This window comes from Nannobrachium achirus (genome assembly GCF_963921795.1).
Source record: "Nannobrachium achirus genome assembly, chromosome: 21".
Classification (NCBI taxonomy): domain Eukaryota; kingdom Metazoa; phylum Chordata; class Actinopteri; order Myctophiformes; family Myctophidae; genus Nannobrachium; species Nannobrachium achirus.
This window is the reverse complement of record NC_137828.1, coordinates 35,679,020-35,751,108: the sequence shown is the minus strand read 5'-3', so window position 1 is coordinate 35,751,108 and position 72,089 is coordinate 35,679,020. Positions and strand designations below refer to the sequence as shown.

Here is a 72,089-nt window from a genome sequence, read left to right as displayed (position 1 = left end):
TTTTTCTGGACAAAAGATTAATTTTAGACATGAAGTGGGGGGGCTCCGAGTGTTGTAAGGAAAGTAGGTTTTCAACATCTTAAAACTGTCTTTGTTTTGGTGCGTAGATATGTATTTTTACTTTTTACTACAGACAAAACTGATCAGTCTGGGCTGCCGTGGCAGTGATCATCAGTCCCATAGCATGTGTGGTGGTGACAGAAAATAACCGATCTACAAGCTCACAACGCGTCCCGTCCACGACGCATTGTGAGCTTGTAAATCCACGGGGACAAGCAACGCTGTGCATACTGTACATGTATGCATGCTGCTCACTGGGGGAGGTTGTTGCTTGTTGTGATCTGATCATAGCGTAATAAAATGCTGGCTGCTTATATCATACGACTGGTTGGTGGTGCTGCGCTATTATCGGTACGGGTGAAACTCGTCCAGTGAAAAAGGCTCTGCAGTGAAGAATTAAATGATATATACAGTATATATATTTTTAATTACGTTTTGATAATCGACTTTGATCTCATAAACAACAATTCCTAACTTTTACTTGTAACAGAGTATTTCTGATATTGCAGTAGCTATTGGTGCTTTTACTTAAGTAAAGTCAGTACTTTTTCCACCACTGGTGAATGCTACCGGATCCGTAATCTTTTCCCACGTTGCTTCTGGTCTTATCAAAGGCAAAAGTCTCTGCGTGGTAAACATAACTGATCTACAAGCTCACAACGTGTCCTGGATGTGACGCGTTGTGAACTTGTGAGCTTGTAGAATGTAGATCAGCTATTTTCGGCATGAAACACGTCGGATGAACACAAGCTTCAAAGTGAATGCAAAGAAAGATCACGCGTGACCGAACAGCGGCCGGCCATTCATTATCACCTCAAGACAACAGCGGCTACTGAATAGTCACATATTCCTTCACACCTGACCGTATACCGAGCGCTTTTCATGGACGTCTCGAGAGGGAAGACGCTATTTCTCTTTTTTCTTTTCACAGCATACGGAGTAGCAGTATATAGAACACAGCACTGCTGTACCCGTCCTGTGTTTCCTATTGCAGTGCTGCTATGACAACTGGATTTCCCTCACAGGACCAATCCATCCATACATTTAAGGGACTTTCCCCTTAAATGTCATGAGCACGACTGCTACTCTGCAACACTCTGCTTCAGCTTCACAGTCATGATACAATCAAGCAATCTTCTACTGTTGACCAAAGAGCAGCTCTCCTGTAGTAGCACTCTGTCTCGCTCAGGAGCCTGGGAATGAAGAAGGGGAGGTCATCATTGTCTCACCAAGTGAGAATCTGTCCTTTTCCCAGACAGACGAAAGTCAGTCTCCCAAGAACTTTTAAAACATTGTATGAACTATGAACGGAGAGTTAGATGGATGGACAGACAGACTTTCTGACCAACAGTTTGTGGATAGTGGATACTAGTGATGCGCCCTTTGACCTGTTACCTGCGGACCCCGCGGTGCCGGCAGGTCGGCCAAGATTTCAGCGGCTGGGCGGGCGGGTCATCACCACTCTCATGTGCAAAACATTTAAATAAAATCACCTGCTCTTGTTTTGCCTTTTATTCTTAATAAGAGTAATAATAAGAATAAGAATACAACGGTTTGAATACACTTGAATTGAGCTTCAGCGAGCAAGTTTTAAAATGTGCCAGAGAGGAGCGAGCTTTTTCCTCCGCTCCTTGGAGTGAGGACCGTCCTCCACTCCAATTCTGCTCCTGTTGGGGCCGCGAACCACATGTCTGTATTGCCCCTCGCAGACACGGTGACACACACGCTGAGCGGAGCAGACGCACAGAGCACAAACGACTCGCAGCACGTGTCCCTGATCAGGATTTCACTTAAATGTCTCTGTCATCCACACAAGTCTGTTTATACTTTATAAGTACCTTGTGTCAGAGTTAAATATCACCAGCCAGTCAAAGGATACACAACCTTTGACTGGATACATAGCCATTTGAAATGCAAGTGAGACAGAATTTTACACTTGCCTTGAGTCGCCCCATCTCTCGAATCTGGTGATTACCAACAGGATTTAATATTGTCCATCTTTTGCTGTCTTTTGCTACTATTGTGGTGATGATTGTCATCTTTTTTTAAGTTCCACTCGGGGTCGCGGTGTGGGCAGATTAGTTGATTCGTATATTGTTCTGCGGGGCGGGGCGGACGGGTTGGGTTCCTTGCGGGCTCTGCTGGCAGTGCGGGTTATGAAAAAACCTGACCCGCACATCTCTAGTGGATACCCTTGTCTAATTAGTGCTCTTTTTTCCAGTGATGGAAATCGAGATACTAGTTGCAAGGACATAGTGGCATAACTCAGGGGTAGCGGCATAGCTCAGGGGTAGAGAAACCGTTATTAGAGCACGACGAGTTCCCAAAGGGTTCCCTGTTCGAATCCGGGCTCCCCCTGAGTTAATGTCGAAGAGTCCTAGCCTAGCTGGAGCTAGACTTCATCCCCACACATGTTAAAACCTATGGTTAAAACGTGGAGGGGTTACGCAGTTACTAGTTAGCTGCATTGTATATAGGCTGGCCCCAGGCTAGAAGAGTCCTTGAGCAAGACTCTGAGTCTGAACCCCTAATTGCTCCCGCTGAGCAGGTTGGTGCCTTGCATGGTTTCCTCAGTCACCTGTGTGTGTGTGTGTGTGTGTGTGTGTGTGTGTGTGTGTGTGTGTGTGTGTGTGTGTGTGTGTGTGTGTGTGTGTGTGTGTGTGTGTGTGTGTGTGTGTGTGTGTGTGTGTGTGTGTGTGTGTGTGTGTGTGTGTGTGTGTGTGTAATCTATGTAAAGCGCTTGGATAAAAAATGCACCATTTAGGCAATTTTTGTGGCAATAGTTTGCGGATGCTATTTCCTATTTCTGAATGACAAATCTCGCTCAGGAGCCTGGGAATGAAGAAGGGGAGGTCAGGTTGGTGCCTTGCATGGTTTCCTCAGTCACCGGTGTGTGTGTGAATGGGTGAATGTAATTTACTATTTCTGAATGACAAATCCCGCAACCCCCCCCCCCCCACACACATAGAGAATGGTTTGTTGAGATGAATGAGGAAGAACTTGACAGGCAAGCACAGAGCCATTAACCCAAGCACATTTGTAATCAATTAGAAATTAGAAGGCCAAATGCGATCCTGTCCTAATCTCCCATCATTAAACGTCTGACTCTGACCTCATTAATGGGCTTGTGGCTGACACTATATGTTAGGCAATTAGGCCTGGCTTGCGTTCCAGGTAAATAGCAATTATTTGCTGTAGCTGTTTACAGTGTTTAACGTGTAACATCTTAAAGCCCTGTGGGTTCGATAGGAATTTGAGAGACGTGATTAATTAATTTTATAGTGTATGAGCTAAACAGAGTGGACTTCATATTAATTCCTGGCAGCTCAAATGCACCTGGACATTTCTGCTGACTTGAGCCAACTACATTTTGTTTATACAGCTGCAAAGTGATAGCATGTTGGACTGATTTGTTATTGAACTTTTCAAAGTTTCACAATTTAGACTGTTGCTGGAAGACCATCACCAGGACTGGCAGGATTAGCCCACAATACTAGATGAGGCCATTTGACATATAGGACAGGAGGGGTAAGATGTCCTTAGGTCCCTTCTTAAAATACACCTTAAGCCTTTAGTACTAAAATGAAATGAATAAGCTAAATAAAAAATACAAACTAAACAAAAATAAAAAAATAAAATAAAACAACAATACACTAACGCAGCAGTCTGCAAAGACCTTTAGATTAGAATACATACATGATATGCCTATGTAAGCCTACCTGAGTCTTGTATTTGTCCAACATATTATTTTTAAAATTTCAAAGCTGTTCCACAAATTGACCCCTGACTTATGCCTATGTTAAATAAAGAAATCTCCAAATGTTTTAAACATACAAAGTCCCCAAATCATACCAGTTCTTATATATATATATATATATATATATGATTTTCTATGAATTATTTGTCCTGTATCATTCAAAACACAATAACACATTATACATTATTTCTATGTTTATTATTATTATTAATTATTCTGGGTTTATTGGTTCCTGGTAGCTCTCTTCTGCATTAAACCTAGATTTTGGTTGGTTATCTCCACACACAGGGTAGGTATAGGAGTCGGACTAGGTATCTCTTATGGACCAACAACAGAACATTACAATATTTCTACAGACTACAGTGAGTATAGTGAGTTTTTATCTACTATCATGATTCATGCCCCAACAGTTATTTCCACGCACTCTTTCTATTTACCTTGGTTAGTAGCCTATATACTTCATTGTGCAGATACACACTTTCAAACACTTTCAAAGTGAAAACTATAGTTTTACTATAGTTTTTAAACCCATTTTCAGGGGGTTTCATTCCATTTCCACTATTTCTATCAGTCGCCACGATATCCAACTTGAGAATTAGCCTAAACAATTTCGGGAAATAAAATAGATTCAGTTCTGAGTGATTTACTGCTTATTTGTTCAAGCAAAACAAACAAAAACATAGATAAACAATACACCGTCTGTCATTTGTTTTACTCGAAAGCAACAGTTAAATGGATAGCCTACTTACCAGATACGCGTAAAACACCAGCAGAAAAATCATTCGTGGAGCATCCATCATTTAAGTTGCAGGATCAGTTTGCAGCTAGGAAGCTGTGCTCTTGACAAACTCGTTTACAGAAAAGTCAGGACACTAAACTTATTGCGTGCGCAAATCACAGCACATGTGTATGGATCCGACGCTACGCAGACTTGCAGAGTGCAGTGAGTGCAGTGTGTGTGTGCATCGCGGCGCTGGCTCCACGATGGATCGCTTGGTGCACCGTGCATCTCTGTGCGTCTTTGGCTTTGTATCCGCCCATTCCCTCATTACGCATTCCGGAGAGCTTGTATGGTGGCGCGTGATGGTCCGCTCTCCGCAGGCTGCAGACAGTGCAACAGTTTATGAGCAGTTCCTGCAGTGGCTGCCTCAAAGGTTGCTGCGGGCTGAATCTGGATGGCAAGAACAGAAGTATTAAACAGCCTTGGATGAAGAATGAAAATGACTGTAGAACATGTGTCTTCAACGTTTTCAGTTTCAGGCCAAGGACCCCTGTTGAGAGAGAGATGAAGCAGCATGGACCCACAATCCTTTCAGAGATTATATAGTTTCATCGTTTGACAGCACAATCATCAGTGTTTGGATTCATGTAAATTTGTGTTTTCAGATAGTTAACCACTTGAACAATCAATACTTAATAAACTTGACATTTCAATCTGTACTTAGTCTGCTCTTTTTTCTCCCTCAAACCTCTTTGCCGAAAATAGCCAATCTACAAGCTCACAACAGTGCAAGGCGTTGTGAGCTTGTAAGATCTACTATTTTTGGCTAAGTTCTCAGAATATGGACACCTATTAGGTTCAAGTGGTTAATATAAAAAAGTAGGAAAAAAATCACACCTGTGTGAACTGAGCGGTGGTCGTGGAGGCTACGCAACAGCACTACCGTGTGTGTGTGTGTGTGTGTGTGTGTGTGTGTGTGTGTGTGTGTGTGTGTGTGTGTGTGTGTGTTGCTCACCCAGGGGTGTGCATGCGTGAGAGAGAGAGTGTGTGTGTGTAGGCCTATTGCAGTTGATGCTCAGGCTACTCTCAGCAGCACCCTCTCTGGCCACCAGTGGTATTCAGGCTAATACACACATACACCGATACACACACGGATACATACACGGATACATACGCGGATACACACACGGCCATGCTATGGAGCGGTCTACCACCGCTCACACAAAGATTTGGAGACCCCCTGTAGTAACTCTGAGGACCCCCTATTGAAGACCCTTGCTGTAGAAGAACTAATGGAACCAGTGGTGGAAAAAGTAGTAAAATGTTAAGTATCAGGGCCTACTGCAAAGTAGAATAACTCTGTAAGGGTGCCCTCACACCAAAATACCTATGAGAGTGGAATCCGCGTTCCGCCAATGCATTTCAATGAGAAGGGAGCGTTTTTTGCAGAAATCTTCTTTGGCATGAAACCGTTTCACTCTCATTGAAATGCATTGGCGGAACGCGGATTCCACTCTCATAGGTACTTTGGTGTGAGGGCACCCTTACAAGTAAAAGTAAGGAATTCAACATTTACTTGAATAAAAGTACAAAGGTATAGGCTATGCATATACGCCATTTTGTTCTACTTCCGGGTGTCTTTCAACTTCCTTCACAGGTGTTACTGATGATACTAATGAAGGGTCTGTTTGATTTATTGTACAGTGTTTCTTTAATTTCAAGAACCCCCATAACTCTGTACAAATGGAATCAACAAATGGAATCAAATGGACCCTTGCAGGTCCATTTGCCTCCATTTGTACGGTCAGAGTTACACACTAATCCAGTATCTGGCTTAAAGTCCTGTTCGCAATTTGGTGTTAGGGGAGTTTCTCACCTGAACTGAGTCAGTGGGTCCCTAGACATGAAAAATCACAGAGGTGCTCGTCCGCCATAGTGCCAGGAATGGCGCAATGGCCAAATCAAATATGGCTGCCATCGGCTATGATGAAAATCCAACTTTTCTGTTTATGCACATGTAAGACCTCTATTTGGACTAATTGTGGTGTGGGGAATTCATTTCTGATATTGTTTTGACCATTTTGGGTGATTTGGACCTCAAAAGGTCATGGTCAAGGTCATTTTGCTATTCCGAAGACCGTGGGCCATAACTTGGCCATTGTTAGGAGTAAAAACAGGTGCAGTAGGTCTAAATCAACTAATGCTGACATGTATAATTCATTTCTGACATTGTTTTGACCATTAAGGATCATCTTGTCTTTGAAATATCAATGTCAATGCCATTTTTCAAAAACGATTTTGTTCATTACTTGCACTTTTATAGAATTTTTTGTAAGTTTGTTACTATTTTATAGTAAGTTTGTTTTCTTTATAACAAAAGACATACTAGTGAGAAATACAACAAGTAAACATCCACATTTAACTTTAAAGGGGGGTTTAAAATGGGAGTTTAAATGAGCAAATAAGACTATTTACGAATAAAATTGAAAACAAAATCACACACAAAATTAAATAACAATTTCCCTCAAAGTGCACCATATTGTGATTGTGTGCATGCAAGTTAGTATGAGGTGTTTTTACAGGATGGATTTGTCATTGTTCCATGGCAAAATATGATGCACAGAACTCCATCAGTGTCGAGTGTCTTGCTTCAGACATGGCAGGAGTGTACTAAAGTCAAAGTGCTCCTTCCATCCATCAGAGCTTGACATTGACTTTTTGAGGCAGTTGTCCTTTGGACAAGTATATTTCCCATTCACTTGTCTGGGGACAAAAGTCACTTGTCCGGATATAAATGTCATACATTGAAATAATAACAAAAGGACGGCTAATGACCCCCCTTGCTCCCTCCACTCCATAGTATGGGCACTTGTCCCGGACAACAGGACAAGCCTTTATGTCATGCCCTGTTCCATTTTCCATTGGTTCTAGTCTTTCCTCAGGTTCCTTGGCTGTTGCAAGCAGGTGACAAGAAATGCGCTAGAAAGGTGCCTTGTTGGTCTCAGCAGTTATACTTCTCTGCTACCAATACTGTGTCTTGTTCTGTCAAGGTCTTTGCCTCTCCAAAGTTTGTTAGATATTGTACTCGGTCAGAAGCCATAACTACATGTTTAATCCTCACCTGGCCCATGCAGTCATCTCCTGTCTCCAGGACAGGAGATGGCACATATGCATATGTGCACATATGCATATGTGCCTTGATCACTGTCTTGGCTAGTGGTGCTCCAAGATGAGACTGCTTGATGCAGTGGAAGTGAGTCTCACCAGTGCCATACTGCTGCCAGATCTCCTTCATCCCCAGTGCTTGGAAATATGGGGTGTAGTATAGCAGTAATGTGAATGAGACAACAACTCTCTGGGGTCCGCTCATAGTTCCGACATCCCATTATTCTGACCATTAGGTTAGTGAAGGTTAGGGATAGGCTTAGTTATAATGGAGGCTGTACATGCACCAGGTGTCAGCCTCCTCAATCCTATTCAAGATGTCTGGGATCTCTTCTCCACTAGCCAAATCATCAACAGAGACAACAGAGCTGATAATGGTAAATGCACTGCATTTACAGTATATAGCGCTCTTCTCCAAAGCGCTGTACAATGTATTTCACATTCGCCCATTAACACACACATTCACACATAAATTCACACCATGAAACCATGCTTTGAAACCGTACTTCAGATTCCAAGGCAGCCGTTCTATCTACACCGCCACAAGCTTGAATGGACACCATATTCCGAACACACAGCTGGAGAGCTGTTTGTTCTCCTCAGACACCCAGAATTTGTAAAGTTGATGAAGGATGGGTGCGTCTGTCGACTCTGTTATCTCTGATGATGATGAGTGGCTCCCTGCAAAAGGGGCTGGAGGTGAAGAGATCCCAAAGATTGAACTAGATTGAGGAGGCTGTCACCAAGCTGCTGGTACATGTGGAGTCAACTGGCCCTATTATAACTAAACCTACCCATAACCCTAACCTAATGGAGGGAATAATGGGTCACCAGGATTATGAGTGGACCCCAGAGAGTTGTCGTAGTGATACTTCCAAGAACTGGGGATTAAGTAGATCTGGTAGCATTATGGCACTAGGTGTGCAGCGGCACATGCTTCTACAGCATCAAGCAGTCTCTCATCTTAGAGCACCACTAGCCAAGACAGTGATCAGGGGACATATGCCTTGGAAACTGGAGATGACTGCATGGACCAGGTGGGGACTAAGCATGCAGCTATGGCTTCTGACCGAATACAATATCTAACTTTGGAGAGGCAAAGACCTTGACAGAACAAGACACAGCATTGGTAGCAGAGAAGTACAACTGCTGAGACCAACAAGGCACCTTTCTAGTGAATGTCTTGCCACCTGCTTGCAACAGCCAAGGAACCTGAGGAAAGACTAGAACCAATGGAACATGGATGGATGCAAGGAACACTTCGACTCTCGATGATATGGCTGCCTTGCTGATGGATATCGGTGCATCATATTTTGCCATGGAACAATGGCAAATCCATCCTGTAAAAACACATCATACTAACTTGGATGCACACAATCACAATATGGTGCACTTTGAGGGAAATTGTTATTTAATTTTGTGTGTGCTTTTGTTGTGTGATTTTATTTGTCACTTTTATTCGTAAATAGTCTTATTTGCTCATTTAAACACCCATTTTAAACCCCCCTTTAAAGTTAAATGTGGCTGTTTACGTGTTGTATTTCTCACTAGTATGTCTTTTGTTATAAAGAAAACAAACTTACTATAAAATAGTAACAAACCTACAAAAAATACTATAAAATTGCAAGTAATGAACAAAATCGTTTTTGAAAAATGGCATTGACATTGATATTTCAAAGACAAGATGATCCTTAATGGTCAAAACAATGTCAGAAATGAATTATACATGTCAGAATTAGTTGATTTAGACCTAGTGCTCCTGTTTTTACTCCTAACAATGGCCAAGTTATGGCCCACGGTCTTCGGAATAGCAAAATGACCTTGACCATGACCTTTTGAGGTCCAAATCACCCAAAATGGTCAAAACAATATCAGCAATGAATTCCCCACACCACAATTAGTCCAAATAGAGGTATTACATGTGCATATACACCCAGAAACAGAAAAGTTGGATTTTCGTCATAGCCAATGGCAGCCATATTTGATTTGGCCATTGCGCCATTCCTGGCACTATGGCGGACGAGCACCTCTGTGATTTTTCATGTCTAGGGACCCACTGACTCAGTTCAGGTGAGAAACTCCCCTAACACCAAATTGCGAACAGGACTTTAAGCCAGATACTGTATTACACCTGCATGGGGACATTTGGAACCCACTCAATGACACTTTGAGACCCACTGGTGTAGCAGAGTGTTTCCATAGTGAGCCAACATGCACAATATCAGCACCCTGACTCTGTTTGACCAGAATGGAACAGACCCTTCATTAGTATCATTGGTAACACCTGTGAAGGAAGTCGAAAGACACCCGGAAGTAGAACAAAATGGCGTATATGCATAGAGCCTATTGATCATAAATGTAGGCTACTTAAAGTTCCAAAGGTAAAAGTATGTCCCATTTAAAGGTATAACAATCTTTTGAAAATAGCAAATCTACATCTCACATTGAGACACATTGTGAGCTTGTAGATCAGCTATTTTAGAGTTGAAGTGGTTACTGTATAATCTGTAATAATAATCAAAATCTACAAAGTAACTACAGTAGCAACTAAAGTTTTCAAATAAATCTAGAGTAAAAGTACAATATTTGGATCTGAGATGTAGTGGAGTAGAAGTAGAAGTAAAAGTATTGGAAATTGGAAATACTCAAGTAAAGTACAAATACCCCAAAAGCCAAAATTGTACTTAAAAGGACCACCTCACCTCTGGGACAACCAGATCTTATTTTATTGTTGTTTGGGACACGATCAACACATTTTGCATCATATGATGCATGAGATGATGCAATATCATGCTATGACCAGTTGTAGCATGCTGAAATACTAACATATCTAAAAACACAGATTGAACACAAAAAATAACTCAGGATTGTGTTGATCGTGTCCCAAACAACAATAAAATAAGATCTGGTTGTCCCAGAGGTGAGGTGGTCCTTTAAGTACGGTGCTTAATTACTTTACACCACTGACTGCAATGTTGCAGATGATCAAAGTACACACACACACACACATGCGCACAGCGCACACACACGCACGCACGCACGCACGCACGCACGCACGCACACACACACACACTGAGTGCCTTTGTGTCATTTACTTCCATTCATTGTAAATTTGAGTGCCTTCAAGCTACCCTATATATATAGATCATATTCACACAGCGGCCATGTTGGCATTTTACATAAAAAAACACGGTGGGTAATACCACAATGGCCATTGTGTGAATATTGTCTACATCAATTAGAGTTCACACTTCACAGGATTTGTCCAGACCATAAGAACAAAGTACCGTTATACAGTCAGTGGTGTTAAACATGGGAGAGCAGAGACAGGATTCAAATCTCATTACAGTTTTGACCCGAATCTCTCTTCTTATCTGTGAGATTCCCATTTCAGAGGCTCCCGCACGTAACTCTGGCCTTGCTTGAATGATGATCAAATAACTCTGAGCAAAGGGATGGATCAAAGTATCTTGACCCTTGTTTAATAGTCGAGCAGCTAAGAATCGAGAGATTGTCTTCTTGATTATGCATGGTAAGCTGACAAAAGGCAAACCAATTTAAAAATGCAAGTCTGTCAGGGAGATGTTAAAGACGTGCGTTGGTGGTAAGTAAGACGCCTCAGGGCGACAGTAAGACGCCTCAGGGCGACATGCGACCTCACCCTAAAGGGCGAGGTCACCAAACTTTATCAGAATCAAACTTTATTGTCACATCACATTACAAGTAATATGGGTGAAAGTGTGCAGGCCCTTCTGTGCAGCTTAAAAGATAGATTGAGAATAGAAGAAGTATAAAGTGCATTCAGAAAAAAGTGGCTAATGTGCTTTAATTAAGAGTCATAAATGTGACCCACAAAATGTAGATAGATAGATACCTTTATTATCCCAAGGGGGAAAATACAAAGTTACGGAGTAATTTGAAGTCAACTTGAAGTCATTGACCTGTTCCACTGCAACTCCATTGATGTCAATAGGTGCGTGCTCCCTCTCCGGCCTTCTAAAGTCCACAATGAACTCCTTGGTCTTGTCTAAGGCAATTGCGTCATCTGTGGATCTATTTTGATGGTATGCAAATTGGCATATGTCCAATGTGGCCGGCAGCCCGGAGCAGATATAGTGCACCTTCAAGGCACTGACAATCAGAGTAAGGGCCACCGTTCTCCAGTCATTCAAGCATGCCACCATGGAACGCTTGGTAACCGGCTGGCTTTGTATGTCAGCCTCTATGACAGGGGTCTTCAACGTTTTCAGGCCAAGGACCCCTTAGCTGAGAGAGAGATAAAGCAGGGACCCCCACTACGCATTGTATAAAATTGTGTTGCAGATCGATTTCTTAGACTTATTTGACCGCACTGTCATCAGTGGGTTGTTGGATTAATGTGTATTCTCAGACATTTAACCACTTGAACCGTCAATACTTAGTCTGCTCTTCTTTTCCCTCTACACCAAACCTCTTTGCCAAGAATAGCAGATCTACAAGCTCACAACGTCTCGCAGCGCAGGGCTGACTCTGCAGGTAGTGCAGGCAGTTGCAGGTTGTTACTTCACTCGTCACTCTCAAAACAAACATAAAAGGTGTCCAACAGCGAGGGAAGCAGAGGGACTCTCTGTCTGCAGACCTGTTTCTCCCTCTAAAGTCTGTGATGGTCCAGAGCCCTTGCCACGTTGTCCTCACATCTCACTCTCAAATTGGCTGTGTACTCCCTCTTGGCCCTCTTTTCTGGAGCACTGCCCTTCTTCTTCTTCTTTCGTGTATCATCGGCGTATCCCCCAGATTACCGGATCTGAAGGCGCCATGCAAGGGAGTCACAAGGGGGGGGGGAGGGGGGGGGGGACTGAGTTACTATAGGGCACAAGGTAGATGGGTCTGCATTATATATTGAAAAATAGCAGATATACAAGCTTGTAGATCTGCTATTTTTGAAAAGTCGTGAAAATGTGTGCAAATCTTTGAATATATGTTTTTTTTAAGCAAACATTTTGTAAGTAAAACTGACAAAATAGTTCTCTTTGATAGTAGTCTTTTATCAGAGTCTCATCCTCTTGGCAATTTAATCAGTGTCTCCTCCTTTTGGCAATTCCTGCTGGACCAATGCCAACCAGACACTCTGTGAAGGCTATCTATAGACAAATGAGTGGAAAACGTTTTTTTTTTTCTTTCTTTCTTTGGTGAATGGAGCTCAGCCATGTCTTTGAATGACTTACTGTTTTATGACACCAAGCAAGTTGACATACCTTGGCAGTCGTCCTTCGATGAATAATAGCATTAGCAACTGAATAATAGCATTAGCAACTGAGCACACAGCCACCCACACACATGAATTCTCCCCATCTCTCCCCTGCATCCAATTCAAACCTTGACCTTGCATGCAAATGAAGGTGGAACCATGTGATTCAAACCTGGTTTTGTACCAAGAACCGTGATAAAAATCCCTTTGCCAGTGGAGGAAAATGATAAATTGTAAATGGTACATCAGATCAAGAGATATTCAGTTATGTTAATAATAATAGACCCTTCTCAAAGCAAGGTGAAGAGTAATTGATCCAACACAGGCAAAGTCTGTTCAAGTGCACAAAGTGACAATTTAATGAGGGGGCTCATTACAACAGCAGGGTGGGGGGAATAAATCAAGCTCCAACAAAACTTCTTCCCAGTCTGGAGAATGGCCCTTTAAATGGAGCCCTAAAGTTTATGTCCCATGTTGCCTACACACAGAGAGAAAAAACACAACATTCTGTGAGTGGTGAAAGGGGTGAACAAATTGCAACAGAAATTCTTTCAACTTGTTTGTCTCATAATAAATATGTCCCAGTGGTGCAAAGTATTTAAAAATCGAACCTCTGTTCGAAGTGGAGCTGTGTGTGTGTGTGTGTGTGTGTGTGTGTGTGTGTGTGTGTGTGTGTGTGTGTGTGTGTGTGTGTGTGTGTGTGTGTAGCACCTCTCTGGTCACCCAGGATCATGTGTACCGATTCTTGTGACATTTGAAGAAAATATGTAGGAAAAGGTGCAAAAAGTGTGTTTTGGAGAAAATTCAAGATGGCGGAACATCTATCCTGGCGCAAATGGGCGTGGCCTATATGGGGAGATGCGTCTTGACCCAAGGAATCCAGGGAAAAAAGAATTTAAATTTTCCGATCTACGGTTCAAGAGTTACGGGGCAAAACGCAAAGTGGGCCGTTATAGCGCCACCATGAGGCCGAGTGATGTAATTATTTTTGGATTCATTTTTAAAATCATTATGAATCTCCTCTCCGAGGTTTGAAACTGTAGCTCCTATGGTTTACGAGAGAAAAATACTTGAATGTGAGTTTTTTCAATTCCAATTATAAGTCAATGGGGAAAATTAATTCACTAATAAATTAATATCAATTAAACTATAGAACCTTTCTCTTAGCAAGTTACTAGCACACGATTCCCGAGTAAGCCAGTCGATTTGACATATGGCACGAGTGTGTGGTGCAAAAACTGTGGGAGGAGTAGCGTGCCAAACTTTGAGGCTACATACAGACGGACACGGACGGACGGACGGCCACACACACGGCCACGTATAGGGAGCTTGTGTTCCACACAGCGGTGGCGCAGTGGTTAGCGCTTCGCCTCACAGCTAGAAGGTCCTGGGCTTGATTCCCGCCGGGGGACGCTCTGGGTGCTGGGGGCGTGTTTCTCCCTCCGCATCATCAGCGCCCACGCCCTAGGTGTGGTCGGCGATAGGGCCTTTCTGTGTGAAGTTTGCATGTTCTCCCCGTGTCTCCTAGGGTTGATACCCTCACAAAAAACATGCAGTAATCCTGGTCTCAATAATGCCTCCCCCTGGCCGGGGTGCTTGATGGAGGGGAAAGGAACTGGTTGGAATAATGTGTTCCTTCCACGCGCTACGTCCATCCCGGGGAAATCCCCCCTGTCAGGTGAAAAGAAACAACTTGGACTACTCATGCATTGAAGCAAGCATGAGGTCAGTCCGTTGTCTCCCCAGGTGCGATAGAGGGAGAGTAGAGCCCAGGATTACATAGGCAATTGGCACAGGGTGAAAATGGGTTGCAAAATCGTGGGATAAAAATTATATAAAAAAAAAAAAAATGCTGAAATTTCCCATTGTGATATTGGCCAAAAATGACATGGAGTTCCAGCAAGCACAAAACTACCTCAGTGAAGTGTAGTGTGGATAGGACACTGTCCTGCAAGTAACACCTAGAAGAAGTTAAGGCCAAGGTAACATCATGGTACTCGCTACTCGCTCATCTGACGTCTCACTGGCACAATCTGGAGAGCCACCAGCAGCCACCAGTAAGCCCTGGTCTTATCTGCAGCTGAATACTGCGCCCCAGCTGGCGCAAAAGCCCACACATCAAAAAGGTTGATGTCACCATCAACAGCGCCCTCATAATCATAGCTGGTTGCCTGAAGCCCACCCCTGTGTCCCACACATCCTGTATGACACAACAACGACAGTGGCGCCTCCAAGCAGACTCAAGTCCCTGCTGCCTTTCAATAATGCCACAGAAGAGATGCTCCGTTTGGAACAGACATTGGCACATACAGTACAGTACCTCCCCTAAATGAGCTGGCCAAGGAGCCGGCGCTGGCCATGGTGCTGAACTCTTCCCTCAGACCTCTGGCTCACCTGGTGGAAGCGCTCACCTGGGTGTTTACAGCGATACTCTACACAGTATACACTTGCTCGCTCCTAATCTTGCTGTTGATAGTGAGAGAGCGAGTGAGTGTGTGTGTGCGTGCGTGTGTGCTTGCGTGCATGTGAGAGAGAGAGAGAGAGAGAGAGAGAGAGAGAAAGAGAGAGAGCCCTAATGAAGATCCTGGCTGTAAAGTAAGTAATACTTGCCGAGCCATGAGGCCCATAGGGCAGGAGCCCATCTCCTGTTTCTGTAGCGTGAGGAAGCTTGATGTACAAGTACGCACCTTGGACATGACGTTAGTATGTCGCAGGGACTTACCCCCAATCCAACCCTTGATGCTGAGTGCCAAACAGGGAGGCACTGGGTCCCATTTGTCAGAGTCTTTAGTATGACCCAGCCGGGAATCGAACGCCGACCTCCCATTCTCAGGGCGTACACTATAACCACAAGGCCACTGAGCTGTGTGCGCGCGTTCTGTACATACGTGAACTAGAAGCAGTGCTCTTCCGAGCACAGGTCTCCACCAGGCCGTGCGTCCTGGTGGTGCTACTGTATAATAGGCCAATGTAAAAAGGGTGGCATATGTTCTTCACCTTAGATCTTTCATGGCAATCGGACGCTGCATGCATGATTTCAAGCATTGTGTTCCAAAAATGTGTTATGCTAAAGTCTACCTGCTGGTGGCGCTATAACAGGACAATGTTAAAAAGGTAGCATTTGTTCCTTGACCTAGTGGGAATATGTGTGGCAAATGTCACGGTAATCGCAAGGACTTGATCACATGACTATAGAGATACTGTGTACCGATTTGCATGATTTTTGGATAAAATCTCAAGGAGTAATATCCAAAAATGTGTTTTACATAAGTCGGCCCAAAGGTGGCGCTATAAAAGGCTGATGTGAAAAATGCAGGGCAAAGGTTTATCCTTAGCCTCTAGGGAGTGCGCTTACAAAGTTTGAAACTGATCGGTGGAGTTATAGGTAAAACCACAAATCGGGCTGTTATAGCGCCACCATGAGGCTGATTAAAAAAAATTAAGTGGCATTTCTTCCTCGGCCTAGTGGGAACGTGTGTGCGCGATTTCATGATAATTGCACTTTGCGTTTGTGATTTGAGGCATTTTGTTCAAAACGGCTCAATCCCACAAACTTTGGAAGCCAATCTTAGCCAATCAGGATGGAATATGCAAAATCGGACAGATCCGTGTCGATCACATGACTGTCGAGATATTGCCTACCGATTTGTAGGATTTTTGGACAAAATCTGTAAGAGTAGTGCACAGAAATGTGTTTAGCAAACATCGGCCACTAGTTGGCGCTAGAAAAGGCCCATTTGAAAAATTTAGGGCAGAGGTTCTAGATTGGCATCCAGGGAATGTGTGTGCTCACTTTGGCAGCGACCGGGCCAACGGCGACTGAGATTTGGCGCTCACAAACTGCGAGGACGCACGGACGCACGGACGGACGGACGCACGCACGGACGGAGAGGAAAACATACTCTCCCCCATGCCTTCGGCTGGTGGAGACAATGAGTGTGTGAGTGCTTGAGAGAGAGAGAGAGAAAGAGAGAGAGAGAGAGAGAGAGAGAGAGAGAGAGAGCCCTGATGAAGATCCTGGCTGTGCCACACTGAGCCCAGTCAGTTAGAAGGAATCATGTGAAACAGAACAAATGTCCAAGCAGCGTTAGTGAGAAGAAACCTTTGTAACTGGTGTGACAGAGTGCAGGCAGGTGTAGCTTTCGTATTTCCTTTGTAGTAAATGTTGTTCAGCATGTTGATTCAACGTTCATGCAAAGCATGCAGATGAATCTCTTTTCATAAACATGTTTCTTCTAACGTGCATTTCATGCGTGACACCATCTGTTGGGGCTGGGAGCGAGAAAAATGCATCGAGACACTGACATTTTTGGTAAACACAGGACAGTTGACACTGACATTTTTGGTAAACACAGGACAGTTGTGGACATTCAACATATCCTCCCTAACAGATTATTGAATGTCTGGCAACAAATAAGTTACCTTTGTGATGTAAACTGGATGCATTCAGTTAACCTTTTATTTCCCTATTTGAATACACGCTCAAAAAAGACCAAACATTTTAGGCCAAAGTTATAAGAACTGTTCCTTACAATGCAATATATACAAGTCATGACATACAAAACCAGCTGATTGAAGCAAAGAGCAGTGTATTAACAGATGCCATTAATGACATAGGCAGTGGCACGCAATGGTTTACATTCAAGCATGCCAATATGCCCATATATTGGCATGCTTGAATGTAAACCATTGCGTGCCAGGGGATAAGGACAGATGGGTACATTGGGTACTCTGACAAATAACTAAACACGATGACTCAGACATATCAGTCGGATCAGTGGTGCGACAAACATAGGATCTCAGCCAGGGCTCCTCTCCTCTAAGGCAGTTCAAATGTTTGATCTTTTAAAGTGTAAATCAATCAAAACACTCAAAAGGCAATGTGCAGCCAAAGTGGTAGGATCACAGCAGAGCTCATACAGTTTACTCTCTTACTTTGAGAATGTACCATTTCTAGCTCTGTAAAGTGCAAGCATGTTACCTAAGGTAACTTAAGTGTGCATTTATTTACGCATGATGGAAGCAGAGTCATAGCACATTGATGAGTCATAGCCAAACACACACAGATGTCTGAGGAGGATAGGGCTTGCACAGTCCAAGTGGGCAAAGGAAGAACCTCCAGCACAAATGTTTGTAACATGGTGGCTGCTTCACTGTTGAGGGGCCTTTTTTCCAAAAGGTTTTAATACTACTGAAAATTCAAGCTCATCACACGTGGGTTTGTCTAATTATACTTCAGCAATCAGAACTTACAGAGCCATTCAGTTGCATGTTACCTTATACAGACCAATTTAAAATGTAAGGACTGTGTGCTTGAGTCAGGGTTGCCAATGCCAAGTGAAAAATTAAGACAATAGAGAAATTGGTCCTGAAGCAGAAGACACAGTAACATTTAATCGAACTAATTGATTATACAAAAGAATAGTTAATCGATTGATAGTTAATAACTGATCCTGATTTTTGGCATGTCATTATAGCTAAAAAGGTAACATCAGACCTACAAGCTCACAAACAGTTCCCATTTTCAGGGTTAGGGTTGCATTTTCACTATTTGTGCATGACACCATATTGTGCAACAAAGTATGTCTCTGTCTCGGTATCATGTGTATCCATAACATTATAAACTCTAACATAATGGAATCATTTTGGGACACATCGACTGAGTTTCTGTTCTCAAGGATGATGGATGTGGTTACCCACATCATGGGAAAAACATTTTAAAAAGTGCAGAACTGTTGTAAAAAAGGCAAATATATATATGTGTTATCTCGTTTTTTTTGTTGGTTTGCTAAGTCGGTGCTAATTAAATTCAGTGAGGGGTGCTAATTCCCGTGATATTCCATGTAGCCTATTTATATTGATCATTAGTTGAAGCAAAATTACATGCTTGCTGCAGTGCAGACACACAGTGTTTATTGTTTTAATTAACATTAATTACAAAAGATATGATACACCAACATCTAAATACAGATAACCTTGTGCCCTGCCCCATGCTCTAAGCACCCTGCAGTGCAGTAGTTATCTTTATAATTTGTCAAATAATTTAAGCATGTACGTGTTCATTTGTTTGTTGTTGAAAAACACATGCTATAGTAACCGTCTGTCGGTGTCGGCTCTCAGGTGCATTCAGCAACTTTATTTCAGTGCAAGGTCACTGCAAATCACCATCATCACACTGGCTTTGGGAGATCGGGTCCTCTATCTATCTTTATGGAATAACACCTCTCAGACATAATTTCATAACTCTCATTAAATTCTAAAAGAAGAAGAGAGATGCCACTAAAGAACGAGAACTACTGGACACAAATCATGCCTGGATATGTATATCAGAGTGAACAATCCCTACCATTTCAATGGCCTATTGCTTAATTTTTTGTGCATCCTAGTCAGATAGTTTAAAAAGGACTAAGAGGGTAATACAGTTAGCCACTTTGTTTTGCTGGAGATTCGTGAATCTCTCACAATACCCAGTCAAATTATAATAACTGGTGTCTTTGAAGGCTTGTGACTATACTGCCTACAGAAAGTGAGTTATTAATGAGGAAGCTTGTATTCATTAAGGTTTGACCAATTTTACACATGACATGCAACATCTGTAATTGGCCCCCCAGTATGGGTATTATGACTCAACTAACCCCCAGACTGAAAACCAATGTTAATAAATCTTTTAATATGAAACCGGGACACTGCATAACTTCACAGATTTTGCAGTCAATTTCACAGCAAGAGAAGACTTGTAGAAACGTTCTATGACTCACCAACACTATTCTTCAAATAAAGAAAAAAGAGCCTTTCTGAAGTTATCTCAGCTTTTGAAGTAATATAATTATCGCCTCAGGAACATTTATTTTGATTGATTGAGGCCAGACTGGGGCACCACACAGTAGGCGGTGCAGGGCCGGACAGGGGCACCACCATAGAGTTATAAGAAGAATAGAGAGGACACCAGATATCCTCGCCCGTCCACTTGCATTGAGTTGCTCACTCAGGGCATGAGGCGTTTTCACCCCTTCTTCCGCGTAGTAAAACGTGACGTAGTGGGGCTTATGTGACGTGTTTTGCGTCATAGTTTGTGTTCATGGACGCGCTGGGGCTCCAATTCATGAACGAGCACTTCCGGTATGAACGCTCAGTCAATACAAAGAAGCCTAGATGCGCCTTCATGTTTCTGGCCCCAACTGCAGTACATCAAAATGGCCACCATGTCCATGGCGCTTCAGAGCTCCCCCAAGGTTCTGGGGGCTTGGGCACCACACAGTAGGCATTGCAGGGCCGGACTAGGGCACCACACAGTAGGCGTTGCAGGGCCGGACTGGGGCGCCGGACTGGGGCGCCGGACAGTGGGCGGTGCAGGGCCGGACTAGGGCACCACACAGTAGGCGGTGCAGGGAAATCTAGGCTTCAAGACTTCATGCGGTGTGTAATTGGTAGAAAATTTTGGGTGAACTACTCCTTTAAATGTAATAGAAAAGTAATACAAATCCCCCTTTTTGAAATAAATGTAAATATAAAGTCAAATATAAAATGTAAATAATACCTGGTTCCCACTGTTCTGGTTACTCACTTCTACACTGTCTGAGGGAACTTGATCCAGGTCACAGCACCAATACAACAAAGTGGATTCAAACCTTGGTCGGGAAAACCAACCTACCTGTCCTGTCATCCAAAGGGGAATGCCCTCTGGATAAGGCAGATACAGTATTATCCTTCTGGGGTTCAGGCAGAACTACTCTGCTACACAGAGACACACTTTTGGGGAAAGGGGTGGCACTGGAGTATTTCTTCCACCAGTGCTCACACCTACATTCCCTGTAACATGAATACATTGTTTACTTTAGTAATTGATATCTGCAACTTGCTCCCCTTCTCCAGAGCTTTTTGATCTCCAATCCAATAATAAAAAGTTTGTTATGGTTCCATGAATGGACTCAAGAGGATGAAGGATGGTTAGCATAGTGGAAGAGTACAAGCAGATGTGGCTGTGTTTTCCGCATGGTAAAGCATTGAAACACCCTTCTCTTTACTTGAACTTCACTCTGCTTAAAGTTCAGTTGAGAATTATGGCAACTGCAATTCGATTTCACACCAGACAAGCTTTTGATTTCCAACACGCAATGTAAAGTCGTATAGTATTATTGAAATTCAGAGGTGTTCATCAGAATCTGCATTTCTGTCAGAAAGCAGCACCACAAAGAATCTGAGGCGAGGACATCAAGTGTGTGGGTTTTCCATAAAAAGCATGAAATAGACAGGTAATTCAACTGTGAGCTCCATTTCAGAGGCTACTGCAGTCCATGTGTCAAGCAATCATTTTTTGGGGCCTTTGTTAAATTTTCAACGTCAGTTTCTCTGCCATTCATATTGTTCTCGCAGCCATATACTTACTATACAAATCAAGTTTCGTTTTCATTCTTGGATCAAAGTCCACTCGATGAATGCAACTCTGTCACGCACACACGCACACGCACGGTGTACACACACACACACACACACACACACACACACACACACACACACACACACACACACACACACACACACACACACACACACACACACACACACACACACACACACACAAACAAACAAACACATGAAATGGTAGTAGGAAATCTTTATTTAATTTTTTTAATATAATTAATACATTTGAAATTAAATTAGTGACGTTGAGCACCTTCCCACTCAGTACGGCCCTGTGTGTGTGTGTGTGTGTGTGTGTGTGTGTGTGTGTGTGTGTGAGTGAGTGAGTGAGTGAGTGTGTGAGTGAGTGAGTGAGGGAGTGAGCGAGCGAGCGAGCGAGCGAGTGAGCGAGCGTGTTTGAACTGCATATGTGTGAGTGTACAAATGGAACCAAATGGTCCATTGTCTGCAAAAAGAGAAAAAGCAAAGGTTAGGCCCAGATGGTTGGCATAACCATCTGGGAGGGTAATACTTTTCATTACACGTACTCCTATAGGCTGGTACACACCTGTCAGCGGGGAGTGTAGGCCTGGAGGAGTAGGACTAAGGCTCTACATCAGTGGTCAACAGGCCAGAGCTTGCCCGTCCAGCGATAACATCTGGCCCGGGAAATAATTATAACAACGCATACTAGGTACTAGGTAAGATATGGACAGTAATGGCTTTACATTGACGATACCGGGCGGGTAGGATGAACATATCTTTCCATTCTTCTGTGAATGTTCTGTTTTCACTGTCAACTGTCCTCTTTAGACTCTTGGGTGATAAACTTTTCTCATGTAACAAACCAAAACTGTGTTTCACATGCCTTTGAATAACTTTGCAGCAGGGTGTATGCATGTATTGAATTAGCTGTTCAATTGATATTCAGACACAGCTCATGGTGCAGGTAAAAAAAGCAATTTATCAGCACATAATGTATAGACAGCATCTACATACGTATTATGTCCTACGCCGTAGATTGAATGACAGCATTAATCAAATGAGGGATGAAAGGTGATGTTGTCTGTGAAGATGGAAGGAATCATTCATCATCAGTATGCCATATGTATTACTTTTGTATTCATAAATTTGCATAGATATGTTTTTTCCTGGCCTCACCCTCTTGCCTGTTCATGCAGACAGATAATGGCAACGGCAAACTGCACTTTCTCACATTGACAGGGTCTTGGAAGCCTAGCTCTATACTACCCTACAAAGTCAGAGTGCTGTAAATACGTTTGTGTATTTGTGTATCCCAAAGGTCAAATTGGCCTTCATAAATGGTAAATGGTGCATTTATATAGCGCTTTTATCCAAAGCGCTTTACAATGTGCATTACATTCACCCATTCACACACACATTCATACACCGTTGGCAGAGGAAACCATGCAAGGCACCAAGGCAAGGGTTCAGTGTCTTGCCCAAGGACACTGGAGCTGGGATTTGGCGTGGTCACAATGTGGGCATGGCCACTTGGCCAGGCAGTGACGTCAGAAAGTCAGTTTGGTGACAACAAAAATAACTCTTTTAACTGTAAAGTGTGCAATACTAATACTAAAATGTAGCCTATTATTATTATTATTATTATTATAGGTGAGTCTCACACACCCACAGGCATGCATGCACGCACACACACACACACACACGCACGCACGCACGCGCACACACACACACACACACACACACACACACACACACACACACACACACACACACACACACACACACACACACACACACACACACACACACACAGCTTAACCTGAGGGTTGAAAGTTCGCTTGAACTACCTGTCACTTCAATCATGTGCTGGACAAGAAGATGTTCACCTACTGTCCGTCTGTTGCTGTCCATTGCTCCTGCAGAGTGTAACGTGCAGTGGCAGTCATTGTAATTTCCCTGTTAGTTTGGAATGGGTTATACATGTTGGTTGCATGTGCAGTCCACCATGTTACGTTTGACAGTGAATGAATACATCTTTGTGACAGTACACTAATTGCGTCCTGAGTCCTCTCTGTCTGTTAGGCCTGTCTTTTCAACCTATCTTCATATAATATAATATAATATAATATAATATAATATAATATAATATAATATAATATAAAATAATATAATAGGTCCTCACCAATGACAAAATAGCAAAAATAAAAGTATATACTCTGAATAGGAGGGCTGTGGGCAGTTCAGAAACCCGTCTGCCAGTGACATCATTGATTACCATATTATAATGGAAAAATAATTGTGAAAATAAAAATCTATATATTTTTTTCTCTAGTTTTTTATTTGTTTTGTTTTTTTATCTGCTTAATGATGATGTCACTGGTAGGCAGGTTTCTGAACTGCCCACAGCCCTCATAAGAGACACATTTTTATCGTGAACATTAGTGAGGACCAATTATATGAATATTCTTATTGCTGTCAAAAAAGACATGCATGCTATATTATGCGCATCCATATTTACTTCACATAGATAAGCCTTCTTGTTTATAAATAATTTTGAGAATGCCGTTCATTTCCATCATCACAATTAGAGTAATCTAGACTGGCCTCCAAGTACTCTGACAACTCACTTTCTTTCCACCTAATTCAAAGACACTTTTCATCCGATGTTTTGTTGCTATATCACCCCCCTTTCATTATGCAGGCTGAGCTTCATTGTAAATAGACAAGCAATCAAGCAGCCCCTTCTTGGTGGTATGATTGCTTACTGTTATTCTTTGCTATAGGTTCCCATGTCTAAACGACTCAGCATATCCACAAGCATAAGAGAAGCAAGCTTCACAAACTCTTTAACCACATTTTAACCAATTTATCAAACTCAGTAATAAATGCCGTACAAATATATTAAGGGAGACAGCCACAATTAGTCTGCCTAATAAAATGAAAAAAATACAAAATAAATGTATCAATAACAATTCAACAAATCTTATAAAAAACATCTAATAATGAGTCTTGCTGATTATATCAACCTCCATCCTGGTTGTTTTGACGCTCATTAATTACTCTCTCTCAATTGCTGTTGGATCAGTTTTGACTTAAAGGACAACTTTGTTTTTTTACAACAAGGGTTCATATCTTAGATTGTAATTAAAGAATATAAAAGATGAGTGTTAAAATTATTTCATTTAATTCTTTCTATTGTTTTAGAGATTCTCATTTCAGTGGCTGCATGGGGGCATACGTACAAGTGGCTAAATATGTCATTTTACACAGAATAAGCCCATTCCCAAGATACAACGCAACCTTTCATGGTTGGATGTGACTTATGGGGGCTAGAAGTGTTACTGTAAATAGCAATAAAGAAACTGCTGGCTTATTGTGTCTAAAAATACATATTTAGCCACTTGTACGCATGCCCCCATGCGTACGCATGCCCCACATTTTAGCACGGTAAGCGCAATAAAACAATAAAATGAAGCAAATGCAAATGAAAACATTTTAACACTCACCTTTTCTTTTCCCTAAGTACAATCTAAAATACGAACCCTTGTAAAATTACAAAGTTGTCCTTTAATAGACTGTAGTAGGGGAGGACCCTGAAATAGCTTAGGTGACATATGCCTAATTTCCCCCACATGAACCACCACTCTAGAGTTGCGCAGTGGCCATTGGCTGCTGTTCAACTCCATTAGCCAGCTCTAAATGTCACAGACATAAGGTGAGGGAGAGATGATCCCCAGAGCTTTCACACTAATTGCTTGGTTTATAATAAAGACAAAGCGAGAGAGAATGGCCATGCCCTTCCTCCAGGCTGAACATCCCTCTGCAGGGTGCCAGTTTATCTACTTTGATTGGGAAGACAAAAATAAACTTGAACTTCCTGTTCAGACACAACAAAACACAAGAGAACGAAACACTTCGATTCTGTTCATTTCTCCATGATTTCATAGGCACAGAGGCACCTGATTGGTTCACTCTGATTTAGAGCGTGTTTAGGCCGCAGAAAATACGTAGTTCGCAAGTTTACAGAAAATCCGTAGTTCGCAAGTTTACTATGAAAACCATCACATCTTGTCCGCGTATCTCTGTCTGTAGGTCTGACACTGTGGTCCCTGACACGTCAATGTGACATCACAGGACAGGTGATATCACAGGTGACAACACCTATGTAAAAGTCCATATATGGGTATTCCCTCACGGGAATTCGCGACATGCGAGGTCGCATGTCACCCTGAGGCGTCTTAGTTCTAGAGAGGAGAGTGTAGAGCCAGGAAAAGGGCAGAGACAGAGGAGAGAGATGTAACAAGACGTGGTAACTGTCAATAAACCTGATCAATACACAATTGTTACCCTATCCTTTTTTGAATACTTGGCATTTACTATAAACAAGCTGCAGCCCACTTTGTTTATTTCAGCTAGTATACCGTCCCCCGAAACATAATAGCTCTGTTATTTCTGAATTTTTGGAACTATATCCATAGCCATAACAAGATACAGCAGAATAACCCTTCTTGGAGACTCTAACATCCATATCATTGAATTATTTAATTGTGTACTTCACCCCACAGGATCAACTCAAGGCCACACTCTCGTCTTGTCTTCGGGCGTGAATATTTCTAATCTAGAAACCATTCATTTCTGTCTGTCTGACCACAACTTCTTTTTAGTATGTTATCTTCTCCTCCTTCCAGGAAAACAACCACCTACTCTCACATCCTAACTGCCTACAAAACACCATAACTGCCAGCAAATGTATAACCGTTTTTGATTCCACTGCAACAGCCCCAGCTCGCCACTATTCCATTGACGATCAGCTCACTTATTTTAATAAAACCTGACAGGCAACTCTAGACCTTTTGGCCCCTTTCAAAACGCGTGCGTGTGTGCGTGTGTGCGTGCGTGTGTGCATGCGTGTGTGTGTGCGTGCGTGCGTGCGTGCGCGTGCGTGTTTGTGCGTGTGTGCATGCGTGTGTTGTATCACAGCCTGCCCTACAGTATACTGTATGTGGGAGAGACATGCCCCCATTCAGGGTTCTGTGTCCACTGCCCTCAATTACTATATGGTAAGTAAGTAGTCCCCAAGGCAGGCAATAGATTGTTTTTACTTTAGAGCTGTTGAGTTTAGACCATGATTGTGTTTATTTTAAAGTTCCTATGTTCCTCAGGTGCCCTCCTCTCTATGCATCAGTGTTGAGGATCAAATGTGAAGAGGCTACTCGAGGTATGTGCAACAACGTTGCTTTAGTAAATCTGCACCTTCATTTGGTGGTTCTAACACTCCTGGCATTGGGGAATGTATCAGGTTTCCGCCCTCCCATAAACATGCACCATGACTTTCAAGGTAATGGTATTCTGCCCCTTTTTTAGACCCTTGTTCATTCTGATGTATTGTATTTTATTTCATTGTGATAACCCAACTGCCACTTGTTAGTTGTTATTGTCTCCACCAGCCGAAGGCATGGGGGAGAGTATGTTTTCCCCTTCGTCCGTCCGTCCGTCCGTCCGTCCGTCCGTCCGTCCGTCCATGTGTGTGCGTGCGTGCGTCCTCGCAGTTTGTTACCACCTAATCTCAGTCGCCGTTGGCCCGGTCGCTGCCAAAATGAGCACACACACTCCCTGGATGCCAATTCAGAACCTCTGACCCACATTTTTCAAATGGGCCTGTTCTAGCGCCACCATGAGGCCGATGTTTGCAAAACACATTTCTGTACACTATTCTTACAGATTTTGTCCAAAAATCCTACAAATCGGTAGGCAGTATCTCGACAGTCATGTGATCGAAACGGATCTGTCCGATTTTGCATATTCCATCCTGATCATGGCTAAGATTGGCTTCCAAAGTTTGTAGGATTGGGCCGTTTTGAACAAAATGCCTCAACTCCCAAACACAAAGGGCAATTGTGATGAAATCGGGCACACACGTTCCCACTAGGCCGAGGAAGCAAATTTTTGAAATCAGCCTCATGGTGGCGCTATAACAGGGTGATTTGTGGTTTTACCTATAACTCCACCGATTAGTTTCAAACTTTGTAAGCGCACTCCCTAGAGGCCAAGGAAAAACCCTTTCCCTGCTTTTTTCACATCAGCCTTTTATAGCGCCACCATTTCTGTACACTACTCTTACAGATTTTGTCCAAAAATCCTACAAATCGGTAGGCAGTATCTCGACAGTCATGTGATCGACATGGATCTGTCTTTTGCATATTCCATCCTTCTTTTCAAATCTTTTTTATTAAGGTACAATGTCACATTGAGGCAGGTACACACACACACACACACACACACACACACACACACACACACACACACACACACACACACACACACACACACACACACACAGTGATGACACCCCAAGTCCCATTCCCATCACAATAATCATTGGTACAAAATAGCACAAGGTCTGAGGCCATCACGGTACGTAAAAGTTCAGTATAAAAAGAGAAACCCTGCCCATAAAGGATAATAAAAGAAAACATTTTCTCCCCTCCATATACCCAATTTAGTGTTAAGCCAATTCCCCCATTCCCTGCATATTCCATCCTGATTGGCTAAGATTGGCTTCCAAAGTTTGTAGGATTGAGCCGTTTTGAACAAAATGCTTCAAATCACAAACGCAAAGTGCAATTTTCATGAAATCGCGCACACACACATTCCCACTAGGCAGAGGAAGAAATGCCACTTACATTTTTTTTATCAGCCTCATGGTGGCTCTATAACAGGCCGATTTGTCGTTTTACCTATAACTCCACCGATCAGTTTCAAACTTTGTAAGCGCACTCCCTAGAGGCCAAGGAAAAACCCTTTCCCTGCATTTTTCACATCAGCCTTTTATAGCACATGGTAACACACAAGTGTGTACGACAAACGGTTGATAAGTAAAGCCAAATAAATTTTCGGCCAATCAGAGGAGGGGGCGGGGCAAAGTTAAACCAATTAAGGTGAAGGACTCTTAATCAAGTCAATTGACACCACCCACAAGTGTGTATGACAAACGGTTGATGAGTAAAGCCAAATAAAGTGTGGGCCAATCAGAGGAGGGGGCGGGGCTAAGTTAAACCAATTAAGGTTAAGGACTGTTGGAGCAGCAGGAGTCGGTGGTCCCCGGGAATTCCCTGTGAGCAGCCGTGATTTGGTAATTTTTGCACTATTTGGCGGCGGTGGCAGGGGGTCCCTGGGGGTCCTGAAGGTTGTGGTTTGGCAGGCAAGGAGTGTGTGTGGAAAATTTCACATGGATAGGGGCAACGTTGGCGGAGATATGAGTAGGGCAAAAGTGTGACGTGACGTGAAAGACAGACTGACTGACGGACGGACAGAGAGCCGGTGGAGGTTTTGATAGTAACTGCGACCTGACGGTCGCAACAAAAGAAGGACGGGCAGGCAGGACATTACAATAAACATGAAATATAACTGAAGGATCCACAAAAGTGGAAAAAAGCAGCACACCAAAATAAAAAATGCAAGACAGGCTCAGATGCAGTGTTCCATTTTATTCTGAACGTTAATGCGTTTCGGCGCTAGGCCTTCTTCAGAGCAAGTTAAAATGATACATACATAGTGAATCCATTTTTTATAGGATACACAATCATCCCCACCTGTGTAGGGGCCTAGGGGGGAGGTGCTGACTTAAAGTACTCAATTACTGATTACATACAATATGGATATCAACATACAACATGGCAGTTCAAAATAATCAGTACAAAAAATATAAATACTACACAAACAAATGTGTGTCTCAATATCTGGTATAAATGTATGGAATAATCTTGATAAGAATTTAAAAATGTGTAATAATATTAAACAGTTCAAGCACAAGCAATGGAACACTGTGTAAGATGGGCCCGGTCTTACTGTTACGTTCAAAACAGCTGTATTATAATAATACAATACTATTAACCATTTACCATTAAAGGAATGTATATATTTTACTGTGATATAATTATTCTTATATAAACCCAAATGGAAAAGGGGGGCTTTTGTTGCCGGACAACGCCAGTTGGATTTAAACCAACGAACCATTAAAGGTTCAACACCACCAGGCTAAACACAGGTTCGTATTTTCACCAAGGAGAGCAGCAATAATTGGGTCCAAACACCCGGAGAGAACTGAGACCACACAATTGTTTCGGGGAGATACAAAAGTACAAAGTTTTATTAGCCTATACAGGGCGGGGACTCTAAATTACCCTAAAAACATATACAAAACAAAAACCCTAAAACTAAATGGCGCCACTATCTAAAACACAATACACATACTTTAATAATACTTAAAAGGTTCTTAAAAGGTTTCTCAGATCGTCTAATAAAGTGACAATGCAGTTCCACTTTACTAGTTCGTTTGTGTACGATTGGTGTAGGCAGGGGATGGGCACCAGGGTAGCCACACAGCTTCCAACAAAATGGGATTCAACAGCAGGTGGTATAGGTCATCTCTTCACAAGGGAAGCAGTATGCCTCCCTCCGAGTGTAATGGGTATGCGACACACTCAGAGCCTCGCTCCGTCTGCTTCTCCCAGGGGACCAGATAATCGTCCTTCTCCGTCTCTCTCACCGGCGGTCCCAGGTACTCGTCTCGTTCTTACAGCGGCCAGGCAGCCTCTGCCACAGGCAGCCAGTCTCTCCGTCTGTAGTAACTGATAATAGTTCTCACAATGTCTCTCACTTAGTGTAGCTTAGCTACCGGCCTCAGTCCATACGCCTCCAGCTCTCTCACAAAGCACACCTGTGCCCTTCCCTGCTCAACCTGAAATGAGAGTCAGTCACTCTTTTATAGGGCTATGCTCTGCCCAGCTGTTACCCCATTGGCCAGCCGCGACGCCCACCTATTCAGTCACTTAAAGTCCCAGCGTACATTCATAAGGAGGAGAATAGGGTTAAGGGAAAAGGAAGTTAATTCAACATAATACCATAACGAAAATACAATGTGTTTAAATAAAAGAAACAAAAAGAAAACATCATTGTAGTTGAAGGAATAATACAAAAAATGAAAAAATAACACCTTCCTTTCATCTCCCTCACACTCCCCCCTACTTTATCGGTAGCAGTCCCTGCGACAAATCAGGCCTGACTATATCGTGCAGGCGGCTGCCCCAAATTGCTCCTAGTGGAACGTCGTGGGCCCATAGGGAAAAACCCATAACACTGTGGCACTACTGGTCTACTCACTTCAGGCACTGGCTCGGGAGGCGCCGTTGGCTGTGGCGGGGACACACACAATTTCAAAGCATTACGGTGAACAGTTCGATCCCGGCCTCCCTTCTCTGGCCTAATTCTGTACACCAGCCCCGCCTCCCCGACTGTTTCCATCACTACAAACGGCTCAGGGTCCCACCATGGAGCCAACTTCCCCTGTCCTTGTCGATTCCGATTTCGAACCCATACTCTTTCCCCTGGTAGCAATGGAGGTATACCTGCCCTACGATCATAGATGCGTTTTCGCTGTTCAGCTGCCCCACCCATCCTCTGTCCAGCGTGACGATAAGCCACATTCATTCGCTGCTGGTGGTCCTGTACCCAATTCCCCACTCTTAACCTGGGCTGTACTGGGGGCACCCCTAATTCAACATCCACAGGACGACGTAAATGGCGACCGAACATCAAATAAGATGGAGCATAGCCAGTGGCGCTATGGGGCGTATTGTTATAAGCATGTAGTAATTCAGAAAGATGTTCAGGCCACCGTTCATGTTTGTTGGCATCTAAAGTGCGCAACAAATTCAATAGCGTTTGATTCCAGCGTTCCACCGCCCCGTTTCCGGCCGGATTATATGGGGTCGTACGGCTCTTACTTATGCCATAAATAGTACATAACTCCTGCATTAACTCAGATTCAAAATTGACAGTAGTCTGCGCTGTCTGGTCTCGAGTGGGTATAGCCCAACTGTACCTAGTGAACAAATCAGTGGCAACCAGAATATTTTGACACACGTCAGCAGGCCTACCTAGGGTGAGGAAATCAATTGCAACTACTTCTAGTGGGTAAGAGACACTAAATGGTTGTAAAGGGGCCCGGGGCTCTACCCTCGTTTTCTGTAGGCTGCAGTTGACACACCCTTGATGGAACCGGCGTACCTCACCCTCCATGCCAGTCGAAGCGGCGCCGCAGCTGGGCCAACGTCCGATCTGCTCCAGCATGTGCCGCAGCCACATGCACCTCTCTCCACACGTCCTGACATCGAGAACCTGGACAGACAATCTGATAATACACTTCCTGCGTATAAGGATCAGTCATTCTACGGCATAGTACACCGTTCTTCAGTTCCAATTTGGCCCATTGTCGCAGCAGCTGATTAGCTCCCCGGGACCAACTCTGTTTCTCGCTCAGCGTGGGGTGGCGTCCGCGGGCCACACATTGCGCCACCAACGTGATATCCCCATCATTTTGCTGCGCGTCACGCCATTCACTTCCCTCCTCACCATTCTGAACAGTCTCTGGCGTCAATTCCACCATAGCCACTCCAGTGGTTTCCACGGGGAACCATGGACAAGGCGTCCGCGTTAGCATTACTTTTGCCCGGTCGATATTTAATATCAAATGTAAAGGATGCCAACTGGGCCGCCCAGCGTTGCTCTACTGCTCCCAAACGGGCTGTGTGGAGATGCGCCACAGGGTTATTATCTGTGTAAATAGTAAACTGGGCCCCGGTCAGATAGTCTTTGAACTTTTCCGTCACGGCCCACTTGAGGGCTAACAGCTCTAATTTAAAAGAGCTATAGTTGGCATCATTTTGCTCCGTCGGATGCAGACTCCGGCTCGCATAAGAAATAACCCGTTCTCGGCCATCTTGGATTTGTGCCAATACAGCACCCAGGCCACGGTTACTCGCATCAGTGTACACCACGAATGGCTGGTTATAGTCGGCGTAAGCCAAAACAGGAGCCTGTGTAAGGGCCGTTTTTAGCGCGTCGAAAGCCTTCTGACAGTCAGCTGTCCACGCTATTTTATGCTGGTGGGCTTTAGCGTCATTTGGAATGCCGATTAGTAAATTGTTTAAGGGTCGGGCTATGGCAGCAAAGGATGGCACAAACCGGCGGTAGTATCCCGCAAACCCCAGGAACGCACGGACGCCGCGCGCCGTCTCAGGGGGGACCCACTCTCTCACTGCCACCAGCTTGTCGGGGTCTGGCCGCACACCCTCCTGGTCCACGACATGCCCCAGGAATTTCACTTCGCGTTGGAGAAGCGTACATTTATCGAGGCGCAGCTTTAGCCCATGTTTCTCTAGGCGCTGGAACACTTTATCCAGGTGCTGTAGGTGAGAAGAAAAGTCAGGTGAGTATATAATAATATCATCTAAATATACTAATAAAGACTCAGCTAGTTGCCCGCTCAAACACTGCTGCATCAGTCTCTGAAAGGTGGCAGGGGCATTACATAACCCAAACGGCATTCTTTTGAATTCAAACAGCCCCAAAGGGGTTGTAAACGCAGTCTTCTCTTGGTCCCGAGGGTCCATTCCGACCTGCCAGTATCCGCTGGCCAAGTCGAGCGTGGAGAACCACTTCGCCTGTGTTAGGCTAGTTAAGGTCTCTTCAATACGTGGCAAGGGGAAAGCGTCTTTATGAGTAATCGCATTCAGCTTGCGATAGTCCACGCAGAAACGCCAGTTACCATCTTTTTTCTTCACCAACACAATCGGTGCAGCCCAGGGGCTACAGCTCTCTGCAATAACTCCCTTCTCCAGCATGTCACTCAGCAGCGTCTTCATCTCCTTATACATTGCGGGTGGCAGAGGCCGATGTCGCTCACGTATGGGGGGGGGCATCTCCGGTGTGGATCTGGTGCTGCACGACGTCCGTCCGGCCGAAGTCCTCATCATGGGCAGCGAACACCCTCTCCCAGGTGGACAGCATGGCCCGCAGCTCGTCTCTCTCCTCATCTCGTAGATCCGTGCGCTCCATCAGTGTCCGCATCTCCTGTGGTAGAGGCCGCTCCAGCTCATCCGCTTCAGTGGTGATCAAGGCGACGTCCACCGTGCCGTCTTCGCCCAGTGACAGGCTCAGGTCTCTGCGCCCCCGGACTTCAGTGGCATCCACCGGGTACAGTTGCCCCAGTCGTTCGTACCGGCCCACCCAGATTGGATATGGATGTGGATTACACAGCCGCACGGGAACCCGTCCTCCCCGTATGGTCACCAGAGCGCGCGCCACCCCCAGCCTATGGCTGTCGGGTAGCGTCTCCAACAGAGCCTCGAAATCCCCACCCCCTGGGCCTCGGCGTGCACGCCCCCACACCAGGGCTTCACTTTGGGCAGGAACCCGGATCTTCTGTCGGTGAGCAGGCCACACGTACCCCAGCGAACCGTCTGTCTTCGTCACAGCCTCCACCTGTTTACACGCTGCAAATGCATTTTTCCAGGCAGCTCTCCCCTGTCGCAGGGAGAAAGCAGCCTTCCCCGGCCCCTTGAACAAAGTATTCCAGCATGCACTTACAACATTCATACCGATAATTAAAGGTTGTGTGCAATGCTCGTCTTTTATGATCACGACCCCCCTCCCAGGCACAGTGACTCCCTCTAATTCCATATCTAGCACTGCATAGCTAGTATAGGGAATCTCTAGGCCATTGGCCGCTCTTAATTTAAAGACGAGAGTCTTTTTGCCCAATTTAGCCGGAGAAAAATATTTATTAAACAAACTCTGTTGCATTAGTGTAACCTGCGATCCCGTATCCAATAAGCCCCGTAAATAAATTCCCCCCATAGTAAGGCATATCGTAGGACATTCGCCAATGAACATTCCATGGTCCTTAGTTTCTCTTAATAGAGGTTTAACTCCCGCTGCTCGGACCTCAGCAACAGGCCTAGTTAGTTTAACGGCGGCTGGCCGGTTCTGCAAAACCTAGCAATATGGCCCGCCCGTTTGCATTGGCGACATATGGGTCGACCCGTCTCATCCCATTCATTTCCCTGTATAGGCACATACCGATGGCTAGAAGGTGCATGACGCGGCGGTGGTGCACGGCCAGCCTGGACAGGCTCATACTGTTGGTGAAGCGGAGGCGGTGCAGGAACAGCAGCGGCCTGTAGAAGTGGACGGATTTCGTTCATTAGTTCTTTCGTGAATCCCTGCATTTGGCTCTTCACATCATCCAAGATCTCTCGTTTCAATTCGTTCCTCCACTCAGCCGTCTGTAAAGGGTCAGGAATAGGCACAGGGTTAACAGCATGGCATGTAACTTCAGGTGCTCTCACACTTCCATGTTCGCTATCTAGAAGTACAGCTTCTTCTCGCAGCGCAGCAAAGTCATTATCCGGATTTCTTCGGGCATATATTCTTAAGGCCTGGCTCAGAGGACCTTTAGACAACCCCATTAGCAGTTGATCTCGTAGAACGGAATCAGAAGGGGCCGTGTCTGGGTCGTGTTGCCGCAGCCTACAGAATAGCTCCCTCAGTCTCAGAATATATGAACCAATACTCTCGTCTGGGCGCTGTGTACAGTTATAGAATCGGGCACGCACCTGAGATACCGGTACTGTTTCTCTGTACAGACCATCAAGGTAGCTCAGAATTTTCGCTACCGTGTCTCGCTCCCCTTCTTCTAACACAACAATTTGTCGTTTAGCTTCGTCTGTTAGCGTCTTAAACAAAATGTTAACTTTTCTTGCCTCTGTAATATCCTGTGTACCTAATAATCCCTTAATCTGCTCCCTCCACTCTTTATACTTTTCCTCACCTTCTGTTCCTCCAAACTTAGGCAACCATGGGGCCCCCGGGTATACAGGCATCATCATCATCCCAAATCTTAATATAAACACAAAGTATAACCGTTCAGTCTCTCCTTATTGCTCTCTCCTGGTCCTGCCGACCAACGCCAATTATGTAAGATGGGCCCGGTCTTACTGTTACGTTCAAAACAGCTGTATTATAATAATACAATACTATTAACCATTTACCATTAAAGGAATGTATATATTTTACTGTGATATAATTATTCTTATATAAACCCAAATGGAAAAGGGGGGCTTTTGTTGCCGGACAACGCCAGTTGGATTTAAACCAACGAACCATTAAAGGTTCAACACCACCAGGCTAAACACAGGTTCGTATTTTCACCAAGGAGAGCAGCAATAATTGGGTCCAAACACCCAGAGAGAACTGAGACCACACAATTGTTTCGGGGAGGTACAAAAGTACAAGGTTTTATTAGCCTATACAGGGCGGGGACTCTAAATTACCCTAAAAACATATACAAAACAAAAACCCTAAAACTAAATGGCGCCACTATCTAAAACACAATCTTTAATAATACTTAAAAGGTTCTTAAAAGGTTTCTCAGATCGTCTAATAAAGTGACAATGCAGTTCCACTTTACTAGTTCGTTTGTGTACGATTGGTGTAGGCAGGGGATGGGCACCAGGGTAGCCACACAGCTTCCAACAAAATGGGATTCAACAGCAGGTGGTATAGGTCATCTCTTCACAAGGGAAGCAGTATGCCTCCCTCCGAGTGTAATGGGTATGCGACACACTCAGAGCCTCGCTCCGTCTGCTTCTCCCAGGGGACCAGATAATCGTCCTTCTCCGTCTCTCTCACCGGCGGTCCCAGGTACTCGTCTCGTCCTTACAGCGGCCAGGCAGCCTCTGCCACAGGCAGCCAGTCTCTCCGTCTGTAGTAACTGATAATAGTTCTCACAATGTCTCTCACTTAGTGTAGCTTAGCTACCGGCCTCAGTCCATACGCCTCCAGCTCTCTCACAAAGCACACCTGTGCCCTTCCCTGCTCAACCTGAAATGAGAGTCAGTCACTCTTTTATAGGGCTATGCTCCGCCCAGCTGTTACCCCATTGGCCAGCCGCGACGCCCACCTATTCAGTCACTTAAAGTCCCAGCGTACATTCATAAGGAGGAGAATAGGGTTAAGGGAAAAGGAAGTTAATTCAACATAATACCATAACGAAAATACAATGTGTTTAAATAAAAGAAACAAAAAGAAAACATCATTGTAGTTAAAGGAATAATACAAAAAATGAAAAAATAACACACCTTCCTTTCATCTCCCTCACAACTGCATCTGAGCCTGTCTTGCATTTTTTATTTTGGTGTGCTGCTTTCTTCCACTGATGTGGATCCTTCAGTTCAGTTGTACCTAGAGCTGAGCACCCACTGCCCAAATCAGTGGCAGCAATCAGAGGAAGCACACCTGTTCTCTTCTCCTTAAACATGAAATATATTCAGAAAATAAATGTCCCTCTCATTTCATTTGGCACTGGGTCTTTCCATTGGAAGTACTTTGTAGCCTACATTTCCCTATAGTCCACTGTGTCACGGATTTTCGTGTATCCAATTGAATAAAATACATTTTCTAGCCACACAAAGAAGCTTCTTAAGCAGCTTAGCTCTTCTAGGGTCTAGTACCCCTAATTTAGATGACAGCCATAAATGCCCAGGATCTTTACAGATCTTATTTTGACTTGTTTTTATCCACCTGCCATCTGGCCCTGTGCATCAGTGTGGTTACTTTAGCACTATAATTGATTCCTTGGATGAAACTCCCACGGTGGCGTAGTCAAACTCACTGACCCTTTCCTACTCTGCCATGCATGATGCACGTGCACAGTGTTTTGTCGATCGGTGTGTTCATGTTTCGGTACCAGGCAATCGGTTATTGTGTGGATGAATAGTCTTTTTCTATCACGATTTCTATTCCATCTCTGTTTCATTTACATTGCACACAATCCAAGCGTACCATGGAAGTACCTATGGGATATAACAAACTGTTGGCCTACAAAGAAAACAATGTCCTCGGCATAATGTACATGATAGTGTAAACAGTTACAGAAGGCAGAATGAAAACATGGAAAGACACAGCTAATTTGTTCAGTGCAAAAGTGAGGCCACAGCATGTAGAGCTCAATAAGTCCACTCTGAAAAGGTAGCAGCTTTGAGAATGGTGATCAAAAGACAGGCTTGACAGAGGAATCAACCAGCACAAGAGCTCTGCTACTTGGAACAAGATATGAGAAATTGTAAATTTTTCTGCTGTAGATTGCCCGAAACCGGCAGTTCTGCGGTTATCATCAATTATATCACTGACTGATGTCAACAGCAGAACTCCTGGTTCAGAAACATTGTATCTCCATATTTAAACTGTTCTACTTCATCATAGCCTTGATCTACAGATCCCAACAAGTCGTATGTGACGCAAAAGTATGTCAGGTTGGTTTGATATTGAACCAAAGAAAAGTATTAACAACAAGAGCTTGTGACTAAATAATAAATACATTGGATCCTTTGGAAAACAGGTTCTTTTCTTTTTTTCCATTTCCTGAAAAGTAACAGTTTTGGTCTTTTGGACATAGAAGGTTTCCGCCCAACAGCGATATCTTCTTCAGGACCTGTGTGGCTATTCCTCTGTTTCATCAGCCGGACTTACCATTGGGCAAGGGTGGGCACGTGCCTGGGGGCCTCGGGGGGAGGGCCTCCGATTTTATTTAATTTTTTTGAATTTTATGAAAAATAATAATAATAATTATGAAATTTTAAAGTATTGCAATCCAAATAAAGTGATATTTGTTTAGTTACTGTACATTTTGTTTTATTATGGTAATAACATTGAGAGCTTCTGCTCCGCTGGCGGCACTGCATGTAGCTGCTCTGAAAGCTTAGTGCAGTCTAAAGCCCGCCCTCTCTATGTATCCGGTACTTTCCACACACATAGGCTACACACATGCACATACACCCCACTTCTGTATCCGCTTTAGACCCTTCCAATGAGCCAATGAGGATACACAGTCAGATTATGCACGGGCCGGTCCGGAGGTGAGTTCACGGTGTGGTCAGGTGGACCGGAGGTGGAATTTTTGCACGCGCACAAGGGCCTCTTTATTTCCCCTTGCCCAGGGGCCTGATGTCATATAATCCGGGCCTGGCTCAGCCCCCACCCCCTTCCAGCCATGCTGTCACCTATCACATAAATCCTAAACATGTTTCATTGGCCACCCAAAAAGTTGTCCACTCCACCAGAAGCCTATTCTGTTAGTATGCCATGTTATTCCTTGTGTTATAGTTTTAAGAGCGCCATGTGTCATCTATATGTGGTTCCCAGGGATCCTTGAAGGGGTTCCAGTTGTTCCCCAGCAGAATTTGTTAATACAGTATCAAAATCAGTTTAAAGCACAACCCTATAGCCTACTTTCGGATATTCAGAGATATGAGATGTAGCCTCTTAGACCCAAAACTTGGAATATTTTGTTATTGGATAGGATTTTGTCCATAATTCTGTCCATGCTGTATTGATGTTGGTACCATAGGAGAAATAACAGTCAAATGTTGATCAAAATAACAATTCTTCAACATTCTCTAATTGTGTAGTTTCTTGTAAATTAAATTAAAGTTGTACTATGTAACTTTTTTTATAAAACAAATCTTAAAATTCTCCTAACTATTAAATCACAAAAGTTTTAGAAGATCCGCGCCGTGAATTTCAGCCTGTAAAGCCTTCTCTGTATGTAAACTGAGATCCTTGCCGTGGACCGGATCTCGCGCCAAAATTGCGTCATCACACTACCGGCCAATCACAGCGAGGGTTATACAACTGCCGGCCAATCACAGCGCATCTTGAAGTGGGGTCGCTATGGCAGCCATATTTGTTGTCGCCCGTTTGTACCATCCCTTCTCTAGGTAATTTCGCCTACCAGGCAGGGTGAAGGAGTCCGTATCTCTGGAATTACTGAACGCACAGGAACAAGGGACCCCTTAAAAGATAGATCTCAGCGAGGTGGAGGCAGACGCGGGGGTCTGAAGGTACGAAAAACGTCCGAAAGACGCGGACGCGACCGCGGTTTGCTATAGGGCTAATGACCACTAGTTGGGCATCTTACACAGTATGGCTTTAAGTAATTCAGATGTTTAACAATAATGCAACTCTTGAGAGCGTAAAAATCAAACCAAATGGACCCGAATAAGGGCCATTTGGTTTCATTTTACACTCTCAAGAGCTAAAGAGCCAATGGTCCATTTGGTTACCAACTCTACATAGCTGTGGACCACCTGGAACCCCCTCAAGGACCACCGATGGTCCCCGGACCACTGGTTGAAAACCACTGGTGTAAAGTTAGTTTGTCTACATTTAGATCAGATGTCGATCCATTATGTGATATATGTAAACAAACTCCTGCAAATGTATTACATATATTCTGGATGCGCCAAACACTGCTTAATCTTTGATAAGCTATCTATGCTTGAGCAACAACTGGACCATTCTTTATTATTATTGCATTAGTTGGTTTGTTTGATTGAATGAACACTTTGTTAGACAGAAATGTAAACAGCACAAGGTACAATCAGACATTTTATTTAGTCTAAAAAAAAGTACAACAAAAAAGAATCCAGGGGAGGACTTGTTTCCATTGTGTATGCAATTCATCAACATGGCAAACAAAAAAGAAAAAAAGAAAAGAAAATATCAATAAATACAAAACATATGTACAAAGGAAAAAAGGGAAAATGTCTGCAGAGAATGTCACCACCTTTCTATGGAAAAATTGTGTTTACCTCCCTTTGTGGTCTCTTGATAGATGGCTTTTCAGTAGGGGTACCGTGTAACGATACATTTTAACAGCAATACGATACACATCACGATACATGGTTAACGATACGATACATGGACGATATTGATTTGTTAGTGAGACGACTAATACTTTTAAAAACTAAAAGAACCTCCCATTCATGCCTAGAATTTCGTCGTTTTAGGGGCAAGGCCAATTGGCCTTTGTTGTTTGGGAGGGCACAAAGGCCAAATGCTAGGGCAGGAAGGCCATCAAATAAAACAAGGTTTAGTCCATTGAAAGAAATAATTGAATTTAAGGGTTAGGATGATTTTGAAATGTAGACTATCTGCAGTGAAATCTCAGCCCTGCACAAATCAAACTTACTGCATTGGTTATGGGTCATCAACCCAAAAATATATTTTTGCTACGGACTTACAAAAGGAGTGGTCAATAATATTACCATGAATAAAATACTAAATGTATATTAGTCCAGTAGACATGATGGAGAACACATGCTGTGTTGATGCACATGCTGTGTTTTTAAAGAGGGAGAGTGGTTAGTCATCCCTTTGAACTTTATTTTATAGTAGGAAAGTAGGAAAGCTGAGAGGGAAGGTGTAGATAGAGCAATTTATAATCCATTTTGAAAAGATGCTTTAAAAGTCAAGTGTATTATTGTTATTATTTCCATGGCCATCTCTGAACCTTTTATTACTTCCTTACCTCAAATTTTTCCAAAGTGATAGCTTTGAACTTTTCAAAGCACTAAAGGCAATTAGAGAAGAATTGTCATATTGACATCATCCACATTATTCATTTGCTTTAAAAACCTGGGTTCTTTATTAGAGTGTTAATGTCAAAGGGCATTTGAGAAACGCAGCTCTTAAACTGTTCAGATTGCCTTGGAAGACATGTTTTGGTATGGTTCTCTGCAATGGAGTTTCTGGGCGTACTGGCACCAGTGGCCAGTGGTTCTCAAAGTTCAGGGGTCCTTGAGCGGGTATTAAGAGGAGAAGGTGGTACAGTCAGCTGGGGCATTAAGGCCACTGTGGCCTCAGGTCATGACATTTTTGAAGGGGCACAAGGCCAAACTGAGGGGCAAGGACGGCCATGGCCTTCATGGCCTCCCTGAAATTCCTTGGATCAAAGAGGTTATGCCGTCTATCAAGCCAAGCCGCAGAGAATATGTTATTCCCTTCAAGGGTCCGTAGCAATGTTTTATACAGCCTAGCAAACCTTCTTGACCCTTGCCTGGGGGGGGGGGGGGGGGGGGGTTGAATGTATATGGCATATGCACTCCAAGGAGCATAATTTTATAGTTAGAGTGTAAAATCAAAATGGATTTGCAGGAGAGGAACAGAGGGTCAACATTTAATAAATAAAGGAGTGGCAGACTATAAGTAATTAGGTGATATGGCTATATTACAAGTACTGTATCTCAGGAGCTGTTTTAGAATTATGTTTGCATGGATAGCATTAAAAATGTAATTTGTTCTGTTTTGTGCTGCAAAACATGAAGACACTGCACTGCATATTAATGATATTTCTGTGCAGCTGATAGAGGTTTTGTCATGCGGGACAAATGCATGTTTCATTTTGCCACTAATTTGAAAAACACGCACGCACGCACGCGGACACACACACACACACACACACACACACACACACACACACACACACACACACACACACACACACACACACACACACACACACACACACAGATAATGTAATTGGTCGCAAAACCCTACTTCATCTCCATCTCTACTTCTGTTTCTTTCTCTCTCAATCATCTGATCATTTGAGTATGATGATCAAAACAATATTTGTTTTACTCTAACACACAATGTTTGAGGCAGATAGATTTTACACATTAGTTCTTTCCTTTTTGTATAGCCTATATTTAAAACTTGTAATGGATATTATGGATGAAATGAATTACATGTATTGTATGAACCTGCAATAAGGTATTACAAAAGAATAGTTTACACATTATATGGATCTGCTGATTGCTAAATGGGGGGGGAGCTACCGTATCTTATTTGAAATGACCACTGATGACATTGGTAGGCAGGTTTCTGACCCGTCTACAGCCCACCTGAGATGCATGGCAAGTATACCGAAACAGTGCCATCTTCTTAGTGCTCCTTTAACTACTACATGCTGTGCCCCCTACCCAAACAGCAAGCCAAAACTGTTCCTTCATCAACAGTAGGCTGCTATGATCTAGTTTCAATAATAATTATTGTCTTTCTACTAAAAAATGTGTTACTTTTGAAACTGAGATTCACTCACAGCTTCCCATGACATCAAGCTGGAACTTTTCTCAGGAAAAATGATCCACAGGCCATGCTACTGCTGTTTGTTTGTTTGAACTTGAAAGAGAAACATTTCTTCACAGTCAGCATTTGATTCATGGATTAAAAAAATATATCATATAACACTTTCATTGTGTCTAATAGGATTTTAATGAGGTTGATATATAGTCTAACGTACCTCTAAACATGTTTAGATTAAGCTTAAACAATAGCAGGAAAACAATATAGACAAAATAAATTAACACATACAATGCAAATTGTTCTAACTGCAAACCTTATTGTGGTTAAACTATAAATATTATTTCCGTTCATAGTAAGTCATTGTTGGGGTTGATATGGTGTTTTCAGTCTGTTTCACAATACAGTGAGTCAAATTGTTTCCATAGGCTGGATGAACTGTTTGAATCAGCCTTTCAAGAGAAAGGTTGACTCCACCATAAAACTGAATTTACATCATGATATAGGCCTACCAATGATCTTGGACAATTATGTAAATATCTACAGACAACTGTTTCCAAAATCTGAGACCTGAATTGATGTTTCATCTGGTGACACTTTTTGGAGTCATTTAATTTGAAAAGTGAGAAGAAAAAACAAGGAGAGAAATCCGTTAATTGCGACTGTCAGGTCGCAAGTTACTATGAAAAGCTCCACTGGCTGTCAGTCCGTCAGTCTGTCAGTAAGTTACGTCACATCACGTCACACTTTTGCCCTACTCATATCCCCACCACTGTTGGCCCTATCAATGCCAAACTTTGCACACACACTCCTTGGATGACAAATCACAACCTCCGCCCTCATTTCTCACATGGCCCTCTTCTAGCGCCACCATAAGGCTGATTTTTGCAAAACACATTTTTGGACACTGCTCCAACAGATTTTGGCCTAAAATCACGCAAAGCAGTACACAGTATCTGTAAAGTCATGTCATCAACACGGATCTGTCCCATTTCCCTTATTCCCTCCTGTTTGGCTACGATTGCCTTCTAAAGTTTGTGTATGCAACCTGACGGTCGCTTATCTCCCGATTAGGGAGTCTTACTGGTAAGGAGGTGCTAGAGCTGAAGAGAATTAAAACGTAAAAAATAAATGTTTTATTGCGACCTTCGGGTCCTAAGACCTTCTTCAGGCATGTTGCCAACAGCTTGCAGTAAATAAATGATTTTTGCAGTGTTGAGTGAGCGGATGCTGCTCTTTTCATTCATTTTAAAGTGACACGAATTAGTAACTTGTGGGCTCATGGAATTTCTGTTTGAGTTATTACAAGCACACGATATGAGTTTAATTTGATGCAGGGCTTACACAGTTCTGAATCAAATGTACCCATATCCCAGGAAAACTCCCTAATTGGAAGATAAGCGACCGCCAGGTCGCATATCTATATACACAACCTCAATGTGGCGCTAGAAGAGGGGCATGTGAGAAATCAGGGGCAGAGGTTGTGTTTTGCCAGCCAAGGAGTGTGTGCGCAGTTTGGCATGGATAGGAACAACTGTGCCGGACATAAGAGTAGGGCCAAAAGTGTGACGCGAAGTGACGGACAGACGGAGGGACTGACAGCCGGTGGTGGTTTTCATAGTAACTTGCGACCTCACAGTCTCAACCACCATGGGCACTGTCATAGTGTTCTAGGCAGGGGTGTACAATGTACATGGAGGTGGCACTACATGGAGGTGGCACTAGTTGTGGAGTGTCCGCACGTGCATGGACTGGGCTATGCCAACTCAAAACAGGCCAAAGACACAATGCCAGCACTATTTGACCTCACTGATTCCAAAAATAGAAATCTAAAGGAGGCAGACTGTATTCGACAATACACATTTGCTTGCCACGAACGGTCCACCCCCCCCTTTTCTCAGACGAGGTGAGTGGTAAATAAAAAATGTCTATGCCAACTCGTCTATGCCAAAGATACGATGCCTACACTACTTGACCCCACTGATTCCGGAAACAGTAATGAAAGGAGGCGGACTGTATTTTGGCAATACTACCGATTTGCTTGCCACTAACTGGCCAGTGCCAATTTTTTCCATTTGTTTTAAACTTTTTTTTTAAAGATTTTTCTGCCTTTATTTATAGTTTGATAGAGGAGATAGACAGGAAACATGGGGAGAAAGATGGGCGGAGACATGCAGTAAAGATCGGGCACAGAACTCGAACCCGCAACTATTTATGTGCCTGGTGCTTGGACCACTGGATCATGAAATGGAAATAAATATATAAAAAATTGTTGATTATAAAACAGAGTCAACATTGCATTATTTCTTTGACATTTAATTACCACCCACTGCTTCTACTCGACTCTACCGCTTTAACCCGACTCTTCTGTTTTAACCATGTCTTTATGAAGAGCTTTTGGAGCCCTCCAGGGCTCCATATAAATGGATCATTGGTTAACAGATGTTATAATGATAATTTAGTCAAAGCATTAACGGGTAATCTCAAGGTGAGACGACAGTGCAATTTTAAACAATTTAACCCTTAAGTGCTGTTCGGTTCATTTTGACCCGTTTTACATTTTCATTTGGAAAAAAAAGGTAGAAGTTTAAATTGTTTCCACCTGAAACTCACTGGCCTTAAAGATTCTTCTGAGATGAACATGTAAAAAAAATATTTTTGCACTACACCCATGCTACACCCCCCTCATATTTTTTGAACCTTTTGTGCTGTTCGGGTCATTTTGACCCGGGAGCACAGATGCACAGAAATACACAGTATTATGCCAAAACACAGACACACAGTCCCCCCCACTTCTAACAGCCCCCTTCCGAAGCCCCATTCCGACCCCCCCCCCCCAACCCAAATGTGTGTTCAGCTCTATGTGAGAAAGATGTCCTGTTCTTGAACCACAAGTATTCAATTAATGGGCATGTTGAAAAGAAAAAAAATAAAGTTCATAAAATATTGTCCGATTTTCATTTTTTCCTATAAGCATGAGCAATATTGCCCAGTATTAAATAAAGTAGTTTTTTTACATGAATTTCAGCTAAATCAGTAAAAACGCCTAGCTCTTTCAGTGTTTAATGTGATATAGCAAAGCAGAAATGCAAACATTTACCATATATATCATGTGAATTGTTTGGTATTGAGTCAAAGTCAATGTATCATGATGATTTGTTAAGTTAAAATTTATATTAGTGTTGTATTTTTTAAACCAAATATCCCCCGGGTCAAAATGACCCGAACAGAACGAAGGTGTAGTGAATCTGAACAGAACTTAAGGGTTAAAAGATGTTATTGACCGAATATGAACAGGTAGATTGTTCCAGTCAGGAGCTTTAAACCTAAAGGAGTTTTTGCCAACTTGACTGAACTGAGATAGATACATTTAGAACTTTAAAAATCTGTGCACAATGTCTCAGTTGATGTTCGGTTCCATATACTATTTTAGATACTGTGGATAGATAAAATAAATTAAAAAAATAACTGTAACCAGTGCTGCCGTTTTACTGTGGGAGATGGCAGGTTGAGATTTTCATACAAGGTGCAGTGATGAGTCATAACTCATATTTGAACAACCAAGAAAGAAAATCTACAGTTATAAATTGTATTGAGGAACAAGGTTAGTTTTTGTTGCAGTCTGATAGACTACATCAGCAGCATAATCCATGAAGGGTTGTGTGAGTTGTACAACAATTTCTTGACTGTTAGGTCTCAATAAAGCAAGAGAACTGCTGCACCACAGTGCCACCCTGTGTCTCTCCGCTTACATACACCAACAATAGTCTCCTTAAAAGTCAAGACTACAGTAGCTTACTGGCATAAAGACTTTTGAAGTCTGAAGTCTGTTTGTCAGGGAATACATTTTAGCTAATTCCACTCACATTTCATATTTCTTTTATTCAAGACACTGAAGGTTTCAATTATTTTAGCTCAGAGATTAGTATTTCAGGCCGAAAAAAAAAAAAGAAAAAAAAAAACAGTTCGACAGTAACACAGTAGCACATTTGTGGAAAATAAAAATAATAATTCTGCATATGATATGACTATCAGCAGTCAGCAGACGTTTAAGTGGTGGTAACATGCTACATGGGGCCAACAAAGAATGCCAGCTATTATGTTGCAGAAACAAACGGCATCCTTCATATCTATGCCATTTTGTAGATCAGGGGTCTTCATCAGGGGGTCCGCAACCCCTAGGGGGTCTGCGGGGATACTGCAGGGGGTCCCTGAAATTCTTGGGGGAAAAAAACTTTTTATATTTCTTTAAATATATATATAAAAAACATGATTCGGTCTCTTGAATAGCTTGTAGGCTATACATGATTATTGTGCAACCAATTGACAGATTGTTAGTGATAGATTGATAGTATTGACATTGGTTCTCAGTTAATAAGGTATGTTTATAATTGGCAGTGGTACGGCCACTTGTACATGCATGTTTAAAATAAAAGCATGAATATGTTAATCTATTGTTTTAATAGCATAGTATTGAATGCACAATAACATGGTATGTTTATACACAATTGTATACATAATTATACAATATATGTTGTAGCCCCACCCCACGAGGTAGGGGGTCCCTGATCCAGCTCCCCATCAGTTTGGGGGTCCCTGACCTGAAAATGTTTAAGACCCCTGTTGTAGATATTTGAATCTCAAAACATTTCATTTCCACTATTAAGATTTACAGGGGGCGCCTGGTGGCCTAGTGGACCAGGCGCATACCATATAGGCATTGCCCTTTCGGCATCAATGCCTGTCGGCGTCGCCGGTTCGATTCCCGATCCAGGCGACCTTTGCCGCATGTCACTCCCTGTCTCTCCCCCATTTTCCTGTCAGTCTACTGTCCTATCCAATAAAGGCAAAAAAGCCCAAAAACAAATCTTACATTTTTTTTTTTTTAATTAAGAGTTACAGGGCTGTATGCTAGTATAAACAAATGACCTTACTTTAGGCAAAGGATTTTTCAGCTTCTACCAAGCCTACCAGTCTTAAAGGACAACTTGTTTTTTTTTACAACAAGTGTTCATATTTTAGATAGTCATTAGAGAAAAGAAAAGATGTGTTAAAATGTTTTCATTTACTTCTATCATGTTAGTGATTTTGACTTGCATGAAGTGGCTAAATATGTCTTAAGGCTGGGTTATTCTGTCTAAAAAGACATTAGCATGCCCCCACCCACTGAAATCAAAATACTAAAATCGCTAAACAATAGAAAGCAGTAAATGATTTTTTTTTAACACTCATCTTTTCTTTTCTCTAATTACAATCTAAAATATGAACCCATGTTGTAAAAAAAACAAAGTTGTCCTTTAATACCACAAGCTTGTCTGAACAACATTTCTATTGTGTACCCATTTTGTATCCAGACTTTCAGTATATCTGAATATGAAACATCTTACACCCAACAAAGAATAACTGTTAGGAGCACTCGGCTCATTTCAACTCATCTTCATAGAACTTGTCCTCACCAATGCTCTGGCCTCACTTCATCGGTAGGCAGGTTTGGTCACTTCAAACTTTAATTTATTGATAGATGAACATTGGCATCCCATTAGCTTGAAAAGTCTATTAGCCTACTGTAGTTTTTGGAAGGCAGATTTCTGAACCAAAAGCCTACAAGAGGGACGTAAATGGTGCCATCTTATTAGCATTAGTGAGGACCAATTATATGAAGATTATTGGTTATTAGTGAGGACCAATTATATGAAGATTATTGGTTAAGTTCTCCTTAAATGGCATTTTTATGAAGAAAAATAAATTACTATCCCCAAAACAAATAAGTGAAATAGTCATTGCTTTCCATAGAAAACCTTTATTCATTACAAAAAAGTTAAAATACAAATATAGAACATAACCCCCCCCCCCCCCAAAAAAAGAAAATCAGTTATTTGTGTTATTTTCTTAAACAAAGGAAGTAAATGCCTCTGCACTTTGGCACCGCATCCTGTTAAAGTAGAGGACGGCTGGCTCATCAGTAAGGTTTTTGATGTCATATGCATGCCCTGTGTGAATAGAGTACAATAAGGAATTGGAAATAACACACATGTCACAAACTGAAAAATATAATTACTGTGATGCTTACCACATGGCACAGAGAAGGATAGTCCAGGGTTGTACTGGGATAATGTGCCATCAATTGTCACACTCACAGCACTGGTTAAGACGTTATATACCTTAATGCAGGGGGGGGGATGCACAAGTTAGACAGGGTAGCAGGAGTCTAAAAAGATAAGCGTTTATAGAACAATTAAACGATTGGATACTGGAAACTAGAAAGTGTTCCTCAAAGCACAGGTCTCCACCAGGTCAGGTAGGTTATTGTTGGCGAGCAATGTTCAGAAGTCGGCAATTAGGATGGAATATGAAAAATTTGATGGATCCGTCTTGATCACTTGACTATAGAGATAATGTGTACCGATTTGCCTGATGTTTGGACAAAATGTGAGTAATGCAAAAATCTGCCTCCTAGTGGCGCTATAATAGGGCAAATTAAAATTTGGATCAAATTTGAAGGAGTAAAGTAAAAAGAAAAAATAAGTAGAGGTTGTGCTCTGCCGCCCACGGGGGTGTGTGTGCAAACTCACTGCCAAGCCTGCCATCGTGCCAGAGATTAGCTGTCCACAGACAGGACGGACAAACAGGTATACAAAACGGTTTCGACTAAGACTTCAAACTCAGCTCGCGAATCGTCAAGGACCCGACTGAGTGCGGTGCCCGCCACAGTTGTTGGGATTGGTGCGATGTAGGTGAACTAGTGATATATACCGTATATTAAGTACAAAAACAAAGACAGCTTCTCACCGTTTCAGCGCTGTGATCAACCCAGAGAGGCTTGTGCCCGTGGGAGCCCAGTAACATCCTCCCAGCACACCAGTTGTTGCGGAGAATGTCCTCACATACACCAATGATTCTGCTTCGATAGGAAAACCACCTGAACGCGTCTGTGTTCATCTGGCCTGCAGCTATCAGAAGTCAAAGCCAAAAAGGAAACATACATTTGATTGTCTTATATAATCATATTTTATGTATCATTATAATATATATACACACACACACACACATATATACATATATACGTATACCACTTTGAGGGGGGAAAGAAAAACAAATGCAAAGACAGAGCAACCTTCAAGGGATACACCATCAAGCCTATGCATGGATGCAAACATGCTGAGGAAAAGGTTTAAATTTGCCTCATGTCTATATGCCCACATAGACCTAGCGTCAAAAATGTGAAAATTGTGACGTTGAACACATGAACAGTAGTCTTTATTTCCCATTGGGCACTGAAACAAATGTCTGTAAAGTTTGGCACTACTGTAACTGATTTCGCATAGAGAAAATGTTAATTTAGTCCGGAGTCCTTTACATGTAGCCTGACAGTGTCGCTGGTTCGATTCCTTTGCTCCGTGTCACTCCATTTCCTGTCTACCGTCCTATCAATAAAGGCATAAAAAGCCCCAAAACATAATACGTTCCATATGCGTGAAAATCCCATTGAAACGGTTTACGGCAAACATTCAACTTCTCCTACAATCCCGTTATTATAATTTAAAGGGCAAAATGGGACCTTAAAGGTATGTCCTCACCGGCGAATTAGCGAAAGCGACGTGAATAAGCGAACCAAAAAGGCAAAGAATTCGCGATTCGCCTTTTTCCATACACACCAAAAAGCGACGCGAATATGCCTATAATATTCGCTTAATTCGCCAAAAAAACGAGGGGGCGATATCTGCCTGCATAGCCACAGGAGAAAGGAGAAGAAAGGAGAGAGAGGAGAGGAGGAGAGAGGAGAACGGAGACAGGGAAACAAATAAAACAATGGAAACTATATCCTCAAGTGATGATGAGACCTGGCCGTGGTTGTTAGCCTATTAAATAAGAAAAAGAACAGAAGAGACAAGTGACAACCATAGGGTGACAACACGCGTTCTCCGTTCCCCCTCCCCTCAGCTCCGGTCGGTCAGTGTTTTATCATAGCCGGGTCGGAATGGCCGCATCACCCTCGGAATACATACGGGGCTGTCAATCATTATGTGTATTACCCGAGAGGACCCAAGAGGACCCGTACTGTGTGTGTACTTTCTGCTTTTTTATGCAAACTGTAAAGCAATCAATCAATGTGTGTGCGCGCGCGCTGGCGTGCGCTATAAGGAACGAACTACTGGAGTTCTGTTTAACGTGTGTGCTGTGTTTAGGCTGGCCTGACCTAGGATCATGGTCGGTTAGCCGTGAGATGAATGGCTGTGCAACAGTGAGATGATAATGCTGGTCTAGGATCAGTTTAACAGCAGGGGTGCGTGGGTAATGCATGCGTGATGCGTAGCCTGCTGCCAGGATGATGAGAAAGCAGCCGCGACCGCGTACAAGTTAAACCATGACTTACCTCTCTGTAGTTAGAAAATAGCCTAAAAGTATTCCTTTTAATCTCTGGCTTTTGTTTCGATCTTAATATTATAGATTCCTTGGTAGCCTTCTTCTGCCTGTCAATCAGTTAACAGCGCACGCTGCACGGCTGCAGTGAGTTACATGAAAGAGGGTTTTAATAATGATTAAATGGTCGGGTCTCTCGGAAATAAAAGGATTTCGGTCTGTAAAAAAAGAAAGTCAGTGTAAAGTAACTAAAAGTAGCCTACATTTACTTGAGTAGCCTGTACTTGTAGGTATTTGTACTTGAGTCGAATTTCCAGTACTTTCCTTCTAATCGACTCATTTCGGATCCTATTGTAGGCTATTTAATACCCAGCGACAGAGAGAGAGAGGAATTCGCCTTTGAACGTTCGCTTAATTCGACACAAGGGCGAATAAAAAACAGACGCCTTTTCGCTTTTTCGAAATTCGCGTTTGGTGTGGATGCTTCCATTGACTTTATAAGGTTTTAAACAAAAGGCGAATAATACGCTAATTCGCTAATCGCCAATTCGCCCTCTATGTGTACGGACCTTAATGGTAGTTGCCTGCATCTATAAATTGCTCAATAACACCATTTATATGACCAACTTACATAATGGGGTCAGGACATTGAACAAACAAAATCAATCACATATTTTGCTTACTCTTCACCGTGGCAGGCCAGAGTCTCCTGAACCACTTTGTTATGATTTCCTCATCACAGGCCTGCACAGTCACTGGTTTGAGAGGAAATAAACACAGCTCTGTGGCAGACAAGGCGGAGTGGGATATCCCAGGCGATGGAACAACTGAAACAAACAAACAGTGTTAACTGCACAGCCTAATTGAAAGAGTCTTTATGTCAAAAGGTAAATACAGCATGTCTAGCAATTGTGGTTGGTTAAATTATTTTACAATACTTAAAACATACGCGTATCCGGTTCCTCATAAGCTTCCTGTGCAATCATAGAGGATGGTCCACTTGCGAAGCTTTGTAGCCTGTGAAAAAAAGAAAAGGGTCAACACATTTCAATACCCTTTTACCATGAAATCATGACAACACAGTTCTGCACTTCAGTGAAATGATAATGCTGCTATGTTATAGGCACAATCACATATTTGCAACACTTAAAGTAAAGAAAAAACTAAACAAAAACAGTTTGTGTTTATTTGGACAGGCCACAGAAAAACAAAAACGTCAGTGGAGTACATTTTACCTTTCTGAAATTTCACCTGCTGAAAAGGTCATTGAGTCAAGGTCAAGGTCGTAGTTATCTCAGAAACTGAGAACAAGAGGTGTTAGCGCGGGCTTACTTGTCAAAGTTGTTGCGGAAGGTGAAGGTGTTGTTTTTGGAGGGCCAGAATCCATCGATGGTCCGCGAAGCCTCGTCCTCCTGGACAGGGAATAATCTTTTACCCGCCATTTTCTGATGTTGGTTTCTGTCGTTGGAGCGAGTTTCTGTTGTTGGAGTGGTGGTGATGTCGTCCTCAAAGGCAGACATCTTTTGTATTCTTGACTTTCTCCTGATTTTGGGGCTCTTAGAATTGGGTTTCTGCTGTTGGATGGCTGGGATCTCAGCGTCATTCTGAGTCCCGTCAGCAACCACAGCCTTCCTTCTCAGTTTCTGCGGCAACCGGGACTCAATATGATCTGGAACCGTTTTGGGCATATCGGAGGCTTGCTTGTTGTTCACCTTGGTGTGCTGGTTTGCTAGGCAATCTCCTGTAAAGTATTAAGTAACAATGAGTTGTTAAATCAATTCTGATGCCTCCATTACAGGTACAGTGAATCCAGTTATGTGATGACATTTAAATAACTTGATCCGACGTTTAAATGCCTGAGAATCTGAAATTCAGCTTAGATGAAAACGTCACCTGTTGTGATGCTGGCCTCTCCAAGTGGGCAAACTAAGGAGTTAGCTGGTACAGGGTCAACGTTGAGATCAGCAACCCAGTCAGCCTGTTGCTGCAGCTCCTCCGGGTTCTGAACCTGCTCTGATAGAGCTGCCGTTGCCTTTTCTGGGGTGTGATGCTGCTTCTTCCCCTTTCTTACTTTGGTCAGAGCAGCTCCATTTTTCTTGGCCTTCTGCCCAGGCTCAGATTTCTTCTTTTGAGTTTTCTTAACTTCTCCATGCTGACTGATCTTTATGGCGTCTACGTTCTGGGCTTCTACAGCGTTCTGCTCAGTGTCCAGAACGTGACTCAGCCACCATTCTCCAGGTGATTTCCTCTTCCTTTTCCCTACCACTGGAGAGGAGGCCTTTTCTACAGGACTGTATGTTTTGCGCCTTTTTGTATTTGAAGCAGCAAGATCATTGGACGTAGGAGTTCGTCCCCCGCCTGGATTTCCGATTTGCTCAGCTATGGGACAGGGAGGCAACAGAAAAAAAGACTTATCAGGCTTCAGGCTTATGTGATGTTACTCAACAGTGCAAGGGACTGGAGAAATACAATCACGAACATTCACGCACCCACAAATTAGATGGTAACCTACCTGAACATACATCCATCTCTTCATGCAGACCTCCATGACCTCTGCCAGGTGGCTCATGGCCTTGCAGCTCTACAGAATCAGGCACCTGGATCGTTTCTCTGGTCACTTTTGTGGACTCGTCTCTGGTCTCTTTTGTGGACTTGACCCTGGTCTGACCTCCATGCCCTTTGCCAGGTGGCACCTGGCCTTGCAGCTCTACAGAATCAGGCACCTGGATCGTTTCTCTGGTCACTTTTGTGGACTCGTCTCTGGTCTCTTTTGTGGACTTGACCCTGGTCTGACCTCCATGCCCTTTGCCAGGTGGCACCTGGCCTTGCAGCTCTACAGAATCAGGCACCTGGATCGTTTCTCTGGTCACTTTTGTGGACTCGTCTCTGGTCTCTTTTGTGGACTTGACCCTGGTCTGACCTCCATGCCCTTTGCCAGGTGGCACCTGGCCTTGCAGCTCTACAGAATCAGGCACCTGGATCGTTTCTCTGGTCTCTTTTGTGGACTTGACCCTGGTCTGACCTCCATGCCCTTTGCCAGGTAGCTCCTGGCTTTGTAGCTCTACAGCATCTTCAGGCTCCACCTGGATCCATTCTCTGGTCTGTTTTGTGGCCTTGGCTGGTCTTTCTTTGGCATCTTGTCTTTCTTTGCCAGCTCTTGATCTTCGGCCCCCCTTTTTCATTTCCATGGACTCTTTATCACCAATGGTATGGTTTCTAGGTTCTTCCTCCGCCTTCTCTGCTGCCGAGTGCTCCTTAGAAGTGATCTTGCCAGTCTGATTGTTGCCCATGCTCCCTGCTCCGCCCAACGCTTTTTCTGCCTCCTCTGGTTGAGTCACATTTGAAATCTTGTCAGCTGACCCTTTGACTTCACCATATGAGGTCGTCCCCAGTTTCGGGCAGGGCCTCTTGTTTCTTCTAGATAGCTGATAAATGGGGACGTCTTCCTCCAATACTACCCTGAACTCATCTTCCTCCACAGGTGGTGTTGGAGCCCTTATCGGCAAACACATTTTCGTTGGGCTTTGAAGACAAATTATAAGCAGATTAGGGTATTTTTCAAAATGTTCAAATATTTATTAGTGAAATGCATCAGGGTCCAAAATTCTCTGTTTTGCTCACCAACAAAAGGTCTGGCAGGTGAAACATTATACTGGCATACGTTTTTCTTTTAGCCAGCCAAAAGAAAAGTATACACAACCTTTATCGGTCGCATATCATACAGCTATACATTTAATCTGCATAATACTACATTATGGTGGTGAACAGACACATACATAAGAGCAGATTGTAAAGTGATTGCGTTATGAGCTCTGAAAAGGCTTTGTGCTTCACACAGACAGCTGCGAACAAGTACGCAAACAATTGCACAACTCCAAAACAACTAATGTTTAGCTTAAAGAACAACTCCTCCCTAAATCACTTCTAGGCTCATTTTCCTACTTATATTGATCCAAAATTACTGTCCATGGGGTCTATTAGGCAGAAATGCACCTGTTCAGTTTCCCCAGCAGAACCCAGCAGCTCTCATAGCATAGAGTGGAGCCTATAAGCCTATCGCTTTTACACTATTTATTGTGGTCAAAAGTGTTTTTATTTTTCATGAATGTGTTACTAGTCATCATTACAAACACGTCCATGCCATCATTGTCCCAATTTGTCCCACAAAAGCCATCACACTCTTCTAAACAGATGTTATGCTTTTATACGTTTTACCAAGTCCCAGAAAAGAGGCTCAGTGATTTGCCAGTACAGTAACTTTGATTGGCAGTGGTGCCGAATGCTCACCCCAAAACATGATTTATGAGATTTTGGTGGCTTGTGTGGGACAACCAAGGCATGGATGTGTTTGTAATGACAAATAGTAACAGATTCACGAAAGAATAAATCACTTTTATCACTTAACAGGGGCATTTCTGCCTAATAGACCCCATGGACAGTCATTTTGGATCAATATAAGTAGGAAAATTAGCCTAAAAGTGATTTAGGGAGGAGTTGTCCTTTAAGGTAGAGAGAACGGACTGGGATCAAACTTTGGAATGCTCCATTTTATAACGGTCCCAAATCTTACTCATGCTTAGCCATCAATGCAAATATGTTATTGCAAAAAAGTCACGCAAGCTGTGAGGCACCCAAGCTGATATTTTGTTAGATTTTTGCTCTCAACCATAAATGCTGCAAACAAATTCACGTGTCCAAATGTCAGTTTCTGAAATGTACATGTCAGATGAACTTGGCGCTTGACCAGGGGTGTCGCACCAAATTCTGGGCCCTGGGTACAAGGATTCACTGCGGGCCCCCCATGAATTCAAAGATTTGCACACATTTTCACGACTTTTCAAAAATAGCAGATCTACAAGCTCGTAGCGCACGCTATGAACTTGTATATCTGCTATTTTTCAGTAGCTAAAGTATAGAATAATGAAGGCCCCTCGACCTTGGGCCCTTGTAACTCAGTCCCACCCCCCCCTCCCCGTGACGCCCCTGCGCTTGACTCGTGTACAGACCCTGGTATGGGCATTTCAACTCACTGTGCAGGTTTAGGCCGAGCAGCCTGAGCCTCTTTAATTTTCTGCAGGAAAGTTTCAAAGTTTGTTTCCACACGGGAGCTCTTCTCTACCGGGGGCTCTTGAGCAGTGTTTTGAGGCTTCTGTCTTGGACCAGTTTCTTTGCTGCAGAGGGACCATCAAAAAACACAAATATAGCACCAATATTAATTCCTGAGAACAATGATAGAGGGAGTGGTGGAAGTACATTTACTCAAGTACGGTTTAGTACAATTTTGACTTTACTGGAGTAATTCAATTTTCAATACCTTTACTATCAATCCACTACATTGTCAAATATTGTACTTTTACTCCACTACAGTTGTTTGAAAATTTGAGTTACTATGTGGATTTTCATAATAAAAAAAAAAGTATTTGCTGTATCTGTATCTGATATTGCGCCTCATCTTTCTGATGATTTAGCAGGCTAACATGCCAAGCCATTGTGCTTTCTTGGGTTTTAAATCCTATTAGTTGACCTTGTGTCTTAAATGTACTGTGCTACATCCTACATAATATTATTAAAGCAATTATGACATGCTGTTTTTGCCAGTCATAGGTCTTTGTCCTGGTCCTTAAAACGTGTATTAAAATTGATTCTGTTGCCTAGATTCCTGTAGGTGTTGTAGTTCAGAAACGTTCTCATTAATCAGTCACCTCTTTTGGAACGTAACAGTAAATGGTAGAAATTGTGCATTGGAATGATACAAACAGTGGAATGTAACACAAAGGTGATCCAACCACACCCTCCCCTGACGATGATGCAGTCATCCAGAGGCCAATTAACTCACTTTTCTGAGCCCAATTAAAAAAAAACTACAGATTACAGACCAGTAATGTAGAGTGTGTGAGCGTCATCGCCTTGATATGATAACTGTGTTAGCCTGTGTTCTCATAGCAAGGGTGGGCTAAGGCCATCTAAAATAACAGAGTGGCAGCTGACCTGGCATTTACAGTATGTAATATAAATATAATATTGCGTGATTTGCATCACAGCATACTGTAACTGTGTTAGCCAGACTTGTTAACGCTCTGGACCAGGGCTAATGTTGTTCTCATAGCAAACACTTGTGCGGTGTGCGGTGCGAGGAGCGTTTGGACACAGGAACTTGTCACTCAAGATGGCAGAGGGGGCCTGATTAGGTTCAAGGGCCGCATCTAGAAGCATGCATCACAGCCTGAAAAGGTTTAGAACCACTGGCAAATGGGACACTTGTTTGAAAATACTTACTGTGGCGCTGCCAAATTCTTCGAGGGGGCAGGAGTTTCTTTTAACTCATTTGGTGTCTTCTCCCGAGCTGTGTTTTGAGGCTTCTCTCGCCTTACTGCCATCACTGGTGGGTGTCCATTGCCCTGCCTACAAGCAAATGTGGACATTTTATTTAAATTAATGACTGTCAATAACCATCTTCATTCCTGAAAAACCATTGACCACAATCGAGTTTAAAAATACTTACTGTGGTGCCGTCTCAACCTTCAAGAGGATAGGAATTTTAGATTTTCTCTCTTGAGCAGTGTGTTGAGGTTCGTTATTTCCTGCCGACACTAGTTTGTCTCCATTCCCCTGCCTACAAGTAAATATGGAAATATGTTTTTAAAAGTGAAAATATTCAGAACTTCTCAGTTTAAGGCAAAGTCACACCGCTCCTTGATGTTTTATGTAATATGAACAGTGAGACAGTGCAAATGCAGACACATTTTTTGTATTAGACTCAAAGAATTGTCACAATTATTACATAATCACCCAATCAATAATTTTTTGCATAATAGTCATAATTGTTTGAATAAATGTTGAGCTTTTCAAACAATTAAAAAAATAGTGGAAATAGCGTCTGCAAGATCAAAATGTGACGTGTTTTGGGCTTTAGGAAATGAAACCAATTATGGAAAGACTTATTTCCATGTTTGCTTACAGGCAGGTGAATGGAGACTAGTGTCGGCAGTAAGTAACAATCTCATGATCGTGACAGCCCTAGACTATGCTTGAATCAAAATGTTCCTGTGTTTGTTTGCTTTTATCAGTTACGCATGCAAGCCCACTGCACAGAAGCACCACACCGCTTTGTACAATGCGTGGTTTTGTCATGCCGCTCTGACATTTCTGCAACTGTATTGACTTGTCTCTTTGTAATCATACCAGTGCAAAAAGTATATTATACACTGTAAAACATAGCAATCAGGTCTCACTTTGGCCTCTCTCGTCGAACCTCCACAGGCATTTCGGATTCTTTGAGTGTTTTTGATGCACCTGGACCAGTCTCTTTTCTGCAAAGGGACAATCAAGACTGTCAAACAAAACTATTCATTCCTGAAACTAAATTGGCCATGTAGGAAACTTGAGTTACGAAAATACTTACTGTGGTGCTTCCACCTTCTTCAAGGGGTCAGGATTTTTCTTAAAAGTGATACTTTCTTGAGGAGACTCTACCTCAAAAGTGTGTTTCCTAGCAGGAACAAAAATCAGTTTAAAACATATGACACAGAAAAAGATAAATACAGACTTAATTTAGTTCCAAAAAGACTTACTGTGGTTTTACCAACTCCTTCAAGGGGGCACGATTTTTCTTAAGGGTGATCCTTTCTGGAGGAGAGGATACCTCAAAAGTCTCCATCCTAGAGGGAACAAAAAGCAGTTTATAAACAAGACACAGAAAATACATTACATTCTGTGTGGTTGCTTATCCAAAACAATGCAAGTTTTCTTCATGAAAAGTGGTGTTAAAATCCTACATACTGTACATAAGTTCTTCAAATCTCCATGGATTCTATCTAAAATAATTTACAGGTACTAAATATTCCTTACATGTCTGTGGTCATCTGTAGTATCCTCCCTGGCACCTCAATGGGAAAGGGAATTGGAATCGGAGACACTCTTCTAATGTCAGCTTGCTCAACACCCTCTCTGGAACTTGAGGTCTCATCCCTCTCTATGGGACTTGAGGTCTTAAACGATTCAAGGTTTTTAAATGGGCTGTTTACTTCTACATTGAGAGGAGGGGAAAAAAAGGCACCACTCAGGAGAGAGAAAAAAAAAGGTAACAGGCAACAATCCAAAACGGAATATGTCATAACGCCAAAGGCAGCCATGTCATTTTACATTTTCTTACCAATATCCATAACTGGTCTGTTCGATGGTGTTGCAGAATGTGGGACTTTTCCTTTGGGAACCTAAAAAACAAAAAAAATATACATTACTTGACAGTCACAATGTGACTCAGCAGAGCTCATTTCAAGTAAAGGTGCAGCAACCCCTGCAGAGTCTTCTTTTCACTAGGACAAATTATCCCTGGTAGTGGTAGTACAGTACCTGTGCAACGCTTGCCTGCGTCTCTTCTACCGGAGAAGGGGGAACTAAGTCTTCCTCATCATCAAAGTCTGAATGTTAAATAAAAGCATAGGTCAATGAGATCAGGGGAAAGTGTGATAAGAGAAAGTACCACATTTCTGGTGGTGACACCTTCACACACTTACCAAACTCCTTATCAATGTCTTCCAGAGTCAGCTTTTCTGTCCTTTGTCTATACAAGCTGAGAAGACAATTAAAAAAACTTCAAGTCATATCTCAATAAGTCAAGAGGTCGAAGGCAACTTTGATGTGCAGAATGCCAAACACCACTTTAGTTTAAATAGCCCCCATGCATGTCTGAAATAGTACTACTCAGTGATCAAGGTTCATGGCCACATAACTAATGCATAGTTGCATTAAATGCTCAAGGCATACATCTCAGTCATATGTGTTTGTCTGCTGAGGCTAACCTATCCAAATTGAATAGTATTCTCTAGGTCTGCAAAAGTCTAACTAAGCGATTTAATCAATTATAAAATAAAACGCATCTTTTTGTAGAATGGAATAATATCACTAGAATATTAAATCACTAAAACAAGCCCTAGCATTCCCACAAGGAATTTTGCAAAATGTCAAGCATACCTTTCCTTGTGAAAGTAGTTCTGACATTTCTGGGGCCTCTTCTGCAAATAAACAACAATATGCATTGGAACAGTTAGTAGTACTGTCCCTGTTTTAATTAGTTAATTAGTTTACTGAATCATTTGTCAAAGCAAATTACAGAAACATTTTAGAAAGGCAGGATGTATACCAAAAAGAGTACATACATAGCAAGCAAAGAGAAGGAAAAAGCTATAAAGTGATATTAGAATAAGTGTTAAATGGCCACATTCCCCATGGTTTTGATTGATTGAAGAATTTATTAGAAGTTTGCAATAGAAAAAAGTACAGTTTCATGACAGTACAAATCACTGGTACAAGGTCAACTAAAAGGAGATCCTAGAAAGCCGAGGCTTATTTCCACAGGAACCACACTTTAAGTATCTGATATAACATTGAAAGACAGACGGATAGAACATAGTACTAGAGATGTTACCGATCAATCGGCAATGGATCGGATCGGGACGATCAAAGCATGATCGGCCATAATCGGTGGTTTAGATCAAAAGGTAAATTCACCGATCCGATCGGATCGGTGCATCCGATGAACCAGCCGTTCAGTATGCCCACTTGAGGCCATTTTGGGGTATTGATTTCCACAGTGCTGAAGGAATAATTAGTTACTGCTATGATAATAAATACATAGTAATGCTGGTAAATAACTATAAGGCAAATATATAAATGAATTCATGAGTGAAATCCAATGAAAGACCACATCTTTGAAGGCTTATATCTCTGGATTGTGTCTTTAGGGAAGCGGCGCGGGAAGCGGCGCGAGGTTTAAAAATGATCTTTTAGATGACAAAATGGGAATAGCCATTCTGTTAGCATTATCATCCGGGACCTTTCCATGACGTGCATGAACGTGAGCACGTGAGGTCCTGGAAGGTGAGGTCCTGGAAGCTAAAGTGCTCGCCTATGAGAGATACCCTGGCATTCTATGGCCCCTAGAGGGCGCTGGCACTAAATGAGTTAAAGTTAAAACATTAACATTTAGAAAATATAAATAATAACTTGATCGGATCGGTGATTGATCGGTATCGGGTGATCAAACTTTTGTGATCGGTGCTCGCTGATCAGTTCCAAAAAACCTGATCGGACCATCCCTACATAGTACTTTATCTAGGATAATATCAGTTTCAAAAGCATAACATCAAATACAAAGGCAGAAAAAAAGAAAAGGGGGGGGGAGCATGGGGGCTTAGTCTATTTACAAGTCACGGGTAGCAGCTGTCTGAAGGTGACTTTTCATACCAATTTTGAAGGAGGCTAGGGATTTGCTCTCCTTTAGGGCTTGTGGAAGGGCGTTCCACATGTTGATTGTGTAGCAGGAGAACGAGTTAGAGCCTTGTTTAGTGTTAAATCTACGTTGATGATGATTAGTGGAGCTGCCTCTGGTGTTGTGATCGTGAACATCCTTGACCTTTAAGAAGTAGTTTGTCAGGTACATGGGAATCTTGGAGGTGTAGTGTATCTTGTACACCAGGCCCATTGCAAGATGCTGTACTCTATCAGCTACTTTGAGCCACCCCACGCTTTCGTGGTGATGATCGGTAAGGTGGGTCTGAGGAGGGAGACCAAGCACAACCCTAATTCGTTTGTTTTGGGCTGTTTGGAGCTTTAACTTTAAGGCAGCTGGGGCGTCGCGATACCAGACAAGGACTCCGTAATCAATGAGGGGCCCAATAAGAGCACCTCCTAGTGTCTTTCGGGATTTAATATTGATCAGCGGGGCAACCATGGTAACATGGTAATAACATGGTAATACAGTTTAAACCTTTATATCCCCACCTTTAACTTGTTTAAAGGGCAAGAACAAAGGGTGAATCTACAGCAGATTAAAAACATGGCACTGGAGACGAATGAAGTTGCTGATTTTTTATTACTGATTAGCTGCAGCTGTGAAACAATCAGACATCAAAGGTCAGCCCAGTCTGGCTAGCTATCGTCATCGGGGAAAACAGCGCCCTCTACTGGTTTGTTCCTTTTCAGTCTGTTCTCGAGAGACGTTCCTTAAATCTCGATATTTAAACGTCTCATTCACACGACGTTAAAATGTGACGCCATTAAAACATACACAGAATATTCCACAGCAAATTATGGTGGCTCGTCCAAAACTGCTAATGTTTTTATCTACGCAGAAATGTTACCTAACTATCTATCTAAGTGAATGTACTCATGACACAACCATATTCATTATATTGAATGAATGCAAATCATATCACGAAATCAACAACCCAATGTGCAAGCAGTGGTGTAAAATACACTTGAGGGTTTTTTACTTTACTGGAGTATTTCCAATTTTCAGTAGCTTCACTTCTACTCCACTACATCTCGAATCCAAATATTGTACTTTTACTCCACTAAATGTATTTGAAATCTTTTTCCACCACTGAAGGAACCTTACCAGTTTAGGAGTAGCGGGGTATTTACGTTGACTCATTGTCCCTTAAGCCGGCGGTTTGTTTCTTGCGCTAATTTGTTATCCACCAGGCTAATATCTTCCTACACAAACATAAGCGGTTCGTTTGCGGTTCTGGCGACGGGTCAACTAAAAGCAGCTACAGACTTTAAAGCTGAACAACATGTAAAATGCACCAGGAAACCAACTAGCTAGTAGCTAACGATAGTAAACAAACTGTATTGTTTGTGTACTGCTAAATTTGAACAGCGCGCCGCGCAGGAAGCTCCCTCTGAGTAGTGTAGTAGCAATGTTTCACTTCTTTTTATACCTCACGCTACCGCCATCTACTGGAGCGGATGCCTCTCAGGGGTTCAAGGTTTCAGGCCAAGATGAAGCAAGGACCCCCACAACCTTTTCAGAGATTCCATATAGTTTTATCGTTTGACAGCACAATCATCATCAGTGTATTTTGGATTCATGTCAATTTGTGTTTTCAGATACCCTGGCTGTATTTAACCACTTGAACCGTCAATACTTAATAAACTTGACCTTTCACTCTGTACTGTCTGCTCTTTCCCCCTCTACACCAAACCTCTTTGCCAAAAATAGCCGATCTACAAGCTTGTAGATCGGCTATTTTTGTCTAAAATTCTCAGAATAAGGACACAAGTGGTTAATATAAAAAAGGAGAAAAAAGTTTCTATCACACAAAGATTTGGATGACCCCCTGTAGTAACTCTGATGACCCCTATAGGGGGTCCCGGACCCCCTTTGGAAGACCCTTGTAACAAAACAAAAAGTACTCACTTGATGTTTCACATAAGTACCTCTACTTACTGTGTAAAATTTAACTAGTAACTAAAGTTTTCAAAAAAATGTAGTGGAGTAAAAGTACAATATTTGGATCTGAGATGTAGCGGAGTAGAGGCAGAATTATTGGAAATACTAAAGTACAAATACCTCAAACTACTTGTAAAAGTAGAATGATGTAGTGGAGTAGAGGTATAATTATTGGTAGTACTCAAGTAAATGTACTTAGTTACTTAACAACACTGCAAAACATTTGTTAAAATCTAAAACGTATTCTTTATTAAAACAAAATAAAATATGTTTAGACCTGGAAAAACATTTGTACATTGTTCATTATTTAATTAAATAGCTAGCATTGGAAATACTTTTTTAGAAGCAAAAATCAAGAAAGTTTTATTTGACACTAACAAGCAGACAAGCACAAGCAGCAACATGTTTTAAACAGAACGTGCCTGAAATACTGAGTAAATAAAAAATACTGACATGGTAGGCCTTACTTGATAAACATAGTGGTCTCAAGGGTAATTCTTCCAACACCACAGTGCTTATCTATGCCTTGAGGGTTGTTAGCAATTAAATATGCTGGCAAACATCCATAAAAGATTCACAGAGCCCAGTCATTTACGGTTTAAAAGTGTGTTGCTGAGTAAATGATAAGAACCCTCACGTGAAAACCATGTCAGTATAGGCTATACAATTTTTTTTGCACATTCATTCATTTGTTAATAAACATGTCAAAAACAAATCCTTGGTACAATCAACAAAACAGTTTCAAACAATTGCATAAAAAAGATATATATATATTTAAAACTATTTGATCATGATATATTAGGTTGTATAAACATGAGGTAGGCCTATCTGTTAAAAAATACTGAACAAATTTGGATATTTAGCAAAATATCTTTTTCTGCTTCTCAGCAATCTCCATCGGTGACATGGATTCAGGGCTGGCATCTGCGTACAGTGGCTGTTTGACATGCCTCCAAATGACCAATATAATCCTTATAACAAACAGGAGGCAGGCTACAGCCAACAGCACAACTAGGAGAGAGCAAAACATACACCAACCAATACTTTTATTATGCAGAGGTCTCTATGGACATAAAGATTGATAGTGACACTGAATGTACTGTACAACTGGTGGTCCTATGCCTATATAGATAGACAACTACCTATAGTGGATCTCAGTGGGGTCCGGGGCCGGGACCGGCGGGACCCCCATTGGTCCACAGGGTCCCCACCAAAATCAGTTTGAACCAATTTAACCATATTTTACGTATGAAATCATTAACAAACCTTTTTTTTTCTTTTTTTTTCAGTGTCTTACCAATGAAAATGGCCGAGCGACTAGGTGATGTAGCATCATAGTTTTTGACCACGTTCCCAGTCAGTGCCCAGATCACAACGGGGTAGATTGTGAGAATATACCGCACATGTTTGTCAATGACAAAGTTCTCCAGAATAAACCTATGAGACATTAAACACATGCCCATCACTTTGCAACACATCTAAGAAAGAGACATTTTGTGTTCTCCTGTGACTTTGCAAACATTTTTCCCATAGACTGCTGTAGCCTAAATGTAGTGATTTGAACACACAACCCACCATGCCAATTGAGCTGTGAATAGTGTGAAGTGTAAGGACGTGATCTAAAAAAAACAACGGGGTACATCCAGAGCCTTGTATTAGAGAGTTCCATCAATGGGGGTCAGAAACAGTGGCGGTCACGTGGTTCATGTAAACTTGAAATAGTGACAAACGCTCATAGTAGACTTCAGTTAATTCCATGAACTTCCGGTTTAGCACTTTGTCACTATTCGCCAATAGAAGGCTATGTAGAAGACCTTCCCTGATAAAGTGAACGGATGGCTCTGGGTAGATCTAATGCCCTAGACAAGACCCTGCCACATCTCTGCCAGTAGAGGGTATGCGCATGCATAAAGTGAATGGCAAATCGAGTGGCAAAGTGAGTGGCAAAGTGAGTTTAACGTTGTTTAATGCAATCAGATAGGACTTTTCTGTTTGGATGTATCCATGGGCTGTCAATGCCAGAAAGTAGTTTTTTGCCACTCAGTAGGCGTTCCCACATAACTTCAGGGTATGATGATGATGTCACGCGCATACCCTCTATTGAGCTTAGGCTGCTTAGCTCTATTGGCGCGGTGGGTTGTGCATAGGTTTGCTCAATGGGAGACTGGAGTTCAATTCCCACTCGGTGCGAATCACTACACATGTACTTACCACACAAGTAACCCTGCAGACAAAACAGAGAGTGCGATGGTGGCAGCATCCGTCGGAGACATGTTTACTTCATAGATCAGCACAATTGTCAGGTTAATCAGTGTTGCAATTGTTGTCCATGTTGAGTACATAGCCACACCATTCTGAACCTTCAAATATAAGAATATGAAAATGGAATACGCTCATATGAACATAATACTGTATGTCGGCAGATTAGGGCTAGATTTACCTTGAAATCATCTTCTTAGCCAAGTCAAGTGGATGTACGATTAATCACACACTAACCATGACAGATCAACAAAAAATAAATTGGACAGTACATAAACTTTCAGTAATATAACTCATACTAACCAACACACGTATGAGCCAGAGTTCAGTTTTGTGGTATTTGTTGAGCCAAGCTCCGTACACATGTAACCCATGGCAGGAGAAGCCTATCACAGCATAGTTTGTGCAAATGACCAGCACAAGAAAAACCATTGCGGCAATCATCACCCTTCAATTGAGGTGACAAAAGAAAAAGACATTTCATTATTTTGCTGAAAAGATTTTCAATTATACAACCTGTCATGAATGATGCAAAAGACAATACATTTCTAGAATCTGCTCCATGTAAGAAATTGAATTGAATTGATGCCATGTAACAAAGTGACCCAGTCCCTTACCCTCTGTCCCAAACAAACAGCCAGGCACAGTTGAAACACATATTTATGATCCAGCTCACAAATAATCCATAAGGCAACACCGCAGGACTGCTGTAAACATAACCATTGGCATTCCTAAAGAAAGGAGGCATGAACTTCAATGTGAAATAAATACAGGTACTTTGAAGTAATTAAAAACAAACAACATTAAAAACAAACGGAAGAATGTATAGTCATCAGACAAGTGTCCTTATACTGTAAATGTTCTGAATGTTCCTGATGGTGTGTGTGTGTGGTAGACCAGTGGTTCTCAACCTTTTCAGGCCGCGACCCCCAAAATAATTATATTTTAACTGTGGACCCCCTACCCTGACGAGCACTAAGAGTTGAGGCATTACAGTTTGTATAACACGGTTCTATTGTGAAAATAGCAGATCTACATGCTCACATGCTATTTTCACAATGTCAGCCTCTAATATTTGACAATTTGACCAATGTATAATATGTCGTTTTAGATGTATTAAAAACTCCTTAAACTGTCACTTTAGAAATGTGCAGATACCCTCTATACACTTAAACTTTATGTTGGTTTGTTCACTGTTGAGTGAGAAAACAATGTTGCACATTAAGTTAATCAATTGGGGACCCCCCCAAAATAATTTGGGGACCCCCCTGGGGGTCCCGACCCACAGATTGAGAACCACTGTGGTAGACTACCCCAAGCAAGTTGGAAAAAACATTTCTTTTGTAGACTTCTAATTGTCCCCTGATGTGATGCTTGCAAACATTTAAAATGTGTGTTCATAAAATGAGTAAATATTGTGAGCTTTTTTGTGTGTGTTTGTTTTCGTTTTTTATATCAAACGGTAAAAACACAGGTCCTTACTTTCTGCAAATGGTAGAGAGGATGTAGCCATGCATCACAATAAGCCAGGTGTAAATTATTGCCCATATTTGAAATGTCCATCCTATAGGAGTGATTGGGGTGTCAAACACAGCGGACACATTGGCTGTGTCGGTGGTAAAAAATGGAACTAGAGGGGAGAAAACAGCAAAACACCATATGGACAAAATATATACTCAAGTATTCAAAAGTAAATACATTTTCAGAAATTGATTGAAAAAAAAGAAAGAAAGAAAATCGGATCTACAAGCTCACAACGCACCACAGTGCGACCGTTGTGAGATTGTAGATTCAATTCAAATCCATTCATACTGTATACTGTGTTGCTCAGAGCATTTGAAATGTTAGACAACACTGCTGTAACTGCCACTGTGCGCACCTTTTTTTTTTTTTGGTGTGACTATTGTCATGGCAGATCCCTGAACAGCATTCGTGCCATGTTTGGTGAGGATTGGAGCAACGTTGTGCCTGTAGCTCCCGGGGGACCCTGACATAGCCTCTGTTGTGATTATTGTGATGGCAGACCCCTGAACAGTGTTTGTGTCAAGTCTTACACTGTGCCTGTGGCCCCTAACCTGGCTCCTGGGGGGCACATGCGGCCCCTGTTGTGAGTATTACCATGGCAGACCCCTGAACAGTGTGTGTCAAGTTTGGTGCAGATTGGAGCAACAGTGTGCCTATAGGGCCCCTGGGGACCCTGATGTGGCACCTGGGGGCCACACTGGCCTGTGCGGATCGGACCAGCTTCACGAGTCTGCATGTTATGTCCATTTGTGCGTCTGCTGCTCCCCCTCCGCCCATCCCCGCCCATCCACTCTCTAGGCAATTTTAACTTGTACAGTTCAGTCCCAGTAGACCCTTCCTAGAAACGTAGTGGAGTCAAAAGTACAATATTTCTATTTAAAATGTTGTGGAGTGAAAGTCATCAGCTTGTAAAAACTAAATCAAATACACTCCAAACATACAGTACTCAAGTAATATACACCACTGTTTGCTACTATATGGTGTATTACAGTAATCGAATCAAAATACTAATATAACCTTTTAGTTAAAATACAACTAGACCACTTCAAATAAAGACATAAACTTACAAATTCCAGGTACAGCTAGCGCGTTGATTCCTATGCTAAGGAGGAAGAGAAAAACTGCAACTAGTATAGCAGCGAGACGTCCTCGATTATGTTTCACCATTCTGATGAACTATTAAAAAAAAGAAATAGGACAATTTATTCAATTAATATCTTCATGATTAGTACAATATTCAAATATAAAATTTGAACAATAAGATTTGAACAGAAAGAGAGGATGTATCAGAATAAACCTGCTTTAGCATTATCTACCAAACATAACATTTGAGTAAAAGTAAAGTTGTCTTGGGTGAAGGGCTTTATTCGTAAATGCGAACGCTCCGCAGTCTGCACAACAATGAAAAAGAGTTACAACATAATGATGTAATCTGCAAAGTAGATTTTGGATCTCTCATACATTTCTAGGCTGAAAGAAACTGACAAAGTCAAACAATGCCTGTTCCACCAATCCATACATTAACTCAGTCGTGTTGTAGCTACTTTCTTCAACCTCTGTAAGTGAAACAAGAAAATATTATACATACCTTTGCTTGCCACTCCCTTGGTGTGTGTTGTGGACAGCAGAGTGAAAAGGAGAATGTATGGGAGGGGGAGTTACCTATCTTATAGATTATAGAATAAGTTGTGCAAGAGGAAGGTTTATGGCCAGTCAACATATCACATGGAACTCTTATCTGGCATGTGTTTCTATAAAGACGTATGTAACTGTCAACTTTTCTCTTGCCAACAGGTTATGAAATATATCCAACTTTTATAATAGTATTATTATATTTAGGCTATAATGATAATAATAACTACTATTATAATGATGTATTTATTGTAAAACATAATTGTACACATCGTACTCAACAACTGTCAATGTTGTCAAACCATCATAGTCCATTCACTATGTAAACAAACATAGACCATAAAACTCAGTCAACATGAGCAGATTAGCCTAGTTCGCTTTCCAGGGTAAAACAGGACTGTCAAGTCTTGATAGTGATATACAGTATAACCATATAGGAACGTAATAAAAAGCCCATATGCCTTTAAAATACAAACCTGCCTGTTTCAGTCCTAACAGTTGAACAGTTCACTTCAAAGTGGAGTCTGTATACCGTAGGTTACTGAATAGTCGTGTATTTTTACCACCATGCTAAAATATTATATCTTGTATGGCTCTGATAAGCTAGAATAATAAATAGCTGTGTGTATTAATATTTTTCACTTTCACTGCAGACCTCCGAAGGTATTTCATGTTAAATGTCCAGTTGTATCTCTTACAACTCTTATAACTTACAAATATATAAGAAGAACATATCGTCGTTGTCGGGTGAAAACCTTGTATGTCCAAAACCGTTAGTTTTGCATTTATCATTTTAAAAATGATTTAAACTAGTGAAAACAGCCGATCTACAAGCACACAACGCCTCACACCGCGAGGCGTTGTGTGCTTGTAGATCTGCTGAACGTACACATTTGAAACTTGGAGATACAAGGTTTCCACCCGACAACGACGATATATTCATATATTTTTGAGCGTTGAAAAAAATATGTGAGACTAGTTATTATTAGATCACTTTTGCCCCATGGCACTGTGAGGTCTGTGGGCGGGTGGGTGGAAAAGGGCATGGAATGATGGAAGCAATGTCTTGTATTCAGTGGTGTGTTATTCTTTCGGAGGTAAACGCTATTCTACCTGCGAGTGGTCATGGAGATACTCTCAGGTCACACTATATAACGTAAAACAATAGAACACACCACTGCTTGTATTCTATGTAAATATAATAATCCCAATAAAAACATCAAAAAATATAAATATATAACAATATAATGAAAAGTATGTACAAGGACAGATTCAAAGCCAAGTCTAAGTTAAAGTGTTTTATTGTCAGTTCACCTGTAACATTATAGTGTACAAAAATGTTTTTCATATACAGTATACACATATATGTACATTACACAGACATTATCCCACAACAGATGACTCATTTATCACTTTAAACTGGTTTCCCGATTACAGAAAATTTGTGTCGAAATGAAACATGGGGAATAAGGATACCCTTATCTCTGTCAAAAATTCGGAGGGTAGGTAGACCTAGTGATAGAGGTTTAAATCCTCATTGCCTCGTAGAAAACACTCACCCAAAAAGCATTTGATGTACAGTAGTGCAATAATAGTTCGCAACTCACTTTAAAGTTGTTCCAACTTTAATCACAGCAGCAAAAGAATGACGCTTCGACCTTGCAGTCTTGGTCGAAATGCTGTTTTGCAATTTGGCTCAGTACCATAGGAGGAGGATGTGTGCTCTAACAACTCCTCCCTTGTTCACTTCCCAGAAGTTCCAACTAAACCCCTACCTCGCTCACCTAATTCCAATCACCTTTAATAACTATAGTCCCATTTCTCCTCCCCACTTGTATTTATGCCATGTCTACCTGTCAACTCTAGTAAAATATATGTTTCTGTTTCTTAGCGATCTCCATCGGTGACATGGCCTCAGGACAGGCATCTTTGTACAGTGGCTGCTTGATGTGTTTCAGAATGGCCAAAAGAATCTTTGTAGCAAACAGGACACAAACTGAAGCCAACAGCCCCACTAAGAGAGAGAGAGAAATACAGGAAATAAACTATTACTACATACAGTACATACGGTAGCAGTAGACACAGCCTAATATACCGTAGACTGCTATACTGAATGTCACTCTGTACAAATTGTATGTCCAAAGGGAGAATGTAAAAATATATTTCATTATCTTCTCCTTGTTATCATCTTCACAATGAATTATTGATGAGGATCAAGTCTGTAATACATTTGTGGGATCTAACATTTACATGACCATATTCAGTTCAGCTCACCTGTGAAGATGTTATTTTGGCTGAGATCATCAGCATCATATTTCTTGCTCATAATCCCACCGAGAGACCAGATCACCACAGGGTAAATGGTGACGATGTAACGCACATGTTTATCAAGGGGACCGTTTTCCAGCACAAACCTGTAAGAGATCAAACCTGATTGGTCTAACAATTTCCAAAAAGCCATTTACAATTACTGTAGTTGCACTGCTAAACAGTATTGTTGCTGTACTCTCTACATTGGTTATTAGTTTAGTATGTGAACGGTCACAGCTTGTCCATATCTCTGTCTAACGCCTGACACTGTGGTTCCCCACATCCCCTGACACATCACTGTGACTTCACTGTGATGTCAGGGGAACTCTAACAGGATGGGTTTGCCGCTCTGACATCACACTCTGACTTCACTGTGATGTCAGGGGAACCACACTAACAGAATCCCTTTTATGCCCATACATGGAAATCCCTGATGTCAACAATATTAAGCCCATATCTAACAAGACTTCATATGGGAATGGCCATATATGGAGGCCACATTGGCCACATACCACACTAACAGAATCCATATACGGTATAGCCAAGACAGATAGATGGCCAAGACAGCCCCTATCTGTGTGGCTGGTTCTACAGACGGGGATCTCCATGTATGGGCATAAAAGGGTAGCCTGGAAGCCAGCCTGTTCGCTTTGTTCCGCGATTTGTATTGTATCTCGCATAGTCGCATCACAGTCTGGAAATGACTCAGTTGACTCGCATTTCTGAACGTCCGTTGTGACGTAGCGAGGACGTTGCTGATTGGGTGTTGTTCCAACGAATCAGAGTAGGGTTAGGGTAACTGCGTCATCAGCCAGCCAATACACACTGGTGTGTTTGACATCACCAAAGACCAATCGGAAGCCACGGCTGTGTGAATCCCGCTTCTATGACCCACCTTCCCTTGGAGATAGGAGGCTTTCCAGACTGTGATGCGAGAGACAATACAAATCGCGGAACGAAGCGAACAGGCTGGCTTCCAGGCTAATAAAAGGGATTGTATGTATGATGTCAGATATCATAGACGTCATAGGACTTTCACATAACGAATAACTCATAACAGCATATCTCCATATACAGTACATGGATCTCCATATATGGGTACCAGAGGTCTCCATATATGGGTAACTGGTGGGATATACGGTACATCACTGGCCAGATGGCCAAGACATGGCGCGACCTCTCCCTTTAGGGCGAGGTCGCATGTTGCCCAATGCCCTGGCCCCTGAGGCGTCTTACTAGAATCCCACTGATAATTTTTCAGTCTATTATTAGATGTCTAAACCCTAGGCTAAAATTGGTCTAAAAGTGAAGGTTTTTTAGACTTCTAAGCTTAGATTAGAGTAGACATTGATTAGACGTCTAATAGATGCCTATATATAGACCGTCGAAAAATAGCTGTTGAAATAATGTCTAATCAACGTCTAATCTAAGAGTAGACACTAGACATCTAAAAAACTTTAGACGACTATGGCTCACTGGGATGTTTTTATACTGTGTACAGATCCATCTAAAAAAATGAGAATAGTATGACCTAAACCTGCGCAGTGTCTTTTACATTGTGTTGTTTTATTTTATCCTATTTTGTTTTTCCTTTCGTTTCTTTGCTGACTTATACATCTTCAGCTGAGTACTGCTACATGGAAATTGTTTGACCATGTGTGCTGTCACGTTTTAATGTTTTTTTCCCTTT

General features: G+C 42.3%; 1 protein-coding gene across 1 annotated transcript; it reads right to left on the bottom strand.

Moving 5' to 3' along the window:
* Positions 1-47,928: 47,928 nt before the first annotated feature.
* LOC308306515 (uncharacterized protein) lies at positions 47,929-59,007 on the bottom strand. Its single transcript, XM_080751535.1, has 18 exons — positions 58,956-59,007; positions 58,792-58,859; positions 58,592-58,652; positions 58,288-58,465; positions 58,011-58,097; positions 57,842-57,928; positions 57,672-57,749; positions 56,942-57,052; positions 56,716-56,841; positions 55,470-55,610; positions 52,952-53,961; positions 52,333-52,818; positions 51,772-52,180; positions 51,389-51,456; positions 51,123-51,266; positions 48,868-49,028; positions 48,149-48,239; positions 47,929-48,068 (listed from the first exon to the last, which is right to left on the bottom strand). The coding sequence occupies exons 3-18, from the start codon at positions 58,599-58,601 to the stop codon at positions 47,968-47,970; spliced, it is 3,288 nt and encodes a 1,095-aa protein (XP_080607661.1). The 5' UTR covers positions 58,602-58,652; positions 58,792-58,859; positions 58,956-59,007; the 3' UTR covers positions 47,929-47,967.
* Between the last annotated feature and the right edge of the window lie 13,082 nt (positions 59,008-72,089).

Bases quoted from the DNA above. Each gene is read 5' to 3' on its own strand.
- LOC308306515 (XM_080751535.1), bottom strand. The intron at 53,962-55,469 runs GTGAGTTGAAAT...TTGTCTTCAAAG, and splicing joins GCTCGGCCTAAACCTGCACA to CCCAACGAAAATGTGTTTGC. The intron at 51,267-51,388 runs GTATGTTTTAAG...TGTTTGTTTCAG, and splicing joins TTATGAGGAACCGGATACGC to TTGTTCCATCGCCTGGGATA.